This window comes from Moschus berezovskii, chromosome 21, assembly GCF_049115385.1.
Source record: "Moschus berezovskii isolate FMDL1 chromosome 21, NW_MosBer_1.0, whole genome shotgun sequence".
Lineage (NCBI taxonomy): Eukaryota > Metazoa > Chordata > Mammalia > Artiodactyla > Moschidae > Moschus > Moschus berezovskii.
This window is the reverse complement of record NC_142480.1, coordinates 50465164-50536979: the sequence shown is the minus strand read 5'-3', so window position 1 is coordinate 50536979 and position 71816 is coordinate 50465164. Positions and strand designations below refer to the sequence as shown.

At 46.3% G+C, this 71816-nt stretch overlaps 2 protein-coding genes across 3 annotated transcripts; one reads left to right on the top strand and one right to left on the bottom strand.

Annotated features, from left to right (window-relative positions):
• Positions 1-45923: 45923 nt before the first annotated feature.
• MRPL46 (mitochondrial ribosomal protein L46) lies at positions 45924-55236 on the bottom strand. Its single transcript, XM_055417763.2, has 4 exons — positions 54983-55236; positions 53484-53670; positions 52337-52510; positions 45924-46307 (listed from the first exon to the last, which is right to left on the bottom strand). Exons 1-4 carry the CDS (start codon positions 55202-55204, stop codon positions 46057-46059), a joined length of 834 nt encoding a protein of 277 aa, XP_055273738.2. The 5' UTR covers positions 55205-55236; the 3' UTR covers positions 45924-46056.
• Positions 55237-55319: 83 nt separating this feature from the next.
• Positions 55320-67189, top strand: MRPS11 (mitochondrial ribosomal protein S11). Of its 2 annotated transcripts, none has more exons than XM_088829667.1 (6): positions 55320-55651; positions 55789-55914; positions 61494-61592; positions 64385-64577; positions 66015-66080; positions 66786-67189. In XM_088829667.1, exons 1-6 carry the CDS (start codon positions 55587-55589, stop codon positions 66891-66893), a joined length of 657 nt encoding a protein of 218 aa, XP_088685793.1. In that variant the 5' UTR covers positions 55320-55586; the 3' UTR covers positions 66894-67189. The 2 variants fall into 2 exon arrangements, with proteins under 2 accessions (XP_088685793.1, XP_055273739.1); XM_055417764.2 differs by having other exon boundaries at positions 55325-55651; positions 64448-64577.
• Positions 67190-71816: the final 4627 nt, after the last annotated feature.

Genomic DNA, 71816 nt, shown 5'->3' with positions numbered 1-71816 from the left:
ATACCTTGTTGGCAGAAATGCAAAATAATACATCCACTCTAGAAAACAGTTCGGCAATTTTTTACAGTTAAACTTACACCTACCATACAACTCAGCATTCCTACTCCTCGGGTATTTACCCTAAAGGGAAAGTGAAAGTGTGCCTGCTCAGTTGTGTCCGACTCTTTGCAACCCCATGGACTGCAGCCTACCAGGCTCTTCCATCCTTGGGATTTTCCAGGCAAGAGTACTGGAGTGGGTTGCTATTTCCTTCTCCAGGGGATTTTCCCAACCCAGGGATCAAACCCAGGTCTCTCGCACTGTAGGCAGATGCTTTACCCTAAAGAAATGAAAACTTACATTCACACAAAAGCATTCATTAAAAAATCTATACATGAATGTTTATAGGAGCTGTAATCATAACCTCCAAGATCTAGGTACAACCAAAATATCCTTCAAAAGGTGAAAGGGTGAACAAACTGTGGTACATCCATACAAAGGAAAATTCATCAATAAAAAGTAACAGACTGTTGATACATACCAATAATGTGGTTGAGTCTCAAACACACTATGTAAATTAAAGAAGCAAGTCCCAAAAGGCTACAGACTATATGATTCCACTTACATGACATTCTCGAAAAGATAGAACTACAGTGATGGAGGGGCCTTTCCCATGGTTCAGCAGTGAAGAATCTGCCTGCAATGCAGGAGCCACAAGAGATGCAGGGTCAATTCCCTGGGTAGGGAAGATCCCCTGGAAGAGTACATGGCAACCCATTCTAGTATTCTTGTCTGGAGAATCCCATGGACAGAGAAGCCTGGCAGGTCACAGTCCATAGGGCTGCATAGAGTCAGATGAGACTGAAGTGACTTAGCGTGCACACACAGAGATAGAGAATAGATGGACAGTTTCCAGAAGTTAGGTATAGGGGAAGAATATGATTACAAAGAGGCAGCACAAGGAAGATCCTGGGGTGAAGGAATTATTCTGTAACTTGACTGTGGTGGTAATCACATGAATCTATATGTGTTAAAGCTCACGGAATTATAAGCTCCTGAAAGAGTCGATTTTACTGGATGTTAATTTAAAAAATTGTAAATATGAAGAATATGTGTGGGAATGGAGTCTCGGGGACCTGGAACATGAAGAGAGGGACATAATTTTAGATCGGGTCAAATTTTCAATGTGTGAATATCTACAAGGGACTCTGGATGCAAAATATTGACTCACACTACTGGGAAGGATTCCATTTATTTGCTTGGTTGATGGACTAAAACTAAAGTCAACAGTAACCTACATGAATTTGAGATGCCAAAAAGAACTTGATAGAACATAGAGGAAAGAATCCAAAAAGCTGAGGAGATAAGAATATAAGAACAGATTTATCATGTGTTCACAACTCGCACCCCTAAAATAACCCACAAGAATATTCAGAAGACAATCTCTTCATCATAGTATTGAGAAATGCATTGATGATAAAGAGCACCAATACCCTTTAAAATCACGTTAGGTAAAAATCATACTAACCAGTGTAGGTAGAGTATAGAAGTAGAAAATGTTACCAACATAATGAGCTCCTTGATTCAACTGACAGTGATGGAAACTTAGGATGACAAAGGTCTAGTACATGTACTCAAATCCCAGAGAAAAGGTAGATGCAGTTACCATAATGGGTAGCAGAACCAGAGAAGTGTTAGTCAGTCAGTTGTGTCCTACTCTTGGTGACCCCATGGACTGTAGCCTGCCAGGCTCCTCTGTCCATGGAATTCTCCAGGCAAGAATACTGGAGTGGGTAGCCATTCCCTTCTCCAGGGGATCTTCCCAACCCAGGGATCGAACTCTGGTCTCCTGCACTGCAGGCAGACTCCATCTGAGCCACCAGGGAAGCAGAACCAGAGGAACGAAATAGCTTTCTTTACCTATAGGGATCTTTGGAGATAATTAGGCCTCTATGGCTTAAATAAATGAGTTACCCCTGAGGTTTCACTCTATGTGCACAACAACAATAAACAGCTAGTCTTATCAGTAAGCAGAAAAGACTGACTTGAGCCACTGTTATAGAAACTCACTGCTTCTCACCCAAGTCTCAGATCAGAGTTTCTGACTGAAAAGGAGACTGGATACTATTAAAAAAGGTTTATGTAGCAACATTATAGGGCTTCGCAGGTAATGCTAGTGGTAAATAATCCACCTGCGGTGCAGGAGACGTAGGAGACACAGGTTCGATCCCTGGGTTGGGAAGATCCCCTGGAGGAGGGCATGGCAACCCACTCCACTATTCTTGCCTGGAGAATCCCATGGACAGAGGAGCCTGGTGGGCTGCAGTCCATGGGGTCCTAAAGAGTTGAACACTACTGAAGCAATTTAGCATGCACACACAATAACATTATAAGCTTGTGCCATAACATTTTTTCCTGACTATTTACAAAAAATATATATATATATATATATGTTTCAGAACACACATTAAATTGTACCCTAAAGGGATAAAAATGAATTCCTAGAACTCAAAGGGACTAGTCAACCCTGGTTCTGAGATGACACTAATTCCTGGCAACACAGTATCACTATGGGCCACTGCTATGGCAGAAACCTGTGGAAGTAAAGGTTATTGGAGTTGGTGAGTCCTGCCATGGTTATTTCACAAGTTCATGATATAGCCCATAAGACTGCCAGCTTTTGTGGGAAAGACAAGCAAGAGAAGGCACTGGTTGGCCGTGGATGATGTGCAAAGCTCTGCCACTAGGTCTTCATAACTTGGTAGATTTGTGGCCCACTGAGAGACTTAGAACCTGCAGTCAGCCCCTATATGAGAACCACAGCTGAGTCATCTGGGGCTTTGAAACAAAGCTTTGGCCTTCCAGTGGGTGGATGTTCCCTTAACAGCTCATGGTATGGGCTACACAGCTTCCAGGTGTTCTGTTCTGGCAGGGCCGGGCTCTTGTTCTCCTGGTCAGACTGCAACACCGACTTGGTTTTGCAGATAAGCAAAGCACTGGTTGGGCTACTGCTTGTGCTCTACAGGGAGGAACTCAGTCCACCTAGATCCAAATGCCAGTTGTTACAAACCCTACCCCAGTCTCCATCACAACCAGAAATCCACTGATGAAGCTCTGCAGATTCCCCTGTAATCCCTAGAGGGCCAGACCAGAGTGGGCTCCCAAGACCCACAATATTGGAGGAGCCCCTTGGACTCTCTTTTCCCACTGAAGGAACCATAGGCTCAGGGGAGACCTCACCACATGATTCTCAGATTCTCTCGGTGTCTTATCCATGAATAGTTGTTAGCTGTTCTTCTTTCAAGAGAGAGCAAAGTCAGGAACAACCACACTGCCATCTTGCTGATGTCACCTCAACAGTTCATGGTTTGATACTGGTCCTGGCAGAGACAAAAATATCAAACAATGGGAAAAACAGTGGCTTCACAATTAAGTTACCTGTCTCTAACTAGGCGTGGCTGGCCAGCATTAGAATGTATCCAAAAACACTTCATGATCAGTTGGAAGTGGCAATAATGTATAAACTTAGCTTATCCAATAGATAGAGGAAAATTACGTGATTTATATTTCCAGGGCGTCCACTCCCTCCGTATTCGCATAGCTTCGGCAACCAGTGCATAGAACCTTAAGAGGTGTTCCATATGACCAGCTGACTGAAAAGGTGAAAACTAGAGCCTGATTTTCAGGTTCTTCTGCACAATATGCAGGCTTTAGATGAAAATGGACTATAACCCCACACGAAGATAGTTCTATAGAACACTAAGGAAAAGAAATGTCTTCTAGCGGGGGAGACTTTTAAGAGTATATCTCATGTTCCACTTTATACGGAAAGAGAGATAACCTGGGTCATGGATCTTCTAGGTTTCATAGGCCATGGTTAACAGTTTGATCAGGCTTGGAGAAAACTAGATTGGAGAATTGGTGACAAGGAGTATTGGAGAAGAGGCACATGGATGGACCTCTCAGAAGGAACAGAGTGAGAATACTTGGTGGTTTCCATTGAGGAGGAAGTTCACAATAAACAGGCTATTAAGCTCACAAAATGTAGCGCTACAAAATGTAGTCCATTCTGGGACTTCCCTGGTGGTACAGTGGATAAGAATCCATCTGCCAGTGCAGGGGACACGGGTTTGACACCTGGTCTGGGAAGATTCTACATGCCAGGGAGCAACTAACTAAGCCCAAGCACCATAACAACTGAGCCTACAGGCCACAACTACTGAAGCCCATGCACCCTCCAGCCAGCAAGCCACAACTACGGAGCCCAAGTGCTGCAGCTACTGCAGCCCATGTGCAGAGAACCCATGCTCCGCAAGAGCAGAAGCCATCGCGATGAGAAGCCCGTGCACCGAAACAAAGACTAGCCCCCTGCTCGCCACAAGTAGGGAAAGCCTGCGCAACGAAGACCCAGCACAGTCAAAAATAAAGTCAGTGGATAATGTAGGCTGTTCCTTAAGTTAATGACCACTGTTTCACCTCGAGAAATAAGAGATGGGAGTTGCTCCTCACATCATGGTGTCTAATGAACCACTTGCTAAATTTTTGCCTTCTGTGACTTTGGGCTCCAGTGATTTAAAGATCTTTGAACCAATGGGAGAGATACATTTTTTTTTTTAACCCGGGGACACAATAATAGGCCCATTGAATTGGAACCAGAGACTTCCACAGGGACATATGAGACTTATCATGCGCTGTTGGACAAAATGACTGATCCAGATTATCAAAGCAGACTGCTGTCACACATGAGGGTAGAAAGGACTATTTCTGTAAACCCAGGACTCCCTGGGGCATGTCTAAAATTACCATATTCAGTGATAAAAAGTTAACAGTTCTAACCCCATATGGACAGAGCCTGTAGGTATTCAGATTCCCCAAGAATGAAGATTGGGTCACCCCACCAGATAAAGAGCCACAGCCGCCAGCCGACTCTTTTGCTGAGGACAAAGGGAACATAAATGGGCTCCGGGGGAAGGACATGACAAACGCCATCGCAGCCTCGAGGCCAGCTGCGTCAATAAGTTCTGTGGCAGCTAGCCATATTTGCTTCTTTGCCTGCTGTGTCATGTACATACCAAGTATGTAATCAAGTTTCTTCTTCTTTCCATCCCCTTTTTTCTAATATTTTACGTAGTCTGTGTGAGTTTACAGTTTGGTCCAGAGGTTACAGAATATCAGTATGATATTATGACTGAATCAGAGGAGATGTGGTCATCACCCAGAAAACCTGAACTTGTATCTAGGTGCAGAAACTAATGGAACTTTGGGTCTTCCCTTTGAGGAAGTGCATTTTGATTGTCTTAGCAATAGTTGTACTAATATTATATTAAGCAAGCACAGGTTACTACTACTATTATGATTGGAAATGTATGAAAACAGGGTACATAGGAATGCTAGGCAGCCAAGGGGTAGATCATAGGAACATCTGTAACTTCTGAACACATCCATGGTGGAAGGACTGCCTTTTCAAGATACAATCCAAAAACTACTTTTTCCACGCTTCCATTTAACTAAGGCACAGACTTCATCACACTCTTCTTCATCCTGCAGCTTTCACTCCTTTTACCAGATCTACTTTTGTATATTAAGAAAGTTAATTAGTAAAAACACCTTTTCAGGAATATATTAGAAAATATATCTAGTTAAGAAGGTGCCTTAGATATTCTGTCAACTCCTCTTGTGTGTAACAGGACAGAGCTGAGAGCAGAGAAGTTATGACTTTCTAGTGTTTATAAAGCAAGTTCACAGTTGATACGTTTTGTGACTCTACTCAGGATGTGGGTTAATTTACACTACAGTCCATGTAACCACAATGAAAAAAATTCCTGGATTATCAATGGTCTCAGAAAGATATAGATCCTCTAAAGTTATATGCAGAAAGTACATATTACTAATTGTATCACCAATTTTTAAAAATCATGGGTACGATACCAAATAAAATGAGACATGTTAAAAAACAAATAAATAAGGTAGAGACATGAGACTAGCTTCCTTCAAGCAAATGAGTCATCATGAGACCGGGAAAGCAGATGGGAGAATAGTGAAGGTACGAGCAAGTGTGAGGTCTTAGCAGTTTTGCAGGGGTTATGGTAGAAGCTCTGGAGCAGTGGAGGTCCCATTTGTTGTTTCTGTAGGGGTTAAGCAAAAGGTCACAACGTGCAGGATTTCCAGAGGATAAAACAACATTATCAAATGGATAAAGATGTGGTACTTATATACAGTGGAATGCTACTCAGCCATAAAAAAGAATAAAATAATGCCATTTGCAGCTGCATAGATGGACCTAGAAACTATCGCATTAAGCAAAGGAAGACAAAATTACCATAAGATGTCACTTACATGTGGAATGTAAAACATGACACAAATTAACTTATCTATGGAACAGAAATAGACTCACAGACACAGAGAACAGATGTGCGGCTGCTGGGATGGTGCGGGGAGGGGTTGGAAGTTGGAGATCAGCAGATGCAAACTATTACATATGTTGTTGCTGTTGTCACTGTGGTTGTTACTCGGCCACTAAGTCGTGTCCAGCTCTTTGTGACCCCATGGACTGCAGCACACCAGGCTGCTTTGTCCTCCATTATATACAGAATAGATAAACGAGGTTCTACTGTATAGCACAGGATATACACTGAATACCCTGCAATAATCCATAATGGAAAGGAATACATACACATAGATAGATAGATAGAGAGCTGGATCACCTTACTGTACACCTGAAACTAGTGCAACACTGTAAACTAACTACTTCAACATTTTTAAAATGTCATCGAGAGTCTGCTACCCCCATCTCCATCTCCATCTCCTGGCTTTGCTTTCCTCCACACTGGCTCTCCTCAGATGAGATTTCTGAAGCAGGTTCTCCCTCCCACAGTGGCTCCTAGCAGCTCCAAACCAAGTAGGAAGAGAGTTTCACTTCCAAAAAAAAAAAGTCCGTAGATTGAATCTTACTGATCCCATTTGGGACACGTGTTCATCACAGAATCAGCTGCTAGCTAGGGGACAGAATGTGCCAGACCCAGGTGATATGCATACCCTGAACCGTGAAAACAAGATGAAGTCGGAACAGCAGGATGCGTTTCTCTCATATATTTCCTCCCATATATTTCACCAAAAAGCACCTGGCCTTAAAGAACAGAAGAACAAACTATTGAAGTGATAACACCAGTGGAGAAGTAATACCCGGTGGGGTTGAGGATTGCCAGATCAAATGGAGGATACACTTGGGACTTTCCTGGTGGTCCAGTGACCAAGACTATGCCCTCCTAATACAGGGGGGCCTAGGGTCAATCCCCGGTCAGTAAGCTCGATCGCACAGGCCACACCGCCACTAGTGATCCTCCATGGTGCAACAAGGACCCGGTGCAGCCAGATAAATAAATAACTGTTTAATGTGGCGTGCGCTTTAAGTTAGCAGCGACAAACCTCAAAGTGGCTCTCAATCACATTCAGCATGTTACTAAAGGAAAAGAAAAGGGCAGGCAGAAACAACAGCTGTCCACTGGCCAGGACGTCTGGCTCGTCCTCTGCCTGTGAGCGGGACAGTGACTGGCACAGCCTATGAACTAAGACGCTGGCTATTTCCACCTTGGAATCCCAGAAGCACCTTCAGTTTGATGAACTAAAATTCAGAAAGCCTGGTTCCCAGTCCTGATGATCTGCAACCTGGAACTCTCCCTTAACTTTTCTGGACCTTCATCCCCAGCTTTGGCAAATGAAGAATGAATAGAACCTGCCTGGTGAAGCTTCAACAGGGCAAAACTCATAAAATTGCTTCGAACTCTGTAAAGTACTTCTCCTTAAATGTAATGGATCATCTCTCTTGCTCCAACGAAACCAGGGATAACCTGAGCCTAACTCATCCCATTTGCAAATGAGAGGGCAACTGAGGTCGATGGAAGATGGTGAGACTAACAGAGTTTAGATTGGAACCACTGTCGCACACCCTTCACCACAGAGATAGGACCAATCCACTTCTTTCTGGTATACTGATAAATGTTTCTGAGCTCTTCCTTTTCTCTGAATAAGAGTGAAAATAGTGGGTGAGCTGGGGCCAAAGACAAACTGGTAAGTAGGTTGGACACAGAATTCCTCATTGAGAACATCTCTTCTAGGAAACTAATTGGATCGGAAAGCAAATATTCCTGCAGGAGGAAATTTATTGCAGCAATTATGAGGATAACAAAAGTTTGAAAGTAAATGCCCTGCAATAAGGGATTGATTACATAATTACACAAATTATGGTATTATCTCCTTCAGTGGCATAAGAGGAGGTCATGAAAAAGGATGATATGGATGTTACATGGAAGGATTTCCAGGATCCAACAGCTGAGAGGAGCATATAAAGTATGATACTGCTTTTATCAACCAATCAGTCATGTAGATGTATTCATATGCATGGGCAAAGACCGAAAAGGTGTACAGTGGAGTTACATCATACATGCATTTAACTTCTCTGAATTCAACTCTGTACAGAGCACGGGGTGAGGAAGAGAGAGAAAACTTAAATAGTGCAGCTCTGATTGGCCAACTCTACTCACTGAGCCCAGGAGTGAGATGGAAGCACAAGGCTGCTGAAATTCCCTCTCAATTCTCCTTCTAGACGTGAGCATCCTCCCATGCTGAGTGTAACCTAATGTTTCAAGATATGCATTTTTCATATTACTAATGCTCTGTGCTCAGTCATATCCGACTCTTTGCAACCCTGTGGACTGTCGCCCATCAGATTCTGCTGACCGTGGGATTTCCCAGGCAAGAATACTGGAGTGGGTTGCCATTTCCTTCTCCAGGAGATCTTCCCGACTCAGGGATCAAACCCACGTCTCCTGCACTGGCAGGTGGATTCTTCACCACTGAGCCACCAGGGAACCCCCTCTTTTTTCTTTATGATAACCTGTATCTCCAAGTTTCCTAAAAGCAACCTGTATTTATGTAACATATTTTCAAAGGATAGGTAAGAACCCCTGTCCTCACAGGTACTTGAGGGACCCTCCAGAAAGTTCCATTTAGGACCACAGAGGCAGCTTCCTGTCGGGTCTGTCCTTCTGCCATGGCTTGCAACGCTGCTCTCTCCCTTTCCCGCAGCCCTTATCAGAGAGGATCTCCATGGGTTATAGCATTAGGCCGGCCTGGGCAGCCCTGGATGGCTGCAGGGCCCAGGGTGCCAGGCAGCTTGGGGCCATCTCAGCCCATCGCCCCCGGGCTCCATCAACCCTTGTTAGTCCTCATTAGCAGCCCGAACCCAGACAGGCTGCCTCCACACTGGGTCCTTGATTTTTCTATTTTGAGAGGGTTACTCAGGCCAAGTCATCAAATCAAGTTATGCCCCTGACGTCTTAGGATTGCAGGGCCCTGACAGCTTCCTTCCTCCACCAGTCCCCATAGACCACAGTGGTCCAACTCCAGGCCCCCAGCAGCATACAAACACACCCTCTCACAAGCACACAGACCCACATGCTCACATGCGCGCACACACACACACACACACACACACCCCTTCACAGGCTCATGAACATATTCTGTCACCTACTCTCACACAAATAAGCATCTTCCATCCCAATGACATAAACACCCACACTCAGGGGTCCTCAGAAGTCACGAGAGATCCAGACCACTTGCAGCTTCAGGGTCTCCCAGGATATTAAAGAATGAGAAATCACAACCAAGTCCCCATGTTTGCAGCTGTTCTAAGTGTTTACAAGTAACAAATTATCATCATGTGTTTTAAATGCAATATAATTGTGTCCTCCACCAAATAATGATTGGATTTATGAACTATTAATTCCCAGGGCACTGCAGGCTGTGGGCCTCAGTAATGCGATGTGCTCAGAGCGTGTGATGGATGCCTTCTCCTCTCCATCTTGTCAGCAGATCTCGGACTGCGTGTATAACCTCATTTGGGGATAATATCAAGAGCCCATATCTGAACCCTTTGTGAGTATGAGGCCCAGCCAAATGGCTCCTGTCAACTGCCGAACGCACACACACTGGAGAGGCCTGGTGCTCGACCACTGTCCCACCTCGTGCACCCACCCACACCCACCAGGAAAAGTCCAGGGTCCTGTGGCTCTCTGGTCTCCCTGGTAACCACCTGACAGTCCTAGGAATGTCTCAGAGCTCAGGAGGATGCTCAGCGCCACCTTCCCTACCCCCTTTCAGGACAGAGGGTTCTCCATAAACCCCAGATGCTTGGCCACCCTGCCCTGGCTCAGGTTCTCTCTGCTTGTCCCTGACACGGCAGTCTGGACCAGCTCTAACGAGAAGGAACGCGAAGCCAGCCAGCCTGGAATTTCTTTGCATTATAACCAGAATCCTTGTCCTCTTCCATCAAGCAGCTCTGGGTCAGGAGCCATTGCCACTCCACTCAGGGCTTCTATTCTGTCCACCTGTGTCTGGGAAAGTTTTGCATACACACACACACACACTTTCTCACACACACTCATACATGTTCTCATGCTCGCACCCATACAAGTACACTTTAAAAGACACACTTTGAAAAACAGTGTGGTTTTAGATTCTGGCCTTTAGAAGCAAACTCTGGCCATTTGAAGCTCTCTTCCAACCCTTATGAGTAGTCACTTAAAGAGTCATTTGTCCTTTCTAAGCCTCAATTTTCCAGATCTTTAAATTAGATCCAGAAAAGACCTGCCTCATAAGCCTTTGAGGCATGATGTCTCTGAGATATTTGTAAAAGCACCTAGCACATCACTTCTTCATGGCACAGGGCAAGCCCCAAACCACAGAGGGGTCGGCAAACCCTTGGCTGAAGCCCTAGAGATCACTCAGGCCTATGCTTACAGAGTGAGGCTGGATGGGGAAGGCAGAGATGAGGGAATGACAGTGATCAAAAATGTTGGTTCGCTCCTCAGTCTCCTGAGTTAACAAATCAAAGGCCTGCACAAGGAAATAATCAATACTGGACGTGACCCAGGAGAAATTCTGTCCCCATTCAGGGAATGAGGTGGCAGACGCAGAAGACAAAGGAAAGCTTGCCATTCCTTATAAGTCTTTCTGGAGACCGTCTGCACTACAGTCTCTAAATAGATGCTCTTCCATGGCTGACCCAGCAAGAAGGCCCCCACACAATGACCCATCGTTAGCTGTAGCTGCAGAACAGGGACTTCCCTGGTGGTCCAGTGGTTAAGAATTCACCTGCCAGTGCAGGGGACATGGGTTCAATCCCTGGTCTGGGACGATCCCTCATGCCACAGAGGAACTAAGCCCGTGCATCACACCTACTGAAGTCTGTGTGCCCTAGAACCTGCTCTGCAACAAGAGAAGCCACTACAATGAGAAGCCCCTACACCATGCCAGAGAGTAGCCCCAGCTCTCCAAAACTAGAGAAAGCCTGCATGCAGCAACGAAGACCCAGTGCAGCCAAAAATTTTTTTTAAAATCAAAATTTAAGTTTGTATTAAAAAAATAAAAAATAAAACCTGAAGAACAGAAAGTTTCAAGACCTTGCCCAACATCCCCCAGTCGGTCTCAGGATCAGCACACACAGTCTAGCTCTTAAATCAAAGACAACATTAATGCTGATTTTCGGTACAAGTACACCCTCAGTAAAAGAGCTCAGTACGGCTTTTTGAGCCAGGTGGGCCTGGGTTCAAATCCCGGCTTCACCATTTACTAGTTGTGTGACTTTGGGAAATTTTCCTAACCTCTTCCTTCTAAGTTTTATTATCTGTAAGACAGACATAAATACTGCCTGCCTCTTGACATTTGCAAGGTTCATCTTTTGAGAACCAAGTTTATGCTTTTCACATAGGTAAACACTGGATTAAATGGCTATCTTCTTTCCCGCTCCTCTCCTGCCCCCATTTTCTCCATCACATGTCAGAGAGAAATAAGCTGTGGTATCCCTGAGTCTACCTGTGTTTCAGGTGAGCACAACTGAGTATTCATATCTCTTCTGTCCAGGTGTAGAATGTCATGGGAGAAAGTGTCCTGTAAGTGTCAGGACCCACCCGCCCCCCCATTCATGCAGTCCTCTCCCCATCTCCTCGCACAGCTGGAGGCAGAAAGTCATTGGCTGTCCTGGGAAGCCCTCAGCTCCCACGCTCACCTCCATGTCTAAGCACACAGCCAGAAGCCACCCTTCAAGGCCATTAACTAACCAGGGTCTTTGGAGATGACCTTCTCTGTTTTTGGCACGATTTGCTGATAAGAGTTTTAGAACCTAGGTTCCTCTCCATCCCCAGCCTCAGCTGTTTGTTCCCTCCATGGACAGTTAGTGGCACAATCATTTCATCAAGAAACATCTCCTGAGCTCACTGGCCAAATCCTTTGGTCAGAGCCGAGAGGATCCCCTCCCTTTTTCTTCTAGAAAGAGAAGTCTTCTGGACTAACTAAGGGTCCCTCCAGGGTCTTCCTGAGCTTCTGGGAAACCCATGGACCAACCACAACCTGCTCCACTCCCACCAGGATGAGCACCAGGCTTCCCTGCTGCCTCAGGGGTGAAGAATCTGCCTGCCAATGCAGGAGACACAGGTTCAATCTCTAATCTGGGAAGATCCCACATGCCCTGGGGCAACTAAGCCCGTGCACCACACTATTGAGCCTGTCCTCTAGGGCCCAAGAGTCACAACTTCTCAGCCATGTACTACAACTACTGAAGCCTGCATGCCCTAGAGCCTGTGCTCCGCAACAAGAGAAGCCATCACATGGAGAAACCCGCGCACCGCAGCTAGAGAGTAGCCCCAACTCACTGCAACTAGAGAAAAACGGGCACAGCAAGGAAGACCCAGCACAGTCAAAAATAAATGCTGCTGCTGCTGCTAAGTCACTTCAGTCATGTCCGACTCTGTGTGACCCCATAGACGGCAGCCCACCAGGCTCCCCCATCCCTGGGATTCTCCAGGTAAGAACACTGGAGTGGGTTGCCATTTCCTTCTCCACAAAAATAAATAAATAAATAAAAATTTTATTAAAAAAAAAGGATGAGCACCAATTCAAACATCCAAGCAGAAGACACGGTCCTCACAACATGAGTGACTCATTATCATCCTTGATCTGGCCAGATACTACAGAACACATCATATGTCAGTCAAAGAGGGGCCCTGGGCTCTGCCTACCCTTCTAGCCTTCTGCTCACTTCCCCTTCTCCTTATGACCTATGTTCATACCTTACTGACACACCTGCAGCTCTCAGCCCTCTGGTATGTATTGCTTAACCTATTGCTGTCTCTGATAGGCGTATCTTCCTTGTCATCCCCCAACTCCTCTGGATCAGGGAAGGCTTCCTGGAGGAGACGAGCCCAGGGAACAGTCTGGAGGGATGAGCTGTATCACCATTTTCCTGCCTAACTCCTATTCATCCCTCCAAAGCAGTGCACAAAGTTTCTCCCCCAGAAAGTCTGCCTTGATCACCTTCCCCTCAAGTCGCATCAGGTAGCACACTTCAGTGAGCGTTTTTTATAATTTATTTATTTATTTTTGGCTGTGCTGGGTCTTCGTTGCTGCTCGGAGAACAGGGGCTACTCACAATCAGTGGCGGTGCAGGCTTATTGCAGTGCTCCCCTTGTTGTGGAGCCCGGGCTCTAGGGTGCAGGGACTCATTAGTTGTGGCTGCCAGGCTCTAGAGCTCAGGCTCAACAGTTGAGGCCCACGGGCTTAGTTGCTCCATGGCACATAGGATCTTCCCGGATCAGGCTCGAACCCGTGTCTCCTGCATTTGTCTAAGGGATTCTTAACCACTGAGCCACTAGGGAAGCCCCAGTGAGTGTTTTTGGTTTGGAGTTGAGACATGTATTAGGAAACACATGGTATAATCAAACTGGATAATTGAGAGGAGTTTCATAAAAGGGCAGTTTACAAAGGTGTGAGCAGGGTTTAGAGAAAACAAAAGAGACGGTGCTGCACATAGAGGGCAACCGTGACCATCCACAGGCCTCAAGGGGACAACAGGAGGTGTCAGCAGAACAGGAGGCAGGCACAGAGTGGAAGGAGCAGGGCGAGTTGTGGGTAATGCAGTCCATTACTAAGCATGATATGAGCTTAGTGATGTTTGTATAATGTTAATACTTTAATTAGCACTTTTAGTTGATGTTTTGTAATATGTCTACACATATTTTATATTTGACATTATTAAGGTTTTAGTTTCACTGATTATTTAAAAATGAATTTTAAATACTTAATTTTAAAATACCAGTAGCAATGCTAGTATTTCAGCATCACATAAGATAAATACTGAATTACAGTATTATAATTTTGTTCTGTTATGGAAAATCTGGTACTGCTGTGGGGGCAAGAAGAAGAAACCCTACTCAAACTGGCTTAAGTGAAAAGGAAATTTGTTACCTCACATGTCTGAGAATTCCAGGGGGTGAGCTAGCTTCAGGCCTGGCTTGGCGCAAGGGCTTAAACAGTGTCACCAGGGCGACTGTGTTCTAGCCTGACTCTCTTCTCCTTCGTGAGCTGTCTTGATTCTCAGACAGTCTGTCCCCTCAGGGTCGCCAGGGACTGCAGCAGCTCTGGTGTGCATGTGCGTGCAAGTGTGCTAAGTCACTTCAGTTGTGTCTGACTCTTTGTGACCCCGTGGACTCCACCAGGCTCCCCTGTCCATGGAATTTTCCAGGCAAGAATACTGGAGTGGTTGCCATGCCTGACCCAGGGATGGAACCTGTGTCTCTTCCATCTCCTGCATTGGCAAGTGGATTCTTCACCGCTGACCTACTGGGGAAGCTTTCAGCAGCTCTGGACCTCATACTGACTCAACTTCACAATCAATGGGGAGAGCCTCTTTCTCAGAAATCCCCCCAAATCTCATTGCCTTTCACTGGCTCTAGTTGGGGGTTGGGTCCTTCACCAGAGATGGTGCTGCACATAGAGGGCAACTGTGACCATCCACAGGCCTCAAGGAGACAATAGGAGGAGGTGTCAGCAGAACAGGAGGCAGGCATGGAGCGGAAGAAGCAGGGCTAGTTATGGTTAATGCCGTCCATTACTAAGCACGATATGAGCAATTTCTGTGACCTGGGCTGTGACTTTCAACCACCCTGGAAATCTGGAGCAGGGCCTAGCTTTTTCTGAAACATAAATGACTGAGGATAGGAAAGACGTGGCTCCCCCAAAGCACAGGAAAATAGCCCCAAGAATGGAAAGCTGAGGCTGAGTAACAAAAGCACCTCAGATACGCCCATTGGGTTCCCACAGAACCCCAGACTTCCCTCTAAAGTGACTCCACGTCATTAAAAACCAACAACAACCACAAAAAACCTCTTAGACAAAATTCTTAAAGGACAAGAACTCTTCTGTACCCGCATTCCCTAGGAAGTGCCTGGCATGCTCGCAGTTCAGTTCAGTCGCTCAGTCGTGTCCGACTCTGCGACCCCATGAATCACAGCACGCCAGGCCTCCCTGTCCATCACCAACTCCCGGAGTACACTCAAACTCATGTCCACAGAGTCGGTGATGCCATCCAGCCATCTCATTCTCTGTCGTCCCCTTCTCCTCCTGCCCCCAACCTTTCCCAGCATCAGAGTCTTTTCCAGTGAATCAACTCTTTGCATGAGGTGGCCAAAGTATTGCAGTTTCAGCTTTAGCATCAGTCCTTCCAATGAACACCCAGGATTGATCTCCTTTAGAATGGACTGGTTGGATCTCTAGTTGCTCCATAATTGTTTGTAGAGCAAATGGATGATTACAAGGTCTGCGAGTGGTGGCTTGATGGGGACCTTCTATCCAACAGGCTGATGGGACAAAGCTTCTTAGTTACTGTCTGAGTTCTGAATATAAAGTTGAGTATGCCTAGGAACTTCCTGGAGAGCTTTGTAAAACACAGATTTCTTGCCCTCAACCCCAGATTGTGTTTCAAGACGTGAGTTGGAGCCTGAGATCCTGCATTTTCAGCAAGCTCCCAGGGGATGCTGATGTTTCTAGTTTGGGATCTTTTTTGGTGGGGCAGGGGGGTTGTTTGTTTTTTGAGTAGCAACACTCAAGAGAATCCACAAGGGAGGCCCTGAGCATCAGGAGAGAGCGTTATTCTGGTCAAGAGTCGGGCTGCCCTTCATGATCAAACAACTACATATATTCAAACAATGCTCCAGTGACTGCTGTATTAACTGAACATTTTCAAATGGCTTTGCTCGATAGGGCTCCTAATGAAAGGACTAGAATTTTCAGAACTATCTGCTAAAAGATTCATTCAATTAAAGCAATTTGATTTTTAAAGGTATTTGTCCCTTCATGGAGGCAAAGCCATGCTTTTCTAATTAAAAGCTGATTACTTGCTAATATGCCAGTCTCACTGCTGTCAGCAGTCAGGCAGAGGGGGCGGGAGGGCCTGGTGGCTGCTGGAAACCCCAAGACTGAAGAGTGACAGGCCCTGCAGAATGAAGTTTACACCTAGGAGCTTCGTTCATCCAACAAGCATCTTAAACATTTTAAAAGAGAGATTTAAAAATACCTATGTAGGGGCTTCCCTGCTGGCTCAGTGGTAAGGCATTCACCTGCCAGTGGAAGGCACATGGGTTCCAGCCCTGGTCTGGCAAGATTAACTTGCTGTGAGGCAACTAAGCCTGTGAGCCTCAACTACTGAACCCACACTCTAGAGCCTGGAAGCTGCGACTACTGAGTGAAGCCCTTGCACCTTCGAGTCCATGGTCCACAATAAGAGAAACCACTGCAATAAGTCCAAGCACCACAACTAGAGAGTAGCCCCCACTCACTGCAACTAGAGAAAAGTCCACGCAGCAATGAAGACCCAGTAGAGCCCCCTCCAAAATCTATGTAAAATGGACTGTGTCTCTCCCCTGTGTAACACCCTTCACGTGCTCCTGATTGTGTGGAATAAGTGCAAACCTTTCAACATGGCCCGTGAGGACTGATCAAGCCCCTCCCCATCTCTCCAGCCTCATCTTGTACCACTTGCAGGCTTCACTCTGTCAGTTCCTCGGACGCAACCAAGTCTTCACCTTTGCACACACTGCAGCTCTCTCAATCTGAAAGGCCTTGCCAGCCTGAGCTGAAGCATCACCTCCTCACATAGACCTTCCCTGACCGCTCCTCCTTCAGTCTACATTTTAACTTTAGAGAACCTATCGATGAAACAGATTTCAGATCCCAGAAACATACCCAAATACAAGTGAAAATATCAAACATGGTCAATACGACATTTCAAATCAGTAAAACAAAGGATGCAGTATTCAGTAAACAATGTTGGGATAAGCTGCGTCTCTACCAAGAAAAAAGGAAGTTTCATCTCAATCATACTCCTTACACCAAATAAATTACTGATGGAAAAAAAAAGTTTAAAATGTATAAAATAAAATTTATTCTTGTGGTGGGAAACACATTTTTAAAGTATGATATAAAGCCAGATACTATGATAGAAAAGACTGAGTACACCAACAAAAAATAAGTTTTCTTTATGAAAAAGAGTCATGAGAAGAGTAACAAACTGAGAGAAATATTTGCAACATATATCCCAGATAAAAGTTTAATTCCCTTAATATACAAAGAGCTTCTATAAATCAATAAGATCAGCAGTCCAATAGGAAAACATGGACAAGATAAAATACCTAACAGTAACTGGAGCAAAGTGGATTTTAAACATACAAAAAGACTTGATAAGATATCATTTTTACCTATCAGGTTGGCCAACTTGACAAAGCTTACCAACAGATTGCTGGCATGCATGTGAAGAAATTGACATTCTCTTCCTATGCGCTTGCAATGCATGTGACCTTTATAGAGGCAATAAACCATAATATTTAAAATGTGTAGTCTTTAATCTAGCAATTGCAATTCCAGAAGATCATCCTACGGGTGTGCTTGCCCATGTATGAAATGACATATGTATACGAATATTCATTGAGGCATTGTGAAAAATTCAAAAGGCTGGAAACAAACTAAATATCCTTCAATATCAGACTGGTTAAATAAATTATGATACAATCCACACAACTGAATATTATACAGCCTTTCAAATGAATGAGGCAGCTCCTATGAACTGACGTGGAGCATTCTCTAAGATGCATTATTATGGGGAAAAGCAACTTAGCAAGAGGGTATATACCATGTAAGAATATATGTTTAAAAATAAAAGAATATGCATGCATATACTTATATGTGCATTAATTAACTTTGGAAGGAAACTCAAGGGGCTGGTAACCGAGGCTGCCTTCCAGGAAGGGAACTGGGAGGGTGGGGGGAGACTTCTCTTTCACTGCATAACCTTCTGTAACTTTTGAATTTTGTATGTACTATGAATCAGATTGAATTTTTGATTAAGAATAAATGAATTGAAAGCCATTTCACAGAGGGAAAACACCAAAAGGAAAAAAAAGCAGAAACAAAATGTTACTAGCGATTGTGTTGTGGTACGAGGAGTGCCTTGTTCTTTGTATTTTTCTATATTTAACCCTGTTTCTTTAATGAGCATGTTCTGATTTAAAATGGGAAAAATGGGAAAAAGAATCATTTTTAAAAAGCTTTGGCAGAGTCACTAATCACCATCTTTCCCTGAGCCGCGTGTGTGTTCCCAGCTGGATATGGCATGAAATCCCCCAGCCACATCTGCTAATCCTGAGCACCTTGTAAAGACCCTCCGTGCCTCTGCACATGGCTCTGGGGAAACAGGTCATCCCAGCTGCTTCTCTGGTCCCATTCCAGCATGATGGGGGGGCGGGTTCGGACCTGCACTTAAATGACAGCAGAGGGCTGTCTCCAAGAGCCACCATGGACCCCCAGAAAACTTGGAAAGACCACAGAAAACAGTTAGCATTTGAACAGCGCTCTGGAGTGTGCCCAAAGCATCTTGTACAACAACTGCCATGAGATGTAGCTCTAATTATTTTCTCCTTTTGAGAGCTAATGGAACTGATGTTGTCAGAAAGTGACTCATCCAAGCTCACACAGTTCCATGCCACAGGGTCAGGAGTTCAATCCCCGTCTTCTAACTCCAAACGTGAAGCACTTTCCGCTTAATTAAGTGCAGACAGAAACACTAAATGTGCTCACCAAAACCGGTCACTTTTTCCTAGGCACACAGCTAGCTGATATTTCCCTGCCTTTCTTACAATTAAGTGTGGTCACTGAATTATGCAAGCGTGTTCAGTTGTTCAGGCATGTCTGACAAAGTCTCCTGGCACCTACTACGTGCCAGGCACAGAACAGGTTGCTAGACATAGGTACCAGCCCAAGGAGAGGGCTGGGGAGAAGCGACTGGAGGTCAGGAATTAGGCTGGGCCCTGGGGATGTGGGGCTTAAGCAGAGAATATCTGTCACCTTGGATTACAGACTCCTTAATGAGTAGGTATGCAGATTTTCAATATCAGAAGGAAAAAAAAAGGAGGAGGAGGAGAGAGAATGAGATTGCAATTCATAGATATATTCAAAGAATTGAGGCAAGACAGCTTAGGGGTCCCAAGGGGAACAGGGAGCAACTTGAGAACCCCAGGTCTCAGGCACAGGGGAGGCCCAAGGGCTCTAAAAGTGTTGGTAAGAACACTGGAGAGCATGACACCCACTGTTTGGGGGATGCCACAGCTATTGGTCTTCTGTCCCAGAAACCAAGCCTCCCTTAGGAACATCCCAGAAACATTCAGCGGCTCCCCCTCCCCAGTGCCCCTGTCCGGTTAAGAAGCTTGAGCCCACTGGGTGGCTGAACGCTCCTCTGTTGCAGTCCCACAGCCCTCGGTTGCCCACATGTGCATTCAGCAAACACTCGGGGTCTGCCACAGAGCTGGGGGTGTGGCACAGGTGAGACCCTGTATTATCAGGGGTCACTTGGCCGCAGGGAACAGAAATGCCTCCGATGAGCCCAACTGGCAGAGGGTGTGATAGAGGGGCTGCCAGGGAAAGCCAAGGAAATACTGAGCAGGAAGTGAAAGTAACTCTCAAGGAAGCTGAAAATCACCCAGGGCATCTCTCCCCTTCTCTGCCCCGTTTCTGAGTGGCCTGACCATGCGCTCAGTCCTCTCCATGGATGGGCTTCGTCTAAGGATTGAGGTTCCGGCTCACCCACAACATAGGCTTTCCACAGGCTTCCGTGTGTGGCTGATTCATCTCTGACTCCACAGGCCTCCCCACTCAGCGCCCACAGCTCATCAACCCATTTTCTCAGAGTCGTGATTTCAAATTCTTGGGAGAGGAAAACAGATCAGACTGGACCATCCACCCACCCCTGGTCTAATCAGTGGAGGTCAAAGGGGGAGAAAGATGCCACAGAACAGAGAGTCCCTGCCGGTGACTGGGGTGCTGTAGATAAATAGATGGCACAGGCTGAGATGCACATGCTGTCACATATCCTCTGGAGACTGGCCCTCCAAAATGTCACCCTGTACCAGGAGAGTTTGCCCTCAAGTATATTCTCTGACAAGGATATGAGAGCAAAGCATCGGTCCCATTTCCCAGGGGGAAATGATGAGTCCAAAGAAGGAAGTCCCTGTGGTAGGTGAGGAACTCAGCTGAGTCCCTGTGGGGTTGACCCACCCGCAAGCCACACTGGTCCATCCTGTGTCCCCCAACTGATCAGCCTGGCATTTGGTCCACCTGAGACCATAGCCCACCCAACCGTTCCATCCTCAGCCTGCCGTCAGAAACTCCTGTCATACTCTTGTGTGAGTACGGTACCAAACCAGAGGAGCTTTATGACTCAACTGAACAGCATCATCCCTGCTCCCTAGGAGTGTAAATGTCAAGACAGACCACACTGGTCTAAAAGTATCTAGGATGTCCCATGGAAATATACAGAATGTTAAAAAAACAAAAACTAGTCACACAATGGCAGAACGAGGACCAGACTTGAAATGCAGAGACGTAATTGCTTGTCCTGACACTGAAACTAGCTCAATGAATGAAGGTGGATAAGTCACTTCCTCTCCCTGTACCTTGGCTTTGCAGACATAAAGAATCTGCCTGCCATTGCAGGAGATGCAGGTTTGATCTCTGAGTTGGGAGGATCGACTGCAGAAGGAAATGGAAACCCACTCCAGTATCCTCGCCTGGAAAATTCCACAGGCAGAGGAGCCTGGTGTGCAGCCCACGGGGGTCACAGAGCTCACGACTGAGGGCACATGCACGCACGCACGCTTTCTGTGCCCACATCACCTCCACTGTCTGCCCTTCCAGCTTCTTTGGTTGATGAGCGTCTCAGGCAGGGTTAGTAGGGTGGGATGTAAAAGAGATGATGATTCATACCTTCCCCATCTTAGTCAGAAAAGATTCCCTGAATAAGGCCAGGGCCCAGAACTGGTTGAAAGAGGGCATGGAGAGGGCAGTAAATGACATCCAGGAAGAGTTTACACTTCCCAGGAGAAGGGGCTGAATCATTGTCATAGGACAGGTACACCTGGATGAACAGCAGACCAGTATCCTGTTGAAAGGTTTGCTCAGCCATTTAAAAAAGAGAGAGAGAGAAAAGAAAATCTTGACATGGATGGATGTCAAGGACCTCCATGGATGCCTTGGAGGAAAATCTTGCCTGGACTTTGAGGGCCTTATGCTAAGTGAAGTAAGTAAGACAGAGAAAGACAAATACTGCACAATCCCAATTTTATGTGAAATCTAAAAATGTTGAGCTTGGCTTCGCTGGCGGTCAAGTGGTTAATGCTCCTCACTGGGGGCATGGGTTCAATACCTGGTTGGGGAACTAAGATCCCATGTGCCACAAATTTTAAAAGTTTTTCAATTTTAAAAATAAATAAATAAATAAGCTGAACTCCTAGAAACAGAGAGTAGGTTGGTGGTTGCAGGAGGCTGGAAGGGAAAGGAAATCGAGAGATACTAGACAACCTCCCAGCTATAAGATGGGCAGGTTTGGGCTCTACCATACAGCATGGTGACTAGAGTTAACAACACTGTATTGTACACAGGAAAGTTGAAAGAATACATTTTAAATGTTCTCACCACAGCAACAACAACAAAATGGTAACTATGTGAGGTGATGGGTGTGTCAACTAACCTTACTGCAATAGTCATTTTGCAATATACACATATTAATATATCAGATCATCACATTGTATACAATATTCTGAGTCAATTTTACCTCAGGAAAACTGGAGAAAGAAATATCTGGGTCCTGATGTTGCTTCATGGTCTTCAGTAGGTGAGGGTATGTATACGGAAGAGCCATAGCAGTAAGGGCAACCACGAAGTGAAATACTTGCCTTGTGTGGTCTTCTCTGCAAAGAGCCTACTGGAGGATTCGTCAAGGCATCCCGCTGTGAGTCAGGAGGCACAAAAACCCCATCTAAATTGTTTTAAGCCAAAAGAGAATGCAGTGATACCTGTAGCTGAAAAGCTGAGAGGTAGGCTAGCTTCAGGCACGGCTGGATCCAGTCAATCAGAGAGTATCACGGAAACTTGATTCTTCATCTCCAAGGTCTAGAGATGCTAGTTCTTAAAACAATCATCTTCAGCAGGGAGATGAAATGCACTGGTTGTCCAAGACTGAGCCTTACACTCTACCCCTGGCAGGGATAGAGTCTACTCAAACCACATGGGCTGAGAGACACAGAGAGGAGGGCTTCCAGATTAGAATCGGAGCAGGGGATACTATTACCTGAAAATAGGGAAAGAATATTTGAGCGAAAAATAACAGATGTCCACTGTAACTTATCCTAAACTGCCTACCCTAAACTGCATATGTGGCTTTAAAAAAGTACATTTCCACTGCAGATGTAAATCCACATTAAAAAATAATAACTCCATCATAGCTACTTTCGGTATATCTTATCTTCCTACCAAGGGCTGATTCTTATTCATCATTCTCCCTCCTTGAAGTGCCTAATATAGGACCTAATACTGGTAAACAGCAGTGCTTAATACCTTCTTCTTGAATTGAAATGAATATCTGCAGTGGACCTAATTAGCACTGTATGCAGCACATTATACCATTTAGCAAGCATTCTTGTATCCATTATCTAATTTCATCCTCCCTAAAGTCCTGTAAGAAAGACATCATTAGTCTTACTTTATAGGTAAGAAAACTGAAGATTAGGGAAGCTAAATAGGTTATTGACTAGTAAGTGACTTGTCCAGCTGCTAAGTATCGGAGCAGAGTCTCACAACAGAACTTCTCAGCCTAAGGAATGGGCTCTTCTCCACTGTGCAGTCACCCAGGGGAACAAGGAGAGGACATCAGCATGATGGTTTGGGTCCCTGCTGGCCCAGCCCAGTTGATTCAGACACAATCAGCCACTGCACACCCAGTAAGCTGGTCATCAGAGTCTCCAATTCTACATATCTGGAGATGGTCTTGCTATCAGGCTATATGGCCTGGGGACTAAGCCCTGGGGGCAGGAATGAACGCTGAGCTGAGAACTGTGGTACCAGACAACCTGATGGATTCTCTGTCAGTGCCCCCACCTCCTGCTACTCTTCAGGCCTCTACTGAGGCTGGAGCGAGGCAGGGCTGAGTTATGAACCTAATAATTTATTGACATATAAAATCCAAAGGCTTATTTCCCCAAGATTCCACTGATCATGCATATTTTTAAATAATGACTACGGCCACTGAAAAACATGCCTATCCATCTGGTGATGCCTTTGAAAGAACTGATATGCTTCTGAACGTTTGTTTACCTGCTATTTCTAAACTGAATTTAGAATTTCCACATATTGATATTAAATGTGTGTCATCTATTTGGAACTGTATATAAAAGTATTTATAAGAAGATATGCATTTTCCATGTATTTATTTAATTTTCTAAATTAACCTTTGAATTTCTAAAAAGTGCTGTGCTAAACATGTCACTTATCTTTCTCTTCATATAGTATATAAGAATACTCACAAAACTGCATTGCTTTGAGCATTTCTCTGCTTAATCAAAAATGTGCATGTTTGTACATTTATTTATTATAACTAATTAAAGGTTTTAAATTTTCAAGAGGGGCGAAGATGGCTAATCAAATACAAGAACTCTGAGAAACCACAAAGAAACTGCTTGGACAACTTTGGAGAAGCAATGAAATAAACTGTAATGCTGAAATGAAACAATCACAGTGAGGAGGTGCCGGAAAGACTACAGACTGAGGAAGAAAATGTTGGCAGAGCAGAGCAGACCAGACAGAGAGACAGTGTGACATCGATCGTCAGCAAGCACCATGGGTTCAGGCTTTGCGTCTCCCAAGATTCACGTGTTGGATCCCTAACTCCCAGTGTGCTGCTGTTAAGAGAGGGGCTTTGGGGAGGTAGAGCTGACTCACTGGAAAAGACTCTGATGCTGGGAGGGATTGGGGGCGGGAGGAGACGGGGACGACAGAGGATGAGATGGCTGGATGGCATCACCGACTCGATGGACATGAGTCTGAGTGAACTCCGGGAGTTGGTGATGGACAGGGAGGCCTGGCATGCTGTGGTTCATGGCGTCGCAAAGAGTCGGACATGACTGAGCGACTGAACTGAACTGAACTAGGTTTAGACGCGTTATTAAGGATGGAACCCCCATGATAGGCTTAGTGCCCTTATTTTTTTTAAAATGGGGAGTTTGGGGAGAATTGATACATGTATAACATATGTATGGCTGAATCCCTTGGCTGCCCACCTGAAACTATCACAACACTGTTAGTCAGCTATGTGCTAAGTCGCTCAGCCATGTCCGACTCTTGTGCGACCCTGGACTGTAGCCCACCAGGCTCCTCTGTCCATGGGATTCTCCATGTAAGAATACTAGAGGGGGTTGCCATGCCCTTCTCCAGGGGATCCGCCCAACCTAGGGATTGAATCTGCATATCTTACGGTTAATCAGCTATGCTCCAATACAAAATATAAATGCTTTAAAAATAAAGAAAGAGACACCATAACTTCCTCTGTCCACCTTATGAGGACACAGTGAGAAGGTAGCCGTCTGCAAGCCAGGATGAAAGCCCTCACCAAGAACTGAATCTGCCAGCACCTTGATCTTGTATTTCCTAGGCTCCAGAACGATGAGAAATATGTATCTGTTGTTTAATACCCAGTTTTTGGTATTTTGTTATAGCAACTTGAGCTATAATCAAGATGACTAGGACCCAAGATAGGAAATCCATAATGAATATGAGCATCACAGTGATCTCAGACACTATTCACCTCTCACTCCTGCTGTTGCCCTCCATATTCAAAAGAACAGGTTCCTGATTTTTCAATGATCACCTCTAAGACCCCAGGGGAAAACTTTTGGCAGAACTTCAAATAATGGAGAATGATAGGCTCTGTCAAGAATTCCATCATAGAGCTCATTAAGGGTTATATCTGAGAAGAGTAAGATTAACTTTTCACAATGAGATAGATAAAATATATATATATATATATATATGATTTTATTAATATCACATGAGATCTGCTGAAATGAAGTGTGTTAGTTACACTGGATATGGCTCATTTCCCGGCCCCTGCCCCTCGGGCTGTTCTCTATCTTTTGGATCCTTCTGACAGACTTCTTGATTCATGCTTCAGGCTCTCAATAGACGGAAAAATGAGCAGCCTTGCATTCTGCCCAGGTCTTTAAGATTATACACTACACTGGACTTGACAATCTGGACTACCAGTTGGCCCTATGCAGCTATTTTTCCCAAGTGCTCCCCACCCCCAACCCTGCATACACACATATGCGCACACACAACCCTAGCAACTACAGTTCTTTCCTTGCCCCCCTCCCCGCCCCCACCAAAAGATCTCATCTTATTTGAACTCAAAGTAGAGCATGCTGTGATCCAAGGACTTAAGTGGTTGAAGGACTATTGACCATGGGCACCAATGGCCTTATCAGTCAGATTCTTCACGTTTTCCCCTATTGTAACACTTGCAAGATAGTGAAGAACATAAGAATGACAGACTCCCTAAGTTCAGACAGATTTAACAAAAATCTCAAAGCATTTCTCAGACAACTAAGACCTTACAATAATTCAGTTATCTCATCAGTAATGGTGAATTATTTAAGATCAGGGGATACAAACCGACAGCCTTATGGGCTAAAAAGCAGTTAGCCCACAAAAGCATTTCCTTCACCCTGCAGGACATTTTTTAAATATTGGAATTTTTTGCTACTTTGAAAATGAGATGATTTCACACTAAAAGAAAATCATCTGGGCTTCCAATCAATAGAGAAGGTCATAGAAGACAGTCACTATCACCATAACAATGGGAAAACATCAAATAAACCATAAAATTATATATTGGAAATCCAACGAAGAGTTAAGGATGCAGTGAGATCTAAATGAACTAAATTCTAGACAGAGACAAGCCTTTCATAAATGAATAGAGACCAGCGGCTGTTTTTATTCTTGGAAACATGGGCAGGCAGAGAAGCAAATTTATAATAGACTGGGGTACTTTGCTGAACAAGAGGAAACCAGATTAACTCATAACGACCAGAAGGGCTGGAATAATGAATTGGCTTTTTCTGATTGAGCCCTCAGGTAGAGATGGCAGTCACTAGCTGCCAATCCTCCCCCACAGGATGTTCATCAACTGTGCAGCAGCATGTGGACTTGGGCTGGAAAGAAAGCAAGAAGTCTCCCACGGAAGGGAAATGTGAAAGCAGGAAGGGGAATCAGAGAGAGAGATTACGGTCATTTAATATTGACGGGGCCCAGAGAAGAGCCCTGATCCTATCTTTAAGGCATTCGAAACCAATGATGAAACCACTATTTTACTGCTGAGAGAAGAAAGGACATCATCTTTCTGGGGATAAATATTACCTTCTATCACTTTCTACTGTTCTTTTCTACAAAACATCTAGCTTTTGACCCCAGAATACAATAAATGCAAAGAAGGATGACAACTCTAATCAAGAAAAACATGGTCAAAAGGAGCACACCTACAAATGACCTAGATAATGAATCAACAGACAAGAACTTTGAAATGGCAATTATAGATATCTTAAGAAATTAGTTCAGTTCAGTTCAGTCGCTCAGTCGTGTCCGACTCTCCGCGACTCCATGAATCACAGCACGCCAGGGTGAAACAATGGCGAATTTCATCAGAGACAGAAACTCTGAAGAATCAAATGGAACTTTCAGAGCTAAAAAAAAAATCTGAAATAAAGAAGGAACTCAATAATGAACTGAACAAAGAAGAAGAAAAGACCAGTAAATGTAAAAAAAAAAAAGATCAACAAGAAAATAACAAAATTGAAACACAGAAAAAAAAGAACGAAAAACTACGCAGCATCAGAATGCTGTGGGAAAAACAAATCAAACAGTATATATAAATGCAACTGGAGTCCAAGAAGAGGAAAGAGAGAATTGAGGCAAAATTAATATCTGAAGGGAAAATTACCAGAATTTTCAAAAGTTTATGAAACATATCAATCTACAGATTCGGGTTTAGTGAATGTCAAGCTGGGTAAATACAAAGAACAGCATATCTGATGACATAATAGTCAAATCACCGATAGCCGAAGATGAATAGGATATTATAAAGCAGCCAGAAAAGGGAGGGACATTAAATTTAGAGTAATAACCATATGATTTACAGAAAATATCTCAATATGGCTCATAAAAAACAATAGAATGACATAGTTTAGCTGCTGCAAGAAAAAAATCTATAATTCTATATACTGTGAAAATATTGTTCAAAAATGAAAGCAAAATAAAGACATTTTCAGAAAAACAAAAGAAGAGAATATTCACCAATAGCAGAGTGCACCAAAAGAAATATGACAAGAAGCTCTCTGACTGAGATACAAATGGAGGTCTAGATCTTCAGGAAGGAATGCAGAGTAAAAGGGACAGGGTAAATATTTTTATTAACTTTTTATCTTATACTGGAGTATCCATGCATGCGTGTTAAGTCGCTTCAGTCGTGTCTGACTCTTTGCAGTCCTATGGACTGTAACCCGCCAGTCTCCTCTGTCTATGCGATTGTCCAGGCAAGAACACTGGAGTGGGTTGCCATGCCCTCCTCCAGGGGATCTTCCCCACCCAGGGATGGAATCTGTGTTTCCTGTCTCCTGCTATGGAGAAGGAAATGGCAACCCACTCCAGTGTTCTTGCCTGGAGAACCCCAGGGACGGGGGAGCCTGGTGGGCAGCCGTCTATGGGGTCACGCAAGAGTCGGACATGACTGAAGCGACTTAGCAGCGGCAGCATTGGCAGGCAGGTTCTTTACCACTAGCGCCACCTATAGTTGATTAACAATATTGTGATAGTTCCAGCTACTACTACTAACTACTAAGTCACTTCAGTCGTGTCCGACTCTGTGTGACCCCACAGACGGAAGCCCACCAGGCTCCCCCGTCCCTGGGATTCTCCAGGCAAGAACACTGGAGTGGGTTGCCATTTCCTTCTCCAATGTGTGAAAGTGAAAAGTGAAAGTGAAGTCGCTCAGTCGTGTCCGACCCCCAGCGACCCCACGGACTGCAGCCTACCAGGCTCCTCCATCCATGGGATTTTCTAGGCACTATTACTGGAGTGGCTTGCCATTGCCTTCTCCAGTGATAGTTCCAGATGCACAGCAAAGCGACTCAGTTCAGTTCAGTCGCCCAGTCGTGGCCAACTCTTTGCAACCCCATGGACTGCAGCACGCCAGGCTTCCCAGTCCATCACCAACTCCGGGAGCTTGCTCTTGGACTCAACCATACATATACATCTATCCATTCTCCCCCAAACTCCCCTCCCATCCAGGCCGCCATATAACATTCCCTGTGCTATACTGTAGGTGGAAAGGATATATTAGTATATTACATATAGGGATAGGTAAAATACATTAAAAATAACACAAATGGTGGGAAAGGAAGTAAAGGAATCATACTTTCTAAGGTTCTTACATTATTAAATGGAATAACACTAATACTAATTACAAAATTTATTAAATGTGAAAAAGTTAAGAATATATATTATAATGTCTAGAAGAGACATTTAAAATAATATAAGGAAGTACAATTTAAAAGCCAACAGAAGAATAAAAAGGAATAATTAAAAATACTTGATTAATTAATCAAAAGAAGACTGAAAATCAGAAACATATAAAAAAGAGATAGAAACTGGACAGAGAGTAAAAGGGCAAACTTAAAGCCAGTTATATCCTTAATTATACTAAAAGTAAATATACCAGACACTTCAACTTTTTTAAAAAATGATTGGGTAAAGAATCAATCTCAAATTATGCTATTTGTAAGAGGCACACTTTAAAGACATAATTTGAAGGCAAAGGATGAAAAAATATATACCATAGAAATGTTAATCAGAAGAAAGTTTGTATAGCTATATTCATATCAGACAAATATTCTTCTAGACAGGAATATTACTAGAAATAAAGGGAACATGTTATAATGATAAAAGAGTCAATTCATTAGGAAGATCTAACAACTGTATATGCATATACACCTAACAACAGAGGCTCAAAACACATGAAGCAAAAACTAACACGACTAAGGAGAGAAACAAATTCACAATCACAGATGAGTATTTTCAACTAACAGAACAACTAGTCAAGAAATCAAGACGTATATAGAAGATTTGAACAACACTATCAACTAGCTGGATCGAATTAATATTCACAGAAAACAATATTCAATGACTACAATCTGCATAGAAGAGTCACCAAAATAATCCACAGTCTGAGAGACAGAGCAAATCTTGATAAATCTCAGTGGTTAAAGTCATACAGAATATGTTCTCTGACCACAATGAATTAAAATAGAAATCATCAACAAAACAAAACCTGAAAGTCTCTAAATATGTACAAATTAAGTAACACTCTTAAAAAATAAAACAAACAATAACAACAAAGCTCCAGGCATCAAAGAAGAAATACCAAGGAAATGAGAAAATATTTTGAACTGAACAAACAGCATGCTAAAATCTGTGGGATGTAGCCAAATAATGCTTAGAGGGAAATTTATTGCTTTAAAAGGTGCCTATTAAAAAAGAATAAATGTATAAAATGGCCAAAGACTCTACCTCAAGAGGCTAAAAAAGGAACAAAATTAACCCAAAATATAATAAAGAAAATAAAATATAAGAGCAAATAATCAAAAGAAAAGAGGACTTGTCCAGTGGTTAAGAATCCACCTGCCAATGCAGGAGACACAGGTTCGATCCCTGGTCCAGGAAGATCCCACATACCAAAGGGCAGCTAAGCCCTAGTAGAGCCCATGCTCCGCAACAAGGAAAGCCACTGCAGTGAGAAGCCCATGCACAATTAGAGAGTAGCCCCTGCTCCCCACAGCTCGAGAAGGCCTGTGAACAGCAACGAAGACCCACTGCAGCCAAAAATAAACAAACAAACAAAAAATTTTAAAAAGATAAAAATAACAGAAATCTCAAAAAGTAAAAATTTGTGTTATTTAAAGATTAATTAAATTGGCTAATGTCTAACAAAAATAATCAAGGAAAAGGAGATTAAACATAATACTAATATTAGGAATAAAAAAGAAAATTATTATAGATCCTATAGATGTTGAAAAGATAATATGGGATATTATGAAGCACTTTATGTTAATAAATTAGACAACTCAGAGGAAATGAAAAATATCCCTTGAGAATCACCACTGAAACTGACACGAGAGAAGGAAATCCTATTTCATTTTGTTCATTTAATCTGTAGTTTAAAATCTTATATAAACTTCAGACCCAGATGGCTTCACTGATGCATTCTACCAAACATTTAAGGAAAAAGTAGCAGCACCACCAAGAAAGTGAAAAGGCAAGGCACAGACTGGGAGAAAATAGTCATAGCACACATCGGAGAAAGGACCTGTGTTCAGGGTACATAGAGAACACAGAATATATATTTCCTTCTCCAGGGAACCTTCCTGACCCAGGGATCGAACCCAGGTCTCCCGCATTGCAGTCAGATTCTTTACCATCTGAGCCACCAGGGAAGCCCAATAAAATTATAAGTCACTCCAATTTTTTAAAAAAAAGGTCAAGGAATTAAAAAGGAACACCAGAACAGAAAATACTGAATGGCCAACAGATCCACATAAAGGTGCTGTATATCACTAGTCACTGGGACACACACACTGAAGCCACAACGAGGTACCACTACACTCCCACTCGAATGGCCAAAAGTGCTGGTAAAGACACAGAGTCGTGGAACACTCACACATTGCTGGTGAGAATGTCAACTGACATAACCTCTGTGGAAAATCGTCCATTTCTCTTTTTTAAAAATTTATTTATCTAGTTGGCTGCGCTGGGTCTTAGTTGTACATGAGACCTCTGTTGTGACACGCAGGGTCCTTCATTGCGGTGTGCATGGGCTTAGCTGCTCTGCAGCACGTGGGATCTTACTTCCCCGATCAGGGATCAAACCCATGTCCCCTGCATTGGAAGGTGGATTCTTAACCACTGGACCACCAGAGAAGTCCTGAAAACTGTCCATTGCTATAAAGTTTCAGACTTATACTATGGCCCAGCAATACTACTCCAATCTGTGTGTATCTATAATACACACACACACACACATATGCAATAAACCCAAGAGAAATGAGTGCATGTGTCCAGGGGGAAAAAAAGACTTATACTTGAAGGCTCATGGCAGTTGTATTCACAGTAGTCAAGAAGTAAAACCAGTCCAAACACCCCTCAGCAGGAACATGGGTAAACAAACTGTGGCATTTGGTAGTACTCAGCAATAAAAAGGGAAGAGCTACTGATAACATGTGGGCTTGCCTGGTGGCTGAGCTGGTAAAGAATCTGCCTGCAATGCGGGAGACCTGGGTTCCATCCCTGCGTTGGGAAGATCCCCTGGAGAAGGTTAGAGCTACCCACTCTAGTATTCTGGCCTGGAGAATTCCACAAACTGTATAGTCCATGGGGTCACAAAGAGTCGGACATGACTGAGCAACTTTCACTTCCACTGATAACATGCCAGATGGAAAATCTCAAGAGTCCTATATTGAACAAAAGAAGCCAGACTCAAAAGAATACATGCTGTAAGATGTCAGTCATAGGAAGTTCAAGATCAAACATAGCTAACTTACAGATATAGAGGTCATCGTTACCTTTGCTGAAGGAGGGGTAGCTACTGACTTAGAAGCACGATGGAACTTTGTAAGAGATGGAAACATTCCCTATCTTCATATGGACAGTGGTTACGTATGTAAAATGTATATATAGGCTAAAAAATCATTAGGATTTGTGTACTTTATTGTATGCAAATTATGCCTCAAAAATAAAGCCCTACATGTATCCTGCTTCTTTTGAAAACATGAGAAAATCTGGCAACACAAGGCCCATATTTGGCCACAATTGGCTGGAGGAACGCACACGCCACTTCACCACAGTCCCTACCACTCTCTGTTGTCACCCACAACCCACCACACTCATTTCTGCCACCTGTCTGAGTCCCTACTACCCCAAGATCCAACTACCTCAGCACACAGGTCAGGCTGGGAGTCCTGAGTGAGGGCACCATAGCGGCCACTCACCAAGACAGCCTGTGAACAGACTAGTCAGACTCTAGTTGTTTTTCTGCCTGGCACTTAGAAATAGGCCTTCTTCCTTCATCCTGAGCCAATGATTCACAAAAGGAATTCTCAAAAGATAGACCCTGAACTTCTGAATAATACAGACTGCTCAAGCAATTAACTGAAGACATAAAAGAAATGTGATAGTATCTGCATTCCAAGCTGGTCGTAATATTGATTACAAATGTAATATTGATTACATTTTTTTAATCACTGAAGCAAATCATCTTTAACAGAGGTATATACTGTTGCCCCAGTTCAACCTCCAGATAGATGCAGGGTTCTGCCTTTGTCATATAGCTGTGCTGGGGAACACTGTGGGGATAGGGCTGTACAAGGTACCTGAGGGTTGGTGGGCCAGGCATCACATCCAAAAGCCAGGGTGACTCAGCTTACTGGCCCAACACGCCCAGGCTATAGACCTGTGATACCAAATAATTTACATGCCGGTCTGGCACATCCTCGAGCAATCAGAACTGACACTGGCCAAATCACAGGAAAGGGTTCCCATAACTGCTTTAGTTAATGGACCAGTGGGAGCTTTGGGAGGATCGTAAGGGGAAGGCCAGGGTTGCTGGAGTAGTAGGAGGACTCTTGAGCCAGTGGCTATTTACCAACCAGTACAGAAAGCTTTAATATTTATTAAGGAGCCTTATCACACCATTAGTCCTGGACCAGAGTTGTGCCAGAACCAGTCTGTACCAATGCCTAAGAGTCAACGATGAGCACACTCCCCAGTCCATCATTTAGTGGCACTACGGTGGTGGCTCAAAACCAGCCAGAGTAGGAGGATTCAGACCATGAAGCAAAAAAAAGTGAAAGTGTTAGTCACTCAGTCCTGTCCAACTCTTTGCAACCCCGGGACTGTAGCCCACCAGGCTCCTCTGTCCACGGGATTCTCCAAGCAAGAATACTGAAGTGGGTTGTCATGTCCTCTTCCAGGGGATTTTCTCAACCGAGGGATCAAACCCCAGTCCCCTGCATTGCAGGCAGATTTGTTACTGCCTGAGCCACCTGGGAAGCCCTATTTACACTGCAGAAAGTGGCAAGCGCTACAAAGCAACACTCCTGCCCCACTGCCCACCACCTCCAAGGACCTGTCCCAGCAGCCCACCACTGGTACAGACTAAGTGTCAGCCACAACCTCACATTCAGGATGGCCTCTTGACTCAGGGACCCTTCTGCTTTACTATAATAAACATATTTATGGTAAACATACACACCCATTCGACACTCACAGCTACCCCACAAGGTGTGTCCTCTGTGTAACCCCATTCTGCAGATGAGGCGCAGAGAGGCTGAATGACTTGCCCCACATCGCACAGTGTCAGTGGGGCAGAGCTAAGCTCAAACTTGGCTATCTGGAGCCAGAGTCCAGCTGCCTCTCCCCTCCACGACACAGCCCCTCCTTCCTTCCTCCCTCAAAAGCTTCGGTGGACTCTGGGCCCATGAAAGTGTTAGTTGCTCAGCCGTGTCTGACTCTGTGCGACCCCATGGACTGTAGCCCTCCAGGCTCCTCTGTCCGTGGGGATTCTCCAGGCAAGAATACTGGAGTGGGTAGCCAGTCGCTTCTCCAAGTGGATCTTCCCGACCTAGGGATTGAACCCAGGTCTCCCGCATTGCAGGTAGACTCTTTACCATCTGAGCCATTGGGGAAGCCATAGAAAGCAGAACCCAAATTACCAGCTGCAGAAAACCTGACTTCCTATTCCTTGGAGGCAGAGCAGGCTAGGCTTCAGAAACACATTCTATCTCTCAAACCAGACTTCTCATGGAGGATGGGAGATCTTTGCATCTAATCTTGAGAAAAATCCTCCTCCCTTCAAACCCCCAGACCCAGAAATGTGCCTAATGAGGCCTTCCAAAATGCAAGGTCGAGTTTTCATTACATGAGCAGGTGGGCCGTCCATCTGTGGTAGTAATAGTAATGAATGGGTTCCCGCATCCCTGCTTGAGCTGCAGCTGCCGGGCCCTGCCTTCCTCTCTCTGGCACAGGGGGTAGAAACCCTACCAGGACCCTTGGAAAATCCTGGACTGGCCCAGGGCCCGACAAGCACATCCAGCCCTGGCCCAGCCCCGTGCAGGGCCTGAAAAGACCTCAGGGAGGTCCTGGCCAGCAGTACCAAGACTAGATGGCAGGGGAGATGACTACACTTTTATTTCCACATAGCCCATAAACGTGGATGACCCTGTGTCCCTTCGCATGCCTTATCCTGGAATCCCAGGGAAAGCTGTGCAGAGTCCAGTTCTCCCACCTCCACAGGCCCCAGATACTGAGCAATCCTGGGTGGGGGATATAAGGGCCAAGGAGCCCTGCCAGGGGATAGGCTGTCACCAGCACCGTGTCGGCTCTTCAGAGCCTGGCATTTGAGAGAGGGAGGGGAGTTCCCTAGGCTTCTATAAGGTAACATATCTCACACTGGAGCCAGGAAGACCCCATATGGCATCTGGGAAACAGCCTGGGGCTGGAAGTCCGAATTCCCTGGGTCTCCTGCTTGTGCCTCTGGCTCTATATGAGGCCTGAGATGAGAGACTCTCCCTCTGGGCCTTGTTATCTGAATGTAAAGAGAGGCACTTCCCAGCTGGCACTGCAGGAGACAGAAGAGATGCAGGTTCGATCCCGGAGTAGGAAGATCCCCTGGAGGAGGGCATGGCAACCCACTCCAGTATTCTTGCCTGGAGAATCTCATGGACATAGGAGCTTGGCAGAGCTGCAAAGAGTCAGATACAACTGAAGCAACTCAGCACACACACACACAAAGACAGAAATAGAAGCATGGGTGATTTGAGGAGCTCGCCGGCTTCCTGTCTGCCACGTGTGACTCTGGGCAGCACTGCCTTCGAGTCTTATGGACAGAACCATCCCAACCAGCCTGAAGCAGGTAATCACCGCATTAACTGTTTCTAGTACCCAGGAGTATCTTTTCTGGCTCACGAGGACCCCAGTTGATGTTCCAGCTCCACGACCAAGAAGGTGTAGGACAAGGGCCTCGCCACTCCACTTCCCCAGCTCCCGGTTCCCTGTGTCCATCAGCTGGGGCCATCTCCACAGCCCTGCTCTCCTGGGGCATGCTGTAAGGATCCCATAAATGTAGGAAGCTGGATGACGGGGAGAATACAGCACATCAGTCAGTTCAAAGTAAAACTGTATTAGATTGAATTGTGTATGTGTGAAAATGCTTGGATGTTGTTATTACTTTATTTTTTCCTGGTTTTGTCTTTCTTTTCAAATTACACCTGTCCTGGGTGCCCACACCCTCTTTGTGATTCTGTTTAATCCTACGAGCTCATTCTAATGTGTTAATGACTCCGCCTCACCCTGTCACTGCATATTCGCAGTGATCTTCGATGCTTCAACTCCATTTGTTACAGGTGGAGGGCTACTCAGACGCACTAGCATGCCGGGAGGCTCTGGGGAGGAAGTGGGCTTTCTGATTCCAGCGGCATCGCGGCATTTGGGCTGGAGCAGCGTCCGGGACTGTGTATGAATTTATATGTGGCGCCTCCCTGTGGACAACATAAGTACTGCCTGAGACCCACTCCGACAACCAATCACCAACCCCTGGCAGCCTCCAGCCTTGTGAAGCCAACTTCCCTAGGTTGTAGATGAGAAAATACACGTGGGTATGTCAGATATGCAGATGACACTACACTTATGGCAGAGAGTGAAGAGGAACTCAAAAGCCTCTTGATGAAAGTGAAAGAGGAGAGTGAAAAGGTTGGCTTGAAGCTCAACATTCAGAAAACAAAGATCATGGCATCTGGTCCCATCACTTCATGGGAAATAGATGGAAAAACCGTGGAAACAGTGTCAGACTTTATTTTTCGGGGCTCCAAAATCACTGCAGATGCTGACTGCAGCCATGAAATTAAAAGACGCTTACTCCTTGGAAGGAAAGTTATGACCAACCTTGATAATATATTAAAAAGCAGAGACATTACTTTGCCAACAAAGGTCCGTCTAGTCAAGGCTATGGTTTTTCCCGTGGTCATGTATGGATGTGAGAGTTGGACTGTGAAGAAAGCTGATCGCCGAAGAATTGATGCTTTTGAACTGTGGCGTTGGAGAAGACTCTTGAGAGTCCCTTGTACCACAAGGAGATCCAACCAGTCCATTCTAAGGGAGATCGATCCTGGGTGTTCACTGGAAGGACTGATGCTAAAGCTGAAACTGCAATACTTTGGCCACCTCATGCGACGAGTTGACTCACTGGAAAAGACTCTGATGCTGGGAAAGTTTGGGGGCGGGAGGAGAAGGGGACGACGGAGAATGAGATGGCTGGATGGCATCACCGACTCTGTGGGCATGAGTTTGAGTGAACTCCGGGAGTTGGTGATGGACAGGGAGGCCTGGCATGCTGTGATTCATGGGGTCGCGGAGAGTCGGACACGACTGAGCGACAGAACTGAACTGAACTGAACTGATGTATTAATGTTCAAGACTAAACCGTTCCTTAGACATTTTATAAATGGAAGTAAGTGATGGGTCATGGTCCCTCGTGATTCTATAAGCAAGAATCCTGAGACAAATAATAGCTTGCCCAAGTCAGTTTCAGAACTAGGAATTTACATTTGAGGGCATTTCTCAGGCCACAGGTGCACTCAAATCGTGAGGGACAGACACTCCCATTCCACTCCGTTTATCCCAGGCATCGAGAGTCCCCTTGCTTCTGATACCACATCTGGCCCAGTGATGCAAAATCATAAGGCTTCATGAAAGCTTCCATGACTCAGCTGAAGGCCACTCACCCTCCACTCTCCAAATAGGCTCTGGCTGAGATGGTCTGAATCTCTATGAGGCTGTGCTAAACGTGGTCATCATGGTCCATCTAGAGAGGGCAGAGGGTGCCCCTGAGTCACCCAGTTCAGGGGTGCAACAAGCTCTGCCCCCAGAAAAGTCCTGGAATAGGAAGGGGGCACTGCACCCATGCGTTCAACAAATACTGAAGCCCTACTCTGTACCAGGACACCATCCAACACAGACACGAGCACGGCTGGAGGAAAGTGTTGGTCAGGGATGAGGCTGTTTTAAAGGGTGGAGCTGTGGCCAGAGTCCAGTTAACAAAAAGTCACCCATGCCAGGTAGCTCAAAGAAGGAATTTAATACTGAGAACTAGTTACAGAAGTGTCAGAAAGACCAGAAAATTAAAACAGGGGATGATGAAATGACACAGAGGTTAGCAAGAGTAGAAGCCGCCACCACCCCTACAGCTGGAGGGACAGAGGAAGGAGGTGGTGCTGTCAGGACCCTTGACATCCCTTAGGACCTGGAATCGTGAAGAAGGTGGCTAGCGGGGGAGGGGACCACAGAGGGATGCTGGGAGAGCGGCCCAAGCAAAGAAGGAGGGGAAAAGCCTGGCTTCTGCATTCACCCTCCCACCTGTCACAGGTCAACTCTTACTGGCCAAACCCAACTGGAATCCAGTGGCAAGAAAGCTTGGAGAATGTAATCTTCAAGGGTCAGCATCCCCCTCAACACACATACACACACACACTGCAGAGTAGAGCAGGGGAAGGGCAGGGAATAAATCTGAGAGCAATAGGTAAATGACCTAAACTGTGAATGGCACGTGAGGGGAATCTTCAAGGGTCTGTGTGTGATGTGAATGTGCGAGAATGCGCATGTGTATTCTGCTATCAGTTTCAAAAGCATGTGTGTGTGTGGGATGTGCAAGTGTGTGTTTCAGTGTGACTGTTCAAGGGTACGTATGTATCAGATGGATTTCGGGGGGCTGAATAAATGTGTGATAGGAACAAGCATCCAAGGGTTTGTGTGTGATGTGAACATTCAAGGGTATGTGTGTATGTGACAAGAATATTTAAAGCGCTCAGGGTGTGTGTGTATGTGTGTGTGCTGTGAATGTTCAAGGAGGTGGGTGTGTGCTGTGCCTGCTCAGAGCTGGGTGATGTGGATGCTCAGAGGTGTGAGACATGATGTGCAAGGTGTGTGTGAGAGGCTGCTGAGGAGCGGGGCTGGGAAGGCGGAAGAGCAGAAATGTCCCCTGTGGACATTATGGACATGGGAGAAGGTGGGGCCATGTGTCTTTGCTGGGGACAGATGTGCAACTGAAACTCTTCATTCAAAATGGCTGAAACGATGATGCTCAGAGAAGGCTGTATGTAAGAGGCGACTACAAGAAACAAACTTCTTTACTGTTTCCATCCAAATGAGTGTCATCTGCTGCAAAGCAGTCGTCTTAAAAAAGTCTTTATTTAAAAAAAAAAAAAAGGAAGATGTTAAATTTGTGCTTTATTGATGCAGCCAAACTGCAATGAAGTTTTGGGATCTGCCTTCAGTCAGTTTGTGGGCCACACATAAAATCTACACTCCTTACTACGATCGTCACTTATTCTTATTGGTTGAGGTTAGAATTATCCAACTTTAATCACTTAACCAGTCTCATCTCTGGCCTGACTTGAAACTTTTCCAAAATGCAAATCTCTCACCTTAAAAAAAGAAAAAATGCTTGCTGATGTATGGCAGAAACTAACACAATACTGTAAAGCAATTATCCCTCAATTAAAAATAAAAAAATGTTTTTAAACGCTAACGTGTCACCTTTGAGGTCAAGCCTCCTTTGGGTATGTTGGTTACTTGGGTATAAGCGCCACCGCATGATAATGAGCTGCTGCAGATGGGAGTGTACCGGGAGCTCGAAAAAGGGACTAGGGACCAAATGACAGCCACACTCACGTCATACAGACATCTGCCTTTTATGAATTCAAGCTATCATACTGCGGCTTTTTTCTAAACCTTTTGGCTGCACCATGTAACATGTGGAATCTTAGTTCCCCAGCCAGGGATCGAACCTGTGCCCCCTGCAGTGGAAGTGTGGAGTCTTAACTGCTGGATCACCAGGGAAGTCCCCTATACTGAAACTTTTAAAGAGGAGACCAATAATCTGTCAATAGTGCAGGCATTTCCACCCACGATTGATGAGCTTACTGCTCCCAGGGCTCCCGCTCTGCAGTGAGCCTTACACGAGTAAGGTAACTCCACCTTGGGTCCCGAAGGCCTATCTATGTGTGAGCATCTCATAACACTGAGTGTGACTCTGAATTTCCTCATCCTCTCTGAAACTGCCCCAATTCAGGCCTTTCATGGTGTGGGGAACAGACCTGTAGTCAATTGCCCCTCAGTGACAGGAATGGGAACCCCAGCGATTTATACAATAGAGACCTAAACACAAGCCAACTGGTTCATCTTGTGCTCAACCAAATAAATCATGATGGGTTCCATCACTGGGGAAACACTGGGAATCCATGCTGGATTCCCCCGACAGACCTTTCTCAGGGATCCGTCTAGTCAAGGCTATGGTTTTTCCCGTGGTCATGTATGGATGTGAGAGTTGGACTGTGAAGAAAGCTGATCACCGAAGAATTGATGCTTTTGAACTGTGGTGCTGGAGAAGACTCTTGAGAGTCCCTTGTACCACAAGGAGATCCAACCAGTCCATTCTAAGGGAGATCGATCCTGGAAGGACCGATGCTAAAGCTGAAACTGCAATCCTTTGGCCACCTCATGCGACGAGTTGACTCACTGGAAAAGACTCTGATGCTGGGAAAGGTTGGGAGCGGGAGGAGAAGGGGACGACCGAGAATGAGATGGCTGGATGGCATCACCGACTCTGTGGACATGAGTTTGAGTGAACTCCGGGAGTTGGTGATGGACAGGGAGGCCTGGCGTGCTGTGATTCTTGGGGTCGCGGAGAGTTGGACACGACTGAGCGACTGAACTGAACTGAACTGAACTGATTTGTGACTTGTGCACTTGGCTTTCTTTTGTTGTTTTGTTGGCCACCCCATACAACTTGTGGGATCTTAGCTCCTCGACCAGGGATTCAACTGGGGACCAAAGTCATGAAAGCAGAGTCCTAACCACTGGACCACCAGGGAATTCCCTAGGCACTGACTTTGGAATTCAACCCCCAGGTCAGATGCAGCTTCTCTGTAGTAAGAGATCACGGAACTCATTTTCTTGCCTTCAGACAGAACAACTCGAACTGTCAGGGACAGCTAAGGCTGTCACACACTGTAAAATAACTTGCACACGCAGCCGCATAGAGTTTCTTTCAGGCCTCGGAAGGCAGGCCCTCCCTTCCCCTCTTCCCTCCCCAGCTAACTCCTTCTTATCCTTCTGGCCTCAGCTTAGCCAAGTCTGTCAGTCCAGAGGCATTCTCTGAGCCCCTGACCAGGCTGAGTGAGTGCCCAGCACATGCATGTCCCTCTGTGACATGACACCCTTTGCTGATTGATGGGTCTGTCCCCTGCCCCCAACCTCAGCACTAAACCATCAAGAGGACACAACAGCCAGGAGGGTTTTGATCACCATTTTATCCCCCGTGCTTGGCAGTCAAACCACCTCCTCCACACATATTTGTTGAATGAGGACTGGAATGTCTCGGGAATTCATTTGAATGTTTAGTAATCCTAAATGTCAAGGAACTCTTCCCATGTTGTAATTTCCCAAAGACTCCCTCGCTGCATTCCAAACTTACTGCTTCTAACTCAAAGGAGACTGGTCGACTTCCCCTGCGTAATTAACACACGCACTTGAGGACCATGACTCTCGTCCTTCTCTTCTCCAAGTTCAGTAACTTCAGTCTCTTCAGTTGAACCATTCTCCCCTCCAAATCCTCTTCATGTTCTCCCAAACTGCCCCAGTTCTGGCCTTCCCAGGGGCCTGGGGGCCTGCAGTAGGTTGCCCCTTGGGGACAGGTGTGAGAATTCTGACACAGAGGTAACCACCTAGGCAACACAGGGCAGCGGTGGGGTTTAGAATCTCACAGTTCCAGGTTCAGCGGCTCCGCCTCAGGCTGGCACTGAGGCCCTCACAGACTTCCTTCACCTTCCTGGGCTTGCCTGCTGAGCAAAACACAAGAGAAGCTGCCACACAGGTGAGACTCAGGCGGCGCAGAGAGTGTGAATGCACCCATCTGTCCTGCCAGCGCATGTCTCGCCGCAGGGGGCAGGGCGCCGGGGCCTCTCCAAGGCCAAGGCTGGTCAGGCTGTGGGGGACAAAGTGGTTGTCGGGCGAAGCCTGCCACCTTGTGGTGCCCATGCACTTGAGAGCCCACCCCACCCTGCTGCAGCCCCGCGTCACCCCTCCGCCTCCAGCCAGCTTATTCCGGGTGTGTTCCCTCTCCTCCTCTCAGCCCTGCAACCCCAAGTCTTCCCGGCACGGCTTCCCAAACCCCCTGCCCCAGGGTGTCCTCAACTTCGTTTACCAGTCCTGTTGTCCTCAAAAGAGCCCTACTTCTGGTCCCCTTCTAACATATTAGAACCATTTCCCCGCTCCTGGACCAAAAGAGGGCCTGGTGGGGACACGGGGGGCTGTCCCCTGTCTCTGTCCCTTCTTTAGCCACTTGGCAGCTACGTGAGACCCGGACAACTGATTGTTTCAGTGATCAACGGTGCGTCTGTAATGCCAAATTCTCTAAACAGAACATGTCGCTGGCTCCTCTGACCCATCGAGGATGTTTTGGGGCAGGAGTGTGTGTGTCTGTGTCTGTCTACCTGCGTGGTGTGTGTGTCTGTGTGTGTGGTGTGTCTGTGTGGTGTGTGTGTGTCTATCTGTGTGGTATGTGTGTGTGTGTGTGTGTGGTGTGTCTGTGCGTGTCTGTGTGGTGTGTGTCTGTATGTGTATGTCTGTGTGTGAATACACATGCACCTGTTCCTTGCTCTGGGCTAGTGATGTCCTCCTTGGCCATCCCCTCCCGACTCGCAGGGGACCTCCCAGGGCCAGCCTCTCAGCTGCAGCAGGGTCTCACTGTCTGGACCCTTCACAGAGGCACCTATTCTGGACACTTCTGGAATCAAGGGTAAGACCAGTTTCCTCCTTCATGTCCTGTAGTCTTACGCACTGATATTCCAAGGCAGGTGGGTGGTGACTGCTGGCCTGGAATGACTGGTTACAATCCAGGCTTCTAGGAAATAAAGCAGAAGACAGTAGGGAACTGACACTGCCTCAAGATTTCAGGCAAATAGGCTTTTACGTGCTGTGAGTGCTTGCAGCTTAGTGACCTATGAGTTCTTTTTTTCTATTTACTTTGTTGCACTGGGTCTTAGTTGCAGCATGTGGGATCCTGTGGCATGTGGGATCTATTTCCCTGACCAGGAATCGAACCTGGGGCCCCCTGCACTGGGAGCATAGCCTCAGTCACTGGACCACCAGGAAAGCCCTGTGCGTTCTTAATAACTGGGTCACTGGCCCTTCCACTGTGTTCCTCTTCCCCCTGCCGGGGTGATGGAATAGGTCAGCCCATCCATTCTGGTTTTAGTGCCCCATAGGCATGGGCCTAACAGTGGCTCTGGATTTCCTGGTCCAGGGTAGGAACCAGGCCTGTCCAGATGCATGTGTATATAGGACTGACCTGCCATCCATCCACTCTGAGATGGGCTGATGGAATCCATCAATGTCCAAACACCCATGTCCCTCTCCAAATATGTAAGAAATGCTTGGCTGTCACATGTATAACTTGGAAAAGGTAAGGATTGGAGTTGAAAAAGCTAAAGACCATACAGTTGAACTCTGGGGATTTCAGGCACCTAACGAGTTGACTCACTGGAGAAGACTCTGATGCTGGGAAGGATTGGGGGCAGGAGGAGAAGGGGACGACAGAGAATGAGATGGCTGGATGGCATCACCGACTTGATGGACATGAGTTTGAGTGAGCTCCGGGATTTGGTGATGGACAGGGAGACCTGGCGTGCTGTGATTCATGGGGTCGCAAAGAGTCGGACACGACTGAGCAACTGAACTGAACTATGTCGGAAGACGGGAACCACTTACTGAGTGTTTATAACAAGCCATGCACGGTGCTAAGTGCTTTCGCATAAATTAACACATTACCTGAGAAATAGTATCATCTTCATCTTAACAGATGACAAAAATTAAGAAAGGTTAAGAACTAATTTTGTACACAGATGTGGGTTCAAATGACTAGTGAGTAACCCTAAGCAAGTTAACTAACCTCTTTGGAGCCTATCTTCTCATCTATAAACTGGGAATAACAGTTGCCTGCCCTGCTGCTTTAAGTAGAAATGTACATTGCAGGTATCAGCTCCAGTCTGGTTTCTGGCACTCAGGGGTCATTCCACTGTTGTTAAAGTGATAGTACTTATAATTTGCCTAAGGTCATAAAACAAATTCAAACCTGGATTTTCTGATTTCCAAGTTCAGTGCTCACGAGGAAAAAAGCTGATTCACTTAAATATGTCCTTAGTATGACCTTGAAGCAGGTTCTGCCCTAGGATCTGTAAGGTCAGTTAGGTGTGGGAGCCAGACCATGGTCCTACGAAGCGTGATGTGTAGACACACGTTCAAGGTGCAGAAATGGCCCAGCAGGAGGTGACTCTTCGGCTACATCACCAGGAAAACAAGTTAACAAAAGTGGTGATATTTTCTGTGTCATCCCCACAAAGGGGGAGAAACAGAAGTGACTGGAAATCATTGGGGAAGAAAATGACCAGGTGGGGCTAAACTTCTGGAGTCGTCTTCTAGTGAGGTGGTCTGTTTTACGTTACAAACACACACACACACACCCAGTGGCATTTCACACATACACACAGACACACACACACAGACACACATACACACACACCCAGGGGCGTTTCTCTACTCAGAGCACACAACCACACCTCAAATTGCAGCTCCTAACACCCATATCACACGCAGTATTCTTTTCTCCTCTCAGATTTCTAAAATACAGAGAACATGCATTTGACTTTGTTCCCTGGTCATCTCCCCCGCAAGAACATGCTAGAAAGTCTTTCAGTTATGTCTAGCAGGCAATGGAAGATGCATGCTGGCACTCAGCATACCCGGTCATTCCTACTATTAATATAGTGCCAAAAACATTTGCATTCTGCAAAATCACACTGCCCAAATAGCAGGACTCCTGAGCTAAGGAGGTTGGGGAAGACCACACAAAATCTAGAGAATTTTGTGGCCAGGGTGCTAACAAACCAGAATCGAGTCCCACGCCACGCTAACACAAGTAAAGCCCCACTGCCATGGGCACTGGGCCCCTGCAGCCTCAAATCCTGACATTTCTCTCTTCTTCCTGAGACATACAGGAGCTTCTTTGGGATGGGGGGTCCCAGTAGAAACCAGTTCCATCAAAACCAAACATGTGATCCAGGATGGGGCCTTCGTCATCAACTGTGTAAAACAAAGCAGGGCTGGGGGTAGAGGGGGAGGGTCTTCCTTTCCACCTAGTTTCCCCAGATAGTCTAGCATAGTGGGAAAGCTCATGGTATGTCTTGAAGCTACTAAACTAGACACTCCTTGTGATAAAGGAAGGCACTTCTATAAAATTCTCAGCTTTTGTCTTCAGGTATTCCACCCTGTCCCTGATCACTTCAAAATACTGGGGAAAACCTCACAGGAACCAAGCTATCATTTCAGATTGAAATGACACCATTTCTCCCCTTACCAGTTTTACAGATGCTCTTTCCCTTTAAAAAATTAACTGTAACAAAACGGCCCATCTTATGAATGGCCATTACGATTGTGGGATCAACTCGAAAGCGTGGGATTTTTTTCCCCCACACCAAGCAATTCTCAGACACCAGCTAGATGTCCAACAATTCAACTCAATTCTGATCCTATCTACCTGAAGAAAGCGGTGGATCCCACAGGCTAAGGGCTTCCATCCTACCAGACCCCTTCTCTCGCTCTTAGGTGTCAACTGCACCTAAGCACTTGAACTTCCAAGTGCTCACTTGTGCTTCTGACCCACTGGGTATAAACCAGAGGTTCCCAGGATCCCTCTTGCTTGCAGACTGCTAGAGGCCAGTCTGTTTAACCCAGAATGCCTTCTGAGAGGAAACTAAAGTCTAATAGGATCCAGGACTGCAGTCGTGTACCTGGGACCACTATTCTGGGCAGAAAGAGCCATGCTTGAGACCCTCCCTCCCCTCCTCTCACTTAGCAAATGCTCACTGAGTGCCCTCCATGTGCCAGGCACCAGGCCCAGTGGTGACCCAGGCAACATGGTGAGGGGTCCAGAGCCCCAACCCAGAGGCAGGGGGTAAGCAGTCTCCTCCTGCACCATCAGTGACCTGCAGCAACTCTCAGCCAGTCACACCTGACCAGGACTCCCACCCCCAAGATGGCAGATAACAGGCTGACCCTGCTCACTTCACATGACTGTTTCAGAGCATGTAAGAAGCGATTCTATTGTTTAAATAGAAAGCGCCTTAAAAAAAATATGCAAAGAGGAAGGAAGGGAGGAGAAGGGGAAGGAAGCAAAGCAAACAGAAAACAAGGAAGGTATCGTTTCCTCAGCTAGACTGATACATTTTCACATCAAGTAGGAAGAGAAATACAAAACAGAAAATGACTAAGAAACTGCAAAGCACGAGGCGTTGTTTTTTTCTTGGACCTAGAGGCTTTCACAAGACGCTCAAGGTTTTTAGAAAGTTGATTCACTTCCTTCTGCTCTTTCTTCCTGGGCCCACGAAGCCAGCTGATTCACTACGAAGCAATGCAATACTACTCAATCACGAGCTTGGGAGAAAAAGGATAAAACACCCTAAGAGATGGCTCTCTCTTCAACAGAAGACAACAGTCCTCAAAGGATAAATCAACCGAGACCCACACAATGGTAAACCTGTTTATTTCTCAGAACCTAGTTTGCCGCTTGATATTCCCGTAGAGATGAGAACACTGCACCATGTCCTTGAGGCGCGACCGCAGGCCTGTCTGAGCACAGTCCACAGGCAGCTCAGTCCATCAGAGGTCCAAGAGAAACCTCCTAACCTGGGCCAGGTATTTTGGCTTCAAATAGTCACCCAGTTCCTCCTTGCTGGCCCACACGTGACAGCCCTTCTCCATGGCAGGGGAAAAGTCTCCGGTTAGCAGCAGGGCTTTGAAGAAGAAGATCTTGGCCCCGAGGCTGCCCTCCGCCCGCACTGCCTGGGGGAACTTGAACTTGTAGTGTCCGCAGGGCGCATTTCCCAGGAACTTGGCTTCCAGGTTGTTTTCTGAGGAGGAGGGGAGTGGGGAACAGAATTGGAAGATGAGGATACACCCACCTGTTTACCCTGGTGCCCGAAAGCATGGCGGCGGGGGCGGGGGGGAGGGGGTGGTCTCTGTGAGAGCCGCTTCTGGCCTGAGGGGAAAGCCATCCCTGAGGATAAGGACTAGGGTCGTTCCTGAAGACCCTCATCTCCTTTCAATCCAAAAGCTTCTGGCTCTTGGGTTCCAGATTCTCTGGGTCCATTCCTCATGCCAAGCTACTGCTCTCAGATTGAAGTCAGCAAGGCAGCCTAAATATCACTACTTAGGAGTCAGAGCACTGAGCTTCTAGACTCAGCCCGGTCACCATCTTGCTGACGAAGGACTGAGACACGTGTATCTGTAAAGCAAAGTTCATCAGCCCTTTTAAAGGGAGTATCACATGGAAAGTATGAAAAGGTCCTGATTTGACTGCTGCAAGGTGAAAACCAAAGTTAAAAGGCAAAGATACATGGAGGATCTTTGCAATCTATAACAACGGGTTAACACCAACACAGCATTTCAAAGGATGAGGAAATAATGGATCAATTACTAAATGGAACTGGGAGAATGGGCTAGTAAAAAAATAAAACTGGATCACAACCTCACTCCTCATATCCAAACTGACACCCTACAGATCAAAGATCTAACACAAAGTTAAAATTTTCCCGAAAGGTTTGTTCATTCTGAATGATGGTTTTATGGATGTTTAATATTTTCTGAGTTTTTCTGTATTTTAAAATTCTTCACTAAAGAAAAAAGAAACGATAAGAGTACTATTTAAAAAAATGTGGGATACTTTATCATTTTTGAGAGGGGAAGTCCTAACCAAGACACAAAATGCAAAAAAGAAAAGGCATATTTATTTACATAAAAATTAAAATCTTTCTGCACAGAAAAATGAAGCATAAAAAAAAAAAAGAAAAATGAAGCATAAAAAAGTCACAGACATAATGACAAACTAGGAAAAATATTTTTGACACACTCAACAAAGGGATATCTTCAGATATAAGTATTAAATACTACTTAGAAATCGATGAGGAAAAAGCCAACAACTCTGAAAGAAAAATGAACCAAGCATATGAACAACAAGTTCCCATGAACATCAATTATCAATGAACTATAAACTCATAAAGACGCTCAACTCATTAATAACTCAATAAATACAAATTAAAACAACAAAGACGTACCATTACTATTTAAGTTCAAAAACTTTGAGCAGTACACGGCTCGTTAAGGATAAAGGAAAACTGGGTTCTCTCAAATGTACGTGGGATATAATTTGTATAACTGCTCTACTTGGCAAGAGATATCAATTTTAATTATACAAACTCTTTGATCTAACAATTCTGCTTCTGGAATTTCACCCTCCTCAACATATTTATTTGCCCATGTGAGCAAAGGAGTGTACACAGATATTCACTGCAGCTTTTTTTTTATAAAAGCAACAGACTGGTTAAATAAACTGCAGTACATACATATATGAAACATTACACTGATGTTAAAAGCATCAGATATGTCTTCACTTGCTGATATAGAGATATGCTTAAAAGCTGTGTATAAGAAAAGGAAGGTATGTGACCATCTGTGTATATACATATACATATATGTACATGTTTAAGTGTGCCCACTTCATGGAAAAAAGGAACAGATGACATAAGTGTCTGCCTGCAATTGCTAAAAGGATACACAAAAAAACTATTCATGGTGGCTGCCTCTAAGACGGGAAAATTACCTATTACTTCTTACATTTCTACATTTACCAGACACTGTGTGATACTTTTCACCGTATACAATGAATTGCTTTTGTCAATATTAAAAACAGTAACAACACTATCAGCATTAGATGAGGAATCCACATATGATGTGAGCTCACCTATAATATAAAATGTCAGCAGTGGGGATCTAAGGGTGGTGGAATTACACTGGCATGATTCTTTACACTTTTCTGAATTTTCCACTTAAGTCAATGGATACATACTACTTTTCTATGACCTGGGGAAATGGATTAAATTAAATCAAAAAGGGGGAAAAAACGGTTCATTATAAACATGAGCAAAGAATCTAAGTGGTTCACAGGAAAAGAAAAACCAATAGCCACGTGAAAAATACGCAGAGATGGCCATTCTAACCAGGAAACCACTAATCCAAATAAACAAATTACCTAATTAAAAAAAAAAGGAAACTGCTAATCTAAATATCATTCTTTTTACTGACTGGACAGGGAAAAATTTTTAAAGTATGTTCTGCAGGGCACTTTGGTAGTACCTTATCAAAATCTTAGATGTGTCCACCCTTGACCATTAATTTCACTTCTAGGAATTCCATCTTGCAAAAATACCTGGGAAGTGTGCCAAACAGATGGAAAGGAACAGACTCTGACTTTTTTATACTTATAAGCTGCCTGAGATTTCCTCTGCCATTTTAATTATTTCATGATATTTACGATTTTAATGAATTTGAAATAAATCAACCTATTTCATTTTCTATGCACCTATAAGAAACCAATATATCCTTTCCCTCTTCTTTATGGCAACGGGAATGTTCAAGGGAGGAAAGCGTGGTACCAAGGGGAAAGGAGCCCCTTTCCATGCACTGCCCAGCAGGTGAAACTGAGCACTGGGAATGAGCAGAAGAAAGCTGAGGATCTGAGCTCAATGATCCTGCGAAGAAACCCAGCCACCAACTTTTGTGTGATGGCTGAGGAAGCCTGGAACGCAGCAAAGGCCCCTCCTGTTTTCCCATTTCACACCACCATCTCACTCCCTCTCCTGTGGTCACACAGGCTGCTGGTGGGACAGGATCACGGCGGCACATAGAGGCTGCTGATGTTTCATTAGCAGGACTCACACTGGTGGCAGAGCCAGAACAGTAGTTGTGTGCTTACACTACCATATCATTTACTCATTAAACATTCAGCATTGGAAGAAAAGCTATGACCAACCTAGGCAGCATATAAAATAGCAGAGACATCACTTTGCCAACAAAGATCCGTCTAGTCAAAGCCATGGTTTTTCCAGTAGTCATGGACGGATGTGAGAGCTGGACCAGAAAGAAGGTTGAGCGCTGAAAAATTGATGCTTTTGAACTGTGGTGTTGGAGAAGACTCTTGAAGAGTCCCGTGGACTGCAAGGAGATCTAACCAGTCCATCCTAAAGGAAATCAACCCCGAATATTCTTTGGAAGGACTGATGCTGAAGCTCCAATACTTTGGTCACCTGATGCAAAGAGCCGACTCACTGGAAAAAACCCTGATGCTGGGAAAAACTGAGGGCAGGAGGAGAAGGGGGCCACAGAGAATGAGATGGTTGGATGGGCCCATGGTCATACCACCCTGACGCGCCCGATCTCGTCTGATCTCGGAAGCATTTGGAGGGGAGATGGTTGGATGGTATCACCGACTCAGTGGACATGAGTTTGAACAAACTCCGGAAGATGGTGAAGGACAGGGAAAAGCCTGGTGTACTTCATCCATGGAGTTGCAAAGAGTCAGACATGACTTAGCAAATGAACAACAACAAATATTCAGCAAGTACCTACTCTGAGCCAGGTACTCTGTTGAGAACTGGGATGACTGAAAGGACAAAATCCTATCCATATTTTAAGAATTCTGGCTGAGAAGAAATCGTCTGTTAATCAACAATTAAACAGCAATGGAATGAATAAGCATCTTCTTCACTAGGACATAAGCCCCCAGGAGGCCCAGGTAGCGTCCTATAGATCACTGTGACCCCACTGCCCGGACAGTGACCAGCAACAAGTAGGCACAGAGAAAATGTCTGCTGTATAAACTGAGTAAGGGTACTCTGTGAGTGTTACAGGAGCCCAGAGGGAGGAGTTGATCTGTCTACACAGAAGGTTCCACCACGGAAGGTAGTAGGTACGAGCTGAGTTTTAAAAACCGACCAGTCGGACTAGGTAGGACCAAAGCTTTGTTTTGGACAGGCAGGCCCCAAAACAGGGACACAAGAAACACCACATTATTCAAAAGGTTTGCTAGGTTTGAACTTAGAACATACATGAATGAGCAGCAAGACGGAAGACTAATGAGCTTGGGACCAGAGCAAAAAGTATGCATAGGCTGTGCTCAAAAGTCTGTTTTTATGGGAAGTCTGTTTTTAAGATTTCAAGCAGAGAGTGACAAGGGATTTGTGTTTTAGAAGGCTTATTCTAGCGGCACTGAAAACGACAACACAAAAGCAAGAAGGGGGCCTGTGTGGTATCTACCTCGATACTCCAGGGTGGCGGTTCTCAACCAGAGATTCCACACCCCAGGGAATTTCCAGCAGTATTCAGAGTCACTTTTGGTTGTTACACTAGGGACAACCAGAGCAGTGCTACTACAATCAAGCAGATACAGGCCAGAGATGTTGCAGTAAATAACCTAGACAGAACCACAGAAGCCCCCATGGAGAATGATCCTGCCCCAGATTTCCAAACTGCCAAGGCAAGGCGCAGAAACCCTGATCTGGTGGGAAGTGAAAAGACTCCTGAAGAGCTGCAGGCACAAAGACGGGACCAGGTAGGACTCAGGAACTGAGGGGATGCGGGAATGAGGTCAAAGATAACTCTGAGGTATCTAGTTGGGTGAATGCATAAGTGGTGCTGCCAACAAGCAAGGCTGCAAGGACAGAAGAGAAGCAGCTGAGACTGGCAGGAGCAGCAATGCTGAATGAACTCAATGTAAAACCTCCACGGGGCAAGGAACAGCACAGGGACAGCACCTTCAACCTTGGTCCCCAAGGGTGTTTCTGAAGGCCCGTAGATGCGTGAACTGTCCCCCATGCCGATGCTTTATGTTAAGCAAATAAGCCTCTTTAAGAGAAAGTCTGGGCGTTTCTTGGTTGGTTGCCTCTGTGCTGGGCCCTGGGACAGAATCTGTTAGGGACAGGTCTGTTAGGGACAACACATATTGTTAAATGCCGAGCAAAATGGAGAAAAAGATAATTACCAACCAAGGTATCTTCCTCAAAATGATACCAGATGGCCAAGGAATGAAAAATCTCATTTTCAGTGAGACACCTAAAATTCAAAGTCAATTTTAGAAGGCAGTGGGTCACCTAAAATCAGGTTCTGCAACACTTCTTCAGGATCTGAACTATGAGATGAGGAGAGAACTGAGTATGACCGACCATACTCTAGATGTGACAGAATTAAAGAAATTCCATGTCCTCCAAATTCTTAGCACAAAAATGCTGCCTGAAAAAGGAGGGAGGGTAAAGGAGTGACTATGCAAAACAGATCAGGAAAAGATTCATACTATGTAGAGGCATACACACAAAAAATCCACTTCCTCAAGAATCCATAAATTATAAGAATCAAAAATGTAGGAAAGGAGAAAATCATATAACTAATCCTAATCAATTTTGTGACAGGAAACCACGAACAATGAGAAATGAAACTTTGAGTGCCATAAAAACTGAAGCACATTTTAAGTGTTGACTACCAGATCCCGTTGGAACAAACAGCTTCACTGGTGCTCCGAGTGGAGAGGCAGAAATGCCACTGAAGGGAATGCGAGGAGAACCTATTAAGGCAACGGGATCTCTCATAGCTATGATGACAAAGCACTTTATGATACTGGGCCCCAAAGAAGATCGGGGCCACTTAAGCCAGAAAAAGTACTAGAAACGCCTATTTTTATAGATTGAAAAATTTTAAAGAATGCAAAACTTGAAACTGAGAGGTGAATGCTTTGCACTTTGTTGGGAAGACAAGCTTTAGTGAGCAGAAGCTGAAACTCTCCATCCTTCAGGGAGGCTCCTCTGTCCATGGGATTCTTCAGGCAAGAATACTGGAGTGGGTTGCCATTCCCTTCTCCAAGGGATCTTCCCAACCCAGTAATCGAACCCCAGGTCTCTTGAATTGCAGGCAGATTCTTTATCGCAAAGCCACCTGGGAAGCCCAAGTTTCCATTAACCTACTATTAAAAGCCAAGCCCACAGTCAGCCTGCAAATCCTGAGGCTGAGTCTGGAGCATGTCTTGCGGGATTTAGCAGTGAGGCAGAGAGCTCACCTGAGAGTGTGGCCAGGGTTCGTTCAGCTGTTCGGCGGAGGGTCTCCCCGGGTTGCCACTCAGCCTGGGGCAGCATCCAAACGTCCTGGTCTCCAAGCTTCTCTTTGACCAACAGAATAAGGTTCCTGTCAAGCTTCCGGTGCAGCGAGCTTCGGTCATTCTTTACATCGGCGTCTGTATAGATGAGATAGGGAGGGGGGTCACAGGAGACAGGAGGAGCAGGTTCTGCCAGAACCAAGAAGATTAGGGTTTTAGGATCCTCCATTAAGGCAGGGCCACAATCTTGGCCCTCAAAGAACTGATAACCAAATTAGAACCCTGACCCCATCTCTCTAACTCTGACCTCTCTCAGGATAGAGTCCCATAATCTTGAGGAAACTAAAATTTAACAAGAAGAAACCCAAAGCTGCAGTTCTCCTCTGAAGAGCAGAACACAAAGTACTTTGAGCCTCTGGAAAAGAAGCAATTCCCAGACACGACTAATTCTTTGGTTTTGACACTATTACTGACTTAACCAGTCTCTACTTCAGTTTTCACCGTGAAACAAGAATAAGAGAACTTAATCCCCTGCTTCGGGAGGGATTCCAGATAAAACACAGGAAACGAGTGGGAAAGGCTTAACTTCCCCGACTGTCAGTCCCAAACTAGGAGTTCAATCCAGATAACATTCCTGAGGCTTAACTGAGACACAGCTGTCCCAGCACTCCTGTGTGCTCAGTCTCTCAGTCGTGTCTGACTCTGTGCCACCCCAAGGACTGTAGCCCACCAGGCTCTTCTGTCCATCGAGTTTTCCAGGCAGGAATACTGAAGTGGGTTGCCATCTTCTTCTCCAGGGGATCTTCCCAACCCAGGGATCAAACCCACCTCTCCTGTAGCTCCTGCACTGGCAAGCAGATTCTTTACCACCGAGCCACCTGGAGAGTTCCCTCAATAACCATACATCCCACTCAAAAATAACACAGACTTTTAAAATATTATATTAGGATAGATGTGAAAAACTGTGAAAAGAATTTTTCTCCCACGTTAAAAAGTTTTATCATTTGAAATTATTATCTAAAATACAAAGCAGAGAGTAAGCAAGTTTTCTTTATTTGCAAATCAGAATATCCACCTTCCTACCTCTAACTGGCCTGAAGAGACCACAAACCTGTTATTCGAGCTCCAGGTTTGAACTGTAGGAATTTCTGCTCCCACATGTCTTCCAAGTCCTGCACCAGCAATATATTCTTCTCATCTTCTTCTTCATAAAGGTCACCTTTTTTCTTTGCCAGTTGCTCAGCTTCATCCAAAGCACGAAGTTCATGGTCTGAATACAGGCTTCTCTCTATCTCAATCTGGGAAAATTAAAAGAGCAAAAATCTACCCCAAACTGGGAAAATTAAAAGAAAAGAGAAACAATAAAACACAGTTACAGTGCACTTGACAGATCCCGAAGTTTACCACCCAACATAACCAGACACACAATCAAAACGCCACAAAGAAAACAGAGGGAAAAGGTCACCTGCCCTTTGGGCTTGAGCTGTATTGCCTGAAATAGTATAACGCGTTCAAACATCAAGACTGCCACAACCAGGAGAGGACTAGGACAGGCAGTGCCTGCCCACTCGCCACCCTCCAGTCATGCCAGTCTTTGACCAGAATCTCACTCTCCACGGACTACCCCGCCTCAGGCATTTTACAGATGCTATTCCTTCTTTCGAGAATGTGTTCCCTCATGCTCTCCTGGGAGATTCCTACTCATCCTTCAGATCTCAATTTAAATATCACTTATTTTAAAAGATATTCCTTGATACCTTCCATTAAAGTCAAATTAACATCCCTGTCAAATACTATTACAGTACCCTGTGTTCTCCTTTATAACACTTATCAGAGACTGCAATTCCATAACCATGTGGTTATTTGGTTATTGATTGACACCCCCTCCACCAAACTGAATCCCTCTGAGAACCAGGGCTATGTCTGGCTTATTCACCACTGCATCCCTACCACTTAGCACAGTGTCTGCACAAAGTTTAAAAGGTGATTTTAAAATGTTTGCAGAGTAAGTTAACGAGCCAAATAAAAGGCACAGAAATGAAGTTTGTATGTCTCAGTAGCTGAGACAAAAACGCCTCAGGTTCTAGGTAGACATAATATCTTTAATCACTACCTATGGGGATTTAGGACCTTCGTTGCCAATACACCGTTTTTGTCCATGTTTCTTCACTTGCCCCTCACCTAAACAGACTCTATCACAGACATCCTACGGATGTACCCTGTGCCTTTTCTTTACGCTCATCACATGACAAAGCCATTTTCCTCTCCTAACTGTCAACCACCTATGATGGGGACTGAATCCGTCTAGTTCACCATCGCACCCCTATGTGTCGAAAAAATAGAAGAGCCTCTCCAGAGAGCTGCCGAAGGTAACAACAGAGAAGATCAATGACAACAACGTGCCTCTTACTGAACGCGTACTACGTAACGCAGGAACCCAGAAGGTAGGTACCATTTTGCAGGAAAGCATACCGAAGCTCAGAGAAGTGAAGTGACTTGCCCAAAATCACACAAGCTAATCAGTGGTGGGGCCAGGATCAAACCCAAGCCAGCGTACCTCTACTGCGTCCCCAACTGCACCTAGAAGCCACAACCCGCACGTCAACCCACCTGCTGTAGCAGGGCTGCCATCTCTTCCTGCATCGGGGTCAACTGCTTCGAGACCAGCGGTGGCCGCTGCAGGCACAACGCACCCAACAGGCGCCATGGAGATGCGCTATTCGACGGTGCAGCTGCAAGGGTCAAGCTACGAGAACCCAGACTCCAGGGGCTCTCGAACCGCCGCCAGCACCTCGTCAGCCCTAACACAGTCCGCCTTGTGGGCGCCGCCATCTTTCAAACTTCCCACAACGCACCGCGGTTCCCGGCGGGATCCTGGGCCAATCCTATGTTCCCACAAGGCAGCGCGGGAGCAGCATGACGGGAAGAGCTAAGTTCCCCCCGGAACTACTAGAACGAACCATTCCAATATGGAGGGGTGGGCGAAGACCTCCTTAGAAAACTAGGAAAAGGGGGAAGGATTCCCAGTCGACACTAGCAACTATAGTTATTATTGAGCACTTAAGTTGGGATAAAAAGTCTTTGATGTACGTTAGAAAGGGGAATCAGGTGGCTTTTCCCCTGCACCCTTCCCCACAAGCTTGTGGTGCTGGATCCGCTCCAGCCCCGCCCAGCTCCGCGGTCGCCGCGGACGGGAGCTGACTGAGGTCAAGTCATGCAGGTTGTAAGGAACGCTGGGTCCTGGCTCTTGCGGTCATGGGCTTGGCCGCCGCGGACCAGGTAAGATGGTTACTCATTCCGAGCCTACAGTTACCCGGGAATGCGCTCCTGCCCGTGTCCCATGAGCCACTTGGACTCCTAGAATCTAGTTAGGACTAGCTTAGGCCTGGACCTCCCTGAGCTTTCCTTCTCCGCAGGGTCGTGGCCGGAGTGCCGACCCCCACCATCCACATGAGCGCCCAACAGATGCAAGACGCAGTGGCCAAGGAGGAGGTTGAGAAGGCGGAGACTCCGGCTCCAGCTCCGAGCCGCAGCAGCTTCAGGTAAGGGCCACTTAGGTCCAGCCTTCGGGCGACTGGCACCACCTTCCAGGGTCAGAACACCAGTGAATTCCCAACTCTTTGTCACAGTGAAACCTTACTCAAATTAACCGTAGAGCCCCAGCGTTTTTCTCTTAAAGTGGAAAGAATACTGAAAGAGGTTGTAAGGATCAGTGAACTTTTGATGAATGAGTGGATGTTGAAGGTGTATAATAAACATCACCACTTTTGTTTCCCTCATGGGATCAGAGTCTCTGATACAAAATGGGGCGGAAGGGGTAGTAAGGTGAAGGTTGTTATGCGCTTTTTAGAGTTGGTCTAAGGTCCAGGGTCGGAGAAGGCAATGGCAAGCCACTCCAGTACTCTTGCCTAGAAAATCCCATGGATGGAGGAGCCTGGTAGGCTGCAGTCCGTGGGGTCGCTAAGGGTCGGACACGACTGAGCGACTTCACTTTCACTTTTCCCTTTCACACATTGAAGAAGGAAATGGCAACCCACTCCAGTGTTCTTGCCTGGAGAATCCCAGGGACGGGGGAGCCTAGTGGGCTTCCGTCTATGGGGTCACACAGAGTCGGACACGACTGAAGTGACTTAGCAGCAGCAGCAGCAAGGTCCAGGGTGGTTTTTGTACGTAGCCTCAGCCAGCAACTGGCATCTTGCTTCCCGCCAGGGACACTGCTAGTTGTACTTCATATGCATTTAGCAGACGCTTACCTGCTTGATTCTGAGGGTACAAATGTGGAAGATCATTCCATCGCACAAGTAGTTCACAGGCAACCAGGAAAGACAGTAGTTTACTGGAGGTAAGAGCTGGTTGCTTTGAAGTATGAAAGAATGAGTGTCTTACTCCTGAGGAAATCAGACAAGAGTGCCAGAAAAATAATGTGATGCTAAGAGCTGAATTGAACGGGAGCTCAGCTGGAGAAGATGAAAGATCATTTTATGCAAAGCTGACAGTCTGTGTAAGGCACGCGGTATGAATGTTGTGTAGTCAAGTGTGTGTGTGTGATGGCAGATGAGGCCAGCAGGGTGAGAAAGAGTCAGAATGCCAAGAGCCTTATCTGTAGATAACGAGCAGTCTAAAAACGTTGGCCTAAACAACTGGAAGGGATTCCCTGGTGGCTCAGATGGTAAAGTGTCTGCCTGCAACGCAGAAGACCCAGGTTCGATCCCTGGGTCGTGAAGATCCCCTGGAGAAGGAAATGGCCACCCACTCCAGTACTCTTGCATGGGAAAATCCTATGGACAGAGGAGCCTGGTAGGCTACCGGACATGACTGAGCGACTTCACTTAAACAACTGGAAAGACAGAGTTGTCATTAATCTGTAGGAGCTTGGATTTGTATGTTTAAGTTTGAGAAATTTGATTAACATCCAAGTGGAGATACAATATTGGCTGTTAGAGATGAAGTTCAAGGGACAGATGTGAGTCAGACATAGACATTTGGAAGACTCATCACGTAGACGATGTTTAAAACCACAAGATACAGTGGGGCTTTTACCCACTCCCCACTGTGGGCAGTGGAGTATGACAGATTATGGGAGTGTGTCTGGTGTCTGAGCAAGAAGGCCACGGTGGAGTGAGAAGTAAACATGAGCGGTGAGGACAGAGGGTGAGGGGCGCATCAGGCGCGCAGGGCTACAGCCTTTCGTCCCTTGTGGGCCGTTGTGAGGACTGCACCTCATTCTGAGATAGATGGGAAGTCACTGGAGAATTCTAAATGGAGGGTTGACATGCTCATGCTTACATTTTAAAGGGTCCCTTTGGCTACTGCATTGATATTAAACTGTAGGAGAGTGAGGATGGAAGATGGGAGAAGTCTCCTAAGCAATCAGAAGACTACTGAGATAATCTCATTGAGAAGCGATGCTGGCAGGGACCAGAGTGGCAGCTGTAGAGATAGTATAAATGGTCAGACAGATGCACTTAGAAGGTGGAACCAACAGAATTTGTTAATGTAAGGTATGAGAAAAGGAGAGAACTGAAGGGACATTGTAAAATTTTGGGCCTAAACAACTAGAAAGATAGAGTAGTCATGAAGATGGGGAAGACTGCAGGAGCTTGAATTGTAGATTTGAGATGTTTAATTAACATCCAAGTGGAGATACAATATTAGCGATTAGAAATGGAATTCAGGGCACAGATCTGAGGTAGACGTACACATCTGGAAGACAATCCATAGATGATTTCTTTTCCCCTCACATGGCTTTTGAGATTTTAGTTCCCCAGTTAGGGATTGAACTCAGGGCCCCTGGCAATGAGTGCACCAAGGAATTTCCTAGATGATGTCTAAAATCATAAGATACAAGATCATCAAGAGAAAAGGGGTAGATAAAGTGAAGGAGAGGTCTAAGGACTGAACCCTGGAGCCTCTGGCATTTAGAGATTTGGGGAGCTGAGGAAGAATCAGCCGAAGAGAAAGAAGGACCCTCCAGAGAAGTACTAAAAAAAACCTGGAGAGACTTTTTTTTTCTGTGATTCAAAAGTAGATTATCTTTATCAAATGCTACTGATGTGATTGACTGGTCCACAGACTGATAACAGAACGGCTCATAGGACTTAATGTGAATTTGTGGTGACCTTGACTGGGGCACGTTTGGCGGAGTATGAGGGGCTAAGGTTTGAATGGTGTGGGTTCAGGGAGAATAGAAGACGGGAAGAAGCAGCAGGTATGGTGTGTCTGTTAAGGGGGATAGAGAAACGGGCAGGAGCTCAAGGAGGCTTTGGCATCCAGAGGCTTCTGTTTGGTTTTAGACCGGGGAAATGACTGCATGTTTTGCTGATGAGAATGATGCGGTGGAGAGGGGGAAGAATGCAGTTGCTGGAGCAGGAATGTTGCCGGAGTGCTGTCCTTGAGGGGCGGACGCACAAGTGGAGCGTCATCACGGGAGACAAGGTAGAGATTGGGGGCACAGCTGTTCAGTAGTGGGAGCTGAAGGAAAACCTGATTAATTCTATTTCTTTGTGACGGTCATCAGCTGGCAGCGAGGAAGCAGGAAAGAGTTGAAGGTCTGAGGGGACAAAAGAAAGTACAAACTAGTCATCCAGGACAGTGAACGGGTAATTGAACAGGGGATGCGCTGTGTGATTGCCAGCAGTACTGAGGGCCCACTTGATGTTGGAAGTCATTAAAGTAAACCAGCAGTTCTCAGCCTCGGACCACTGTGTCTCCAAGGAGACTTTTAGCAACGTCTGAGACATTTTTGGTTGTCACAGCTTAAGGGTCAGTACCTAGTTGGGTAGAGGCCAGGGATGCTGCTAAACACCCCACAGTGCTCAGGACAGACCCCCCGCCCAAGAATCCCCCTGCCCGAAATGCCAGTGGCACTGAGGTCAGGAAACCATGACATGGGGAGAGGACGGTAGGCACTCCTGTGAGTTTCCTCCAGCCACCTGTGCCGGCTGTTTTCAGTCCCTGTCAGCCGTTTGAAAGAGGTGCTGTGTGCACAGACGCGGTTTGAGGATGGGTGTGAAGAGCCAGCAGAGCAGCACCAGAAAGCTTTGTCTTTCCCTTTCCTGGTCTGCCTTGGGGTGAGCCACTTGTTCACTGGACATGGGAAGCTTAAAAGCTTGATCTCGTCTGCACCCTCAGTTAAATGGTTCAAGCTCTGGATCCTTTCTAGTTTGAAAATCTTGCCCTATTAAAGGCATAATGCTGGCGTGTTCAGACTTCAGAAGGCATAAGTGTTTGACCTGCACGTCCATAGAATAAATTATTAATGGGGAACTTATAAGGTTTTAAACATTAATGTCATCTCAGAGCCTCATACTCTGTCCAAGGAAATCCCAAGGACAGAGGAGCCTGGCAGGCTATAGTCCATGGGGTCGCAAAGAGTCCGACACGACTGAGTGACTGACTAACAACAGAGCCTCCTCCACAGTCGGTCTCAGCATGTAGCCGATAAGCTGGCAACCTGCAGAGATGCTAAATCATCTCTAAGATCAGGCAGAGCAAGAAAGAATACACTTGTAACTCCTGAATACCCAACTGTGTTAACAGTTTTGTTTTGTTAAATATCTCCAGGAAAGCCAGTAGAGGGGATGGTGCTCAGATAGTAGTATTCTCTGGATCAGAACCCACTGTAGTTCAGGTGGCTGAGCAGGTACAAACACAAATCTGATCTGTCCATGTGGGCAGGGTGCAGCAGCAGGTTTGCTTGAGTCTGGAATTTTAAAAAGCGCAGGTGGTGAGCAAAATTCTGAACCAAGGTAAAGCCCCTCGGCCCAAGGCCTGGCTTCCCTGTTCCCCTATCAGTACTGTTTCTCCACCTGAAGATGAACAGTCCTGAGCAAGAGCGAGCCAGAGGACAGAGCAGACTGGCGGTGGGGGGCGGGGGGTCTTCAGCTCAGCAGTGTCTGGACCAGTGTGCTGAACCCCTGAGTTCACATCTGACTTACCTGGGCTGCTTCCGAAATGGATTCTCAGGTCCCATCCAGAAATCTAGGGCAGAGTGGAAGCATCAGAGTCACATGGTCCTGCCATTCAGCCAGCCCTGATATCCACTGGTCTTGGTAGGGGCTGACAAGCTGGCCCCTACCCACCCACCTGTGGCCAGTTGACTGATTTTTATAAATAGAACTTTATTGGAACATAGTCACACCTATTAACTCACTGTCATCTGTGGCTGTTTCTGCACCTCAGTGGTAAAGTTGTGTAGTTGCAACAAAGCATCGTGGCCAGCAAAGCCTAAAATAATATTTATCCTCTGGCCCTTTACAGAAAAAGTTTACAGGCCTCCACTCTAGGGGATACTGGAATTTTTTTTTTTTTAACAATAATGATCTTTTTAAGTATTATTAAGTTTATTTTGTCTTTGTTTTTAACAAAGATAGTCAAGGTATCTGTGGTTAATACAGCAAGAAATAGAGGTTTGACTTAATTTTTTAAAATAATTTTATTTATTTATTTTTATTTATTTTTGACTGTTCTGGGTCTTTGTTGCTATGGACCTTTCCCTTGTTGCAGCCAGTGGGAGCTACTCTCTAATTGTCGTGTGTAGGCTTCTTGTTGCACTGGTTTCTCTGGTGGAGCACAGGCTCAGGGGCTTCAGGCTTCTGTAGTTGTGGCTCCTGGGCTCTAGAGCACAGGCTCAATAGTTGTGGCGCACGGGTTTAGTTGCCCCGAGACATGTGGGATCCTCCCAGATCAGAGACCAAACCTGTGTCTCCTGCATTGGCAGGCAGATTCTTCACTACCAAGTTACCAGGGAAGCCCATGTTTTTTTTAATTGCAGAAAGAATAGTTTATAGAGGACTGAAAAGAGTGATCTGATTATACTAGAAAAGATAAGGGAGGATGGGGAGTATGGATTAAGTTCTCTTTCCAGCAGAAAGTCATTAGCTGTGTCCAGAGTCAGCAACTCGGGGAAAGAGCCCCTGAAGGACCGTATTCACAGACACCGTGTTCTGGCAGCGCCTGGAGGGTTGTGGGCAGCAGCCTCAGGAGCAGGTCAGGGCAGAGGGCTGCTGTCTTTTGTTACCAGTTTGTCTATGCTGTTGGCTTTTTTAAAACTACGTGGTTTTTTTAAATTGAAAAACAAATATCAGAACAACTTTACCTAAAATTTTTCTTCTAATTGCAGCATTTACCCTCCAATTCCAGGACAGGAGAGCTCTCTGAGGTGGGCAGGAAAGAAATTCGAGGAGATCCCAATCGCACACATTAAAGCATCCTACAACAAGTAAGTAGGGAAGGGACTCCTGGGCAGGGCTGGGGTGGAGGCTTCTTTCCCCTGCAAGGGGGCCGGCGAATCACATGGGTCCTGGTGCACAGCACCCCACCCAGAAGTCCTCCTTGTTTGGGGAAATCTCGCTCTTTATAAAGTTGATTCAGAATAAATGGAAATGTGAACTGGATGCCCATATCATATTGTTAAAGATTCCTTTGCTCCCCTTGGGAATTATATTTTCTGTTTCTGCTCCAGAGCTAGAGTATATTTTAGGGCCAGAAGGTCTTCCCATGAAAGTGTAGTTGTTAAGTGTTGGTACTGGGGATGGATGATTAATAAATGAGGGAGATTAACCTCAGATATGCAGATGACACCACCCTTATGGCAGAAAGTGAAGAGGAACTCAAAAGCCTCTTGATGAAAGTGAAAGAGGAGAGTGAAAAGGTTGGCTTGAAGCTCAGCATTCAGAAAACAAAGATCATGGCATCTGGTCCCATCACTTCATGGGGAATAGATGGGGAAACAGTGGAAACAGTGTCAGACTTTATTTTTTTGGGCTCCAAAATCACTGCGGATGCTGATTGCAGCCATGAAATTAAAAGACGCTTACTCCTTGGAAAGAAAGTTATGACCAACCTAGATAGTATATTAAAAAGCAGAGACATTACTTTGCCAACAAAGGTCCATCTAGTCAAGGCTATGGTTTTTCCAGTAGTCATGTATGGATGTGAGAGTTGGACTGTGAAGAAAGCTGAGCGCCGAAGAATTGATGCTTTTGAACTGTGGTGCTGGAGAAGACTCTTGAGAGTCCCTTGGACTGCAAGGAGATCCAACCAGTCCATTCTAAAGGAGATCAGTCCTGGGTGTTCATTGGAAGGACTGATGCTAAAGCTGAAACTCCAATACTTTGGCCACCTCATGCGACGAGTTGACTCACTGGAAAAGACTCTGATGCTGGGAGGGATTGGGGGTGGGAGGAGAAGGGGACGACAGAGAATGAGATGGCTGGATGGCATCACTGACTCGATGGACATGAGCTTGAGTGAACTCCAGGAGTTGGTGATGGACAGGGAGGCCTGGCGTGCTGTGATTCATGGGGTCGCAAAGAGTCGGACACGACTGAGCGACTGAACTGAACTGAACTGAAGCAAAGGGAAACCTCCGAATAAGGGTTGACTTAAAGTGTTTGGCCTTGGTCCACTGTGGACCAGATCTCTGCCTTTGTGGGGCTGAGCAAGGTTGGAAGTTTTGCATTCTGTGTGACTTTCAGATGGTGCCGGGGAAGTTCCCAACTGCGTGTTGGCAGCGAAAAGCTTGCTGACATCAGTGACGTCCTCACAGACCAGCCCGCACTAGAGATGGGGTTGGCATCTGGTCAGCAGTGGCCTGCAAAGCAATTTAGAAAACAGTACAAAAGACGGTGGGTGGTCAGGGCTAGAGGCGGGGCGCCGGGCGAGGTGCGGAGGACGCGTCTCAGCTGTCATCTTACAAGCCCAGAGTCAGAGCCCCTGGGTGCTCCTCTCTTCTCAGGCTGATAACGGTATAGGTAGCTCTCTTCGTTTCTTTGCTTTTTTAAAGAGGCCTACTCTGTAGAGCTCTGTTGAGGTTGTCTTGAGGACAAGCAATTCTCCTGTGCTTCTGTTTGGTGTAGAAGATCCAAGAAGCCGTGAGAGGGAAATGGCAGCCGTAGCCAGGCCCACAGCAGATGGCCCCAGCCCAGGGCTGGTTCTAGCAGGTCACCTTATAACCACCCTCTACTTCCCCTGCTTGTGAGTTCTCGAGGGCTCTTCAGCCCATGAGACCGGGTGGTGATTAAGGGGGAAGTAGAAAGCAAGTCTAGGGATTTATGGAAGTTATTCTTAGTTTTAATTTAACTTGTTGAAGATTGCTTATCTTTTAGAGATATACACTGAAATACAGATGAAATGATGGGTCTAAGATTTGCTTCAAAATAATCCCTTAGTAGGGAGTAGCAGGAAATAGAAGAAACAAGGTTTATAGATGAAACCAGATTGGATATTAGTTATTAATTGTTGAAGCTGAATGGTGAGCCCAGGGGAGTTTAGACTTTATTGTATCCACTTTTGAGTATATTTGAAACTTTACCAATGAAAAGTCATTAAAAATTACCCAATGTGAAAATTCAGTTTCTTGGGGAGGTGGGGGGCTGGGGAATGCCAGAAAGGACTTTGAATCTGCTTTAAACATTGTCTGCAGGGAAGATGCGAGGGGGAATATATGCCACCCCTCCTGTGGATGACACTCAGCGCCCTCAGATCATGGCGCTGGTGTCGGTCAGCTCAGGCTGCTACTACAAAATACCAGACTGGGTGGCTGAAACAGCAGACATTTATTTCTCACAGTCTGGAGGCTGCAGGCCAGAGATCAGCGTGACAGCAGGGTCGGGTTCTAGCGAGAGCTCTTCCAGGCTGCAGGTGGCCAGCTTCTCTTCATGTCCTCACGTGGTGGAAGAGACCACTGAGCCCTCTGGGGTCCCTCTGACGGGCCACTGATACTCACAAGGCCTCCACCCTCATGACCTCATCGCCTCCCAAAGGCCCCACCTCCCAGAACCATCACATTAGGGGTTCGAACTTCAGCATGAATCTAGGTGGGGAACATCGACTTCCCATGCATAGTAGCTCCTTGCAGGGTTTGCAACTTGTCAGTTTTCAGAGGTTTAGGGGTTGATTCTGACCTTTCCTGATGCCTCCTACAGGAGTTCAGAAAACTCATCTGATAAGCTCAGGGTGGGAGCAGCTAAATGGTCTTTTCCTTGCTCACTGGGGCTTGTCTGGGCATAGGTTGGTGCACTCTCACTCCCTTGAACAGACATCATATTCTGTACACCTCCCCTCCTTCCCGAGCACACAGATCCAGGTGGTCTCGGCTGCTCACCAACCCCTTGCCCGCGCCTCCTGTGGCACAGAGGGGTTTCGGAATGCGAAGAAGGGCACAGGCATCGCAGCACAGACAGCGGGCATAGCTGCCGCGGCGGTAGGTGTCTATGTGCGTATGTGTGTGCACGTCTGTTCTTTCCAGCTCCTTCTGTGCTGGGCTTCACTTTCTGCATGGCTGATCACCGGGAGGAAGATTGTCCTTGCAATAGCCCTTCAGAAGCACGAGTTTGCCAACTCTTGTTGGGTCCCCTAACATGAGGGTAGCTAGAAGGAGCAGGGGCCAGGTGCTGAAGTCTCACAAGGCCTCCTGGATTTAAATACCAGAGGGCTGGGTGGGGTGGAGTTGTGGTGATAGTCCATCTGGAGAGGTGTGGTGTGGTGAGGACGCTTCTGCGGTACTAGATTGAGCATGAACTGCTGCAGATCTTTCTAGAAGCAAATTGGCAGTGTGCTGCCATGAGTGTGTATTTTTGGAGTATCTACTATACAAGCTTCCCCTATGGCTCAGCAGTAAAGAATCCACCTGCAAATGCAGGAGACTTAGGAGATACAAGTTCAGTCCCTCGGTGGGGAAGATCCCCTGTAGAAGGGCATGGCTACCCACTCCAGTATTCTTGCCTGAGAAATCCCATGGACAGAGGAGCCTGGCAGGGTACAGTCCGTAAGGTTGCACAGAGTCGGACACAACTGAGCAGAGCAGAGCAGAACAGATCTACTACACACCAGATACTTTATGTTCATTATCTTGAATCCTCGAAGACCCTCAGTATTACCCACGTTTTTAAGAGTGTGGGATTCAGAGTGTGTCACTTGCTCAGAGCCGTGCAGCTAGTCAGGTTCTCTGAACTGATCGCCCCGGGTCTGGGCCCAGAGCCTGTACACTGTCTGCTATGACACAGGCCCCACAAAGGTTCACACTGCCAAACCCGGAGTATCTCCTGAAGAAGACGCTGACCCTCAAACAAAGCTCCATGCCCCGAAATACTGATGGCACTATATTAGTGATCGTCAAAATGCCACCAATGGCCACTAAATGGACACATTATATACACTTAAAAAAATAATGTCAGTGTTAACGGTGGCTTCACATGGTGGGTTGAGTGACTTCTCTGAGTTTTCCAGACTTTCTGTAATAAACTGCCTTTATAATCAAGAAAGAAAGCTTTCAATTGTAATGAAAGATTTAAAATGATTAAAAAACACTCTTTAAGAGGGTATTGAGTCTCAGCCAAGAGTCCAGGGATTGTTATGGTCTGAAATTGTGCATTTATCCAGAGAACAATCTGAGCGATATTTCGAAGTATCCACTAGGTGGCAGTGCTGTCCCGGGCGTCAGGGCCCCCAGCTGACCGCGCTGGTCTGTCCTGCACCGCAGCCGTCAGCCCTCTGCTTCCTTCCCTGTCCTCTCCTGTTTGCATGTGTGGGTGCCTGTCCCCTGGAGCTCATAACCCTGTCACTCCAGGGGGCGGTAGCAAGGGCTGGGGTTGTTGCAGTTCTTTCCCAGGCGCACTAAGCACTTGCTTCTCCTCACCAGAAAGCTACAGGGAAAGGCGTGACCCATGTCCGAGTTGTGGTCAAAGGCCTGGGACCCGGGCGCTTGGTAAGTGACCTCGCTTCTTCACAGCGCAGCCTGCACGCTTCATCCTTCAGTTAGTGAGAGAAGTAGGGGTAGGGCAGAGGAGGGAGACTGGACTTCCCTGACAGCTTGAAGTTTGTCTCCGTTGCTTCTGATCCACTGAGCCTCTCCAGGCCAGCCCTCATCACATAGTTTCAGTTTCTCAGACACTTACTGAGTGCCTGCTGGGGACAGGAAGGGGTCCCTGGGGCCTGTCACAAACGAGTCCCTCAGGACAGACTCGTGGGTGCGGTGGTGAAGCTTGTGCCCCGGGTGCTGGGAGCCCCTTGGGTGTGATCACCAAAGTGTCCCCAGAGAGGTGACATTTCTACTGATTTCTCAAGAATGATGAGGGACTAGCCAGGTGTGTTTATGACTTTGGGGGTGAGGGACACATTCCAGGCAAAGGAAACTACGAAAGCGTAATGCTTAAGATGTGTTGAGGTTTACAGTAGTCTTTGTCTTTAGATTGTAAAGGGCAGGGTGGGGCATGGCAGGTGGTACTGGGGACGTGGGCAGCGCTGAGGGCCTGGGGGAGGGGTTGGTAGGAGGCCTCTTGGAGGGGGGATTGGATTGCAGGCGTCAGAGCCAGCGCTTCCCCACCCCCCATCCCTGTCCGAGCCCTGTCTGGACACACCAGGGCATCATCTCTGGGCCGTGCCATCCTCCTGTTCCTCCTGCCCCTTCCAGTCTGCCATCAAGGGCCTGACCATGGGGGGCCTGGAAGTGATCTCAATCACAGACAACACCCCCATCCCACACAACGGCTGCCGCCCCAGGAAGGCGCGAAGGCTGTGAGGGCCAGGAAGCCTGCACCTGCACCTGATGTCGTCCTGCCTCCAGCGGGCCTCGTGGAAAACGCACTATCCAGTCTCTCCATGCAGGGCTTGTTGAGACCCTGGGGGCAGTAAGGGAGAGCTTCACCTCCTTACTCGGTGGCCTTTGCTTGTTCCTCTGACTGGAGAGTGGTGTGGCCAGAAGTGAGGCCGTGCCTCTCTTGGACACAAGGGGAGTTAAAGGGCAGCTTGACCCAGACTCCAGGCCGTAAATGCTGCTTCTCTTCTGAAAAAATAAAATTATTTCCACCATCTGTAGTAATTTGTGAGTTTTGGGTTATTTTTTTTTGTTTCCTGCATTGCAGACCTACACCTCCCCCCAGTTCTTGAAAACAAGACATATGGGCAACTGAGCCCTAGACACTTTCCTCTTTGGCTTCAAATATTTGCTCTTTAGCCCCTAAACCAAGGTTTCCAGAGCTCTTTAGCAACTTTTCTTATTAACTTGTAATTTGACCCCAAATTGAGAGGGTTTTGCCCCCTACCTCTGGAGTATTCAGATAGTAGGTTTCACTGTTAATGGAAATGTCTAAAGGTAGCCCTAACAATACAGGAGAATTGTCTTGGGATCAGGTTTTCTTAAGCGTGAACCATCAGCTCTGCTAAATGGTCTGTGGTTACCTAAATGGGAAAAGAGATCCAATAAAAGAGGGAATATATATAGCCAATTCACTTTTCTGTACAGCAGAAACCAATACAATATTATAAAGCAACTATACTCCAATACAAATTTTAAAAATAAAGATGTCAACCCTTACGTGTACAAAAAAAAAAAAACAGCATGAACCATCAGAGATTCCCCACAGTCAAGGCATCCTTCCACATTCCATGGGCGTCAGCAGTCCGAACACCCAAGATTGTGTGGCCCTCAGGAGGGAAGGAGAGTAGTATACGACAGGAATTAGTGTGGATGGTGGGATGGGCGAGCGCAGAGCCCAAACAGAAGTGCAGGAAAGGGAGTCCCCACCCAGGTGAGCTCAGCCGGCCCCACCAGGTAGCACTGACTGCTCAGTCTGGGCTCTGGGGTCAGTGGATGCTACACAGAAGCCACAGGTGGGGCCTCCAGGGGCCCAGCCGGAGAGACCCCGCCCTCTTCCTCGGACAAAGAGGACCCAGGATGAAAGCATCACGGGAGATGAAAAGGTGCACAACCCTCAGAGGTGAGTCTGCAGGAAGGGTCTGCTGACCGCTGACGGACTTCACGTGGGCCCAGCCAGCCAAGCGCCGCGATTTGCCTGAGCTCCGTGTGGTAAGTCCACAAACGCCCTCTCAAATAGGAAAGCGGCTGTGCTGTACAGGCTAGAGAAGGGAGAAGGGCCGTGATCTAGATGTGAATTTAGGAGGAAGGTGTCTCCCTGCTGCCGTCTCTTCCATCCTGAGCAGGACCTATGAAAAACTTGTGACCAAGAACTAAAGGAACCCAACTGAAGGCTTCTGGTGTTAAAGCCACTGCCAGAAGGGAGTTAACACTTTTTCACCATAAAACTGCATGTAAACATGATGCTTAAAAATACAGGGCTCATGAGAACTGCTCTGTGACACGGTGTGGCCTTTATTCAGGGGAACAGAGGGCCTGGAGCAGTTAGTCAGAAGCAGGTGGTTCAGAAGGGGCTTCCTGGCGGCTCAGATGGACCTGGGTTCAATCCCTGGGTCAGGAAGACATTCTGGAGAAGAAAATGACAATACACTGCAGTATTCTTGCCTGGAGAATTCCATGAACAGAGGAGCTGGTGGGCTGCAGTCTATGGGTTCACAAAGAGTCAGACACAACTGAGCAACTAACAATTTCACTTTAGAGAAGTGCGAGCAGGGTCAGGGGATAAGCACGTTGGAGCCCTTGAGGACCAGCAGGGGCAGGAGAAGGACCTATCCCCAGAGCCTGGCCAAAGCTCCAGTCACAGGAACGCAGCCTCTGCCAAAACTTGGGCCCTGCAGAGGCCGAGTGAAGAAATGCCCTGACTGCTCCAGCTTCTGACCACCCAACATCCCCAAGGGCTGAATCCAACGAGAACCAGAACACGGGGGAGCTTCTGGTCTGTTCTTGGAGGGCGTGCCTCCCAGGGAGGGGCTGTGGAACAGATTTGGAGGGGCATGTGGAGAAGAGGAAGCACAGGCAGTCTCCATCATTCCAGAAGTGAAATCCTCCTTAACGCTGTAGTTTTAGGAAGTGTTATTCCCAAGAGTGCTTTTAAAAGGACGATACTAAGAGTGCCTACAAGTAGCATGCTGGGGACCTTAAAGGATCACTGGTCTCAGACCAGAAACAGAGGAGGCTGAGGAGCCAGCTGGGGTGGCGCTGTTGTCAGGGTGCCTTGGAAGACAACACAGCTTTACTGCTGGGAGCCCCAGGGCCCTGCTGGGTCCAGGCTCTAAGAAGCCAGTGAATTTGTGCTGTAAGGCTGTGCGTGTGTTCAGTCATGTCTGATTCTGTGCTTCCCTATGGACTGCAGCCTGCCAGGTTCTCTGCCCATTGGGATTCTCCAGGCAAGAATAGTGGACTGGGTTTCCATGCCCAGGGGGATCTTCCCAACCCAGGAGTCAAACCCACATCTCTTACGTCTCCTACATTGGTAAGTGGGTTCTTTACCACGAGCACCATCTGGGAAGCCCCTCTTAGACTGTATTACTTCTTAATTGTTGGGTCTTGGCCTCAGAGAGTGGCTCCTCAGGGGGCACTAAGGCATCTTCACTGACCACTTAAGGCTTTACCGTTCACCCAAAATGCCAGGCTGCCTTGTCCCTGCTGGCACAAGCCCTTCTCCGAAGCTGGCCTGCCGGGCCTGAGACACAGGTGGCCATGTGCTTGCACTTCCCCTGGGCAAAGAAGACAGAGCCCAGCCCTGGGTCCTGAGTGTTTGCACAAGCAGAGTGTTGGCATCAGCACGTGTGACACACTTCCTTGTTTCCTGGCAGCAGGGCCTCCGGTTATTGCTGTGAGTTTGTCTGCAGGTCAAAGCTGGTGGCCTGGGACTGGCTCCATGAGGAAAGCCTCTCCTCCCCTCTGCCCTCACTTCTCTCCTCTGCAGGAGAAAAGGCAAATGTCGTTTCTTTCAGCATGGATGCAATGTTTTCCCTGCTTTCAGCCAAGGTCAATCACTGACAGTGAGCTGTGCCGTCACCGTCAAAAGAAGCCTGTTTAACACTCAGGTGATCCAACCAGTCCATCCTAGAGGAAATCAGTCCAGAACATTCACTGGAGGGACTGACGCTGAAGCTGAAGCTCCAACACTTTGGCCACCTGATGGGAAGAGCCAACTCATTGGAAAAGACCCTGATACTGGGAAAGACTGAAGGCAGGAGGAGAAGGAGATGACAGAGGATGAAATGGCTGGATGGCATCACCGACCGGATGGACATGAGTTTGATCAATTCCAGGAAATGATGAAGGTCAGGGAAGTCTGGCATGTTGCAGTCCATGGGGTCGCAAAGAGTCAGACACGACTGAGTGACTGAATAACAACAAAACTCAGTTACCTGGATGCTCGCAGAATATAACCGGGCACTTCAGGAGAAACCACTTTCCAATCACCTCTGCCTGCAACCTGACTCTGATATGTCCATTTGTAAAAAATGCATGTATGCCTTCCCCCTGGCCTCTTTTGTTCTTTCTTTTTCCTACTCTGGATAGACCCATTGCTTTTTTGGTTTTGTTTTTTTAATATAACTGCTTTACAATGTTGTGTTAGTTTCTGCTATACAACATCCTGGATCAGCCCCATGTGTCCATATATCCCCTCCTTCTTGAGCCCCACCTCCATCCTGCCCTTCTAGATCATCAGAGCATGGAGCTTAGCCCGCTGTGTTAAACAGCAGCTCCCCACTAGCGATCTGATTTACACGTGGTGGTGTACATATGTCAGTGCTCCTCTGGGCATGGAATTCACAGTTCCCACTGAGGTCTTTCCCACATGGAGCAGTACAGTCCCAGCTCATGGGCCCTGGGGCCACAAGCCCAGCACAGCACCCCCAGCACTTCCAGGACTCGCCATCACTTTCAGTGTGGCCAGCATGACCATGTGCGAGGAGCTGAGAGTTCAGTTTTATCCAAGTCAAATTAATTGGAATGTATTGGGTTGGCCAGAAAGCTCATTTGGGGTTTTTTCTGTGACATGCCATAGAAAGAGCAGAACACACTTTTTGGCCAACCCAATACTTGAGGCCATTGGCTACCATAGTGGACAGTGCCACTGAGATGGGCTTCCAAGTGGGTGCGCGTAGGCAGAGATGCATGCTCACTGAAGCACTGAGTAATGGAAGGAGATTGGAACCTAAATGCCCGTCAACAGAGGGCTAAAGAAATTACAGTCCATCCGTATAACGGCATGTTAGCCCTGAAACAAGCCACGATGTATTTGCTAAGTGAAAAAACAGAGGTTGTGGGCGGGACGGGCAGGAGAGTATGTGGAGGACAGCCAGGCAGGCTTTGTATACATAAATGCGTACGCACTGGACTATCTGGAAAGACACACTCCAAATGGCAACACTCTCTCCAGGGAGAGAAATGGTGTGACTGGGAAACAGGAAGACTGTTTACCTTTTCCACCTTCAGAAGAAGGTGCCGTGCACAGCGGACCTTGAACTACACCAGGCCTAGGGGCCACCTTCCACGCACTTACAGATCCACACAAAACATCACCATGACCCTCTGGATCCACTGTTCCATATCCACAGATTCAACCTTGGACATCGTAGTACTGAACGGATTTAGTGGAAAAAAAATAAAATCCACGTATAAGTGGACCCTCGAAGATCAAACCTGTGTTGTTCAAGGGTCAGCCATATTGTTGCTTATTCAGATTAAATAATGAACTGATTAAAATAAAATAGAAATAAAGAACTGATTTATACGAAACATGTAGAAATTGCAGAGTCAAGCGCTATGTTA

Excerpts from the sequence above, each read along its gene's own strand:
- MRPL46 (XM_055417763.2), bottom strand. The coding sequence starts at position 55,204 with ATGGCGGCGCCCACAAGGCGGACTGTGTTAGGGCTGACGAGGTGCTGG. Across the intron at positions 52,511-53,483 it reads ACCTGGAGCTCGAATAACAG|ACGCCGATGTAAAGAATGAC; the intron begins GTTTGTGGTCTC and ends TCATCTATACAG. Across the intron at positions 46,308-52,336 it reads AACCCTGGCCACACTCTCAG|AAAACAACCTGGAAGCCAAG; the intron begins GTGAGCTCTCTG and ends CCTCCTCCTCAG.
- MRPS11 (XM_088829667.1), top strand. The coding sequence starts at position 55,587 with ATGCAGGTTGTAAGGAACGCTGGGTCCTGGCTCTTGCGGTCATGGGCT. Across the intron at positions 55,915-61,493 it reads CCGAGCCGCAGCAGCTTCAG|CATTTACCCTCCAATTCCAG; the intron begins GTAAGGGCCACT and ends TTCTAATTGCAG. Across the intron at positions 61,593-64,384 it reads ATTAAAGCATCCTACAACAA|GTTGGTGCACTCTCACTCCC; the intron begins GTAAGTAGGGAA and ends GTCTGGGCATAG.